General features: G+C 37.4%; 3 protein-coding genes and 2 pseudogenes across 3 annotated transcripts; 4 read left to right on the top strand and 1 right to left on the bottom strand.

Annotated features, from left to right (window-relative positions):
• Positions 1-12,240: 12,240 nt before the first annotated feature.
• Positions 12,241-12,726, top strand: LOC115990316 (epoxide hydrolase A-like). Its single transcript, XM_031114156.1, has one exon. The coding sequence runs from the start codon at positions 12,241-12,243 to the stop codon at positions 12,724-12,726; it is 486 nt and encodes a 161-aa protein (XP_030970016.1).
• Positions 12,727-15,644: 2,918 nt separating this feature from the next.
• LOC115990315 lies at positions 15,645-16,166 on the bottom strand. The gene has a single exon (XM_031114155.1). It carries the CDS (start codon positions 16,164-16,166, stop codon positions 15,645-15,647), a length of 522 nt encoding a protein of 173 aa, XP_030970015.1.
• Positions 16,167-17,485: 1,319 nt separating this feature from the next.
• LOC115990313 lies at positions 17,486-18,322 on the top strand. Its single transcript, XM_031114154.1, has one exon. It carries the CDS (start codon positions 17,486-17,488, stop codon positions 18,320-18,322), a length of 837 nt encoding a protein of 278 aa, XP_030970014.1.
• A 9,554-nt stretch (positions 18,323-27,876) lies between these two features.
• On the top strand, positions 27,877-36,738 carry LOC115990312 (annotated as a pseudogene).
• A 14,346-nt stretch (positions 36,739-51,084) lies between these two features.
• Positions 51,085-60,368, top strand: LOC115990311 (annotated as a pseudogene).
• The last annotated feature ends 11,721 nt before the right edge of the window (positions 60,369-72,089 follow it).

The following is a 72,089-nucleotide window of genomic DNA, read 5'->3' as shown; positions in this document are numbered from 1 at the left end:
AAGAACTCCACTCAGCTAGTCTTTCTCCTACGACGAGGAGCACCATCACAAATGTAGGTATAAAAGCCCGCCTCTTAAAGGCTTGGGAAATGATGCTATGAGCAAGGCGTTAAATCAAATCTCCAGATCACCTTTCACGCGCAAGATAGAGGGGGCAAAACTTCCTCTGTGATTCCATCAGCCCACATTCACCATTTACAATGGTCAGACGGACCCTGTCACCAGTGTGTGCCAACTCATAGACCGAATTGATAAGTATAAGAGGGTTAAGGAAGATACAGTAGTAGAAAGGAAGGGCTAAGGTTATCCTTTAGAAAATGAGGGATTTCAGGTCAGGCCGATACAACAACAATTGACCTTGGAGAGACTTTGCTGGGCAATCAGGGTCTGCCAATACTCAGGTGGTTAGTGTTGTGTTCTGAGAACCGGTGCATCAGGTTCTGGAGAAGATTATGAATGAGTCATTCTTCAAATAGCCAAATAAGATGGCAGGAAACCCCATGAGACGCAATCAAAACCTTTATTACCAATACCACCAGGACCAGGGGCACACCACAGAAGATTGTAGAAATTTGTGGGACCATTTGGACCAGCTGGTTCGAGAAGGAAAGTTAAAGCAGCTCTTGCATCATTCTAGTGGTCAGAGGGGACAGACAGGTTCAGCACCCCGGGGAGATGCTTTTTCAAGACCTCCCTTGGGAACTATAAATGTCATCTTTGCTACTCCGGGGAGGACTAGTTCTTGTCCCTCTAGAGTGATGTCTGTGACTCAACTATCCGCTGAGGACACCAATTCGAAGCCGAAGAGGGCTAGAGTGGATATCTAACCGATGCTGGGTTTTTTGGATGAGGATAAGATTGGAACCATATAGTCCCATGATGATACTTTGGTGGTCACGCTCAGGATTAGGGGGTATGACGTGAAGAGGGTGATGGTGGACTAAGGTAGTGGTGCTGAGATTATGTACCCCGACCTATACAAGGGGCTGAATTTGAGACCCGAGAATTTAACAACCTAAGATTGTCCTTTGGGGAGTTTTGATGGAAAGATTGTCATTCCAAAGGGTCAGATTAGACTACCTATACAGACTAGTTCAGAAGTGGTGGAGGTGGATTTCATCATGGTGGACGCTTATTCCCTCTACACGGCCATTGTGGCCAAACCCTGGCTTCATACCCTAGGAGCCGTCTCCTCTACTCTGCACCAAAAAGTGAAATATCTGTCAGAGGGCCAGGTTAAAGAGATCCTTGGGAGTTAATCCATGGCTAGGCAATGCCTGGTGGCTGCCATCTTACATCAGCTCGAGGATGAGTCCTCGGCTTCTGCGAAAAGGGGCTTATAGCAATCAAAAACTCTAGTGTTGCTTATCAATAAACCAGTTGAGGAGGCGAAATGTGAAGATTTAGAAAAGGTTGTTATTGGTGATGATTCGAAGAAATTCTTTCAAATTGGGGCTCAGATACCTCCTCAGAAGAAGGAAAAGCTGATAGAGTTTCTTAAGAGAAATGTTGATGTGTTCACGTAGAATGCTCACAAGGCTCCAGGGGTGGATCCAAACTTCATCCGTTACTATTTGAATGTTAATCCATCTATCACCCTCAAAAAGTAGCTGCCTCGACATTCATCCAAGGAGCATTCTGACGCTATGAAGGATGAGGTGACAAAGCTTAAACAAGCTGGGGCCATTAAGGAGGTGTTTTACCCTGAGTGGCTGGCCAACATTGTGGTGGTGAAGAAGAAAAATAGGAAGTGGCAAATGTGTGTAGATTTCACAAACTTGAATAAAGCCTATCCAAAAGACCCCTTCCCCATGCCTTGAATAGACTAGTTGGTAGATGCAACACTAGGCCACCCTTGGATGAGTTTCTTAGATGTCTTTCAAGGATACCATCAGATACCACTAGCCTTGGAAGATCAAGAGAAGACGGCTTTTGTCACTCACACTGGAAACTACCACTACAAAGTGATGCCCTTTGGTTTGAAAAATGCAGGGTCTACCTATCAGAGGATGACGACCAGGATGTTCGAGCCACAATTGGGCAAGAATATTGAGGTCTATATAGATGATATGGTGGTGAAGAGCAAGGTGGTGTCCGACCATGTGAAAGATCTCGGAAATATTTTTGAAATTCTGAGGAAACACAAGCTGCGCCTTAATGCTTCCAAATGCTCTTTTGGTGTGGGATCAAGCAAGTTTTTTGGCTGCATGGTCACTCATCGTAGAATTGAATTCAATCCTGACCAAGTTAAGGCAATTAACAATCTTCAACCATCTCAGAATTCCAAAGAGGTCTAGAAGCTAACAAGGATGACTGTCACCTTCAATCGGTTCATTTCTAGATCAGCGGATAGTTGCAGACCCTTCTTCCCGTTGATAAATAAATGGAAAGGATTTGAGTGGACATGCGGCAAGCTTGGTGTTGGTGCGAGTTGATAGTGGTGTACAAAGACTAGTTTATTATGTGAGCAAGTCACTACATGAGGCCGAGTTCTGTTATCTACCATTAGAGAAGGTCATTTTGGTAGTGGTACCTGCTACACGTAAACTTCCCCATTACTTCGAGGCACACACAATTGTTGTCCTAATTTAGCTTCCGCTTAGATCTATACTTTGAAGTGTTGATTAAACGAGAAGAATTGCTAAATGGGGGACAACCCTAGAAGCTTTTGACATCAAACACATGTCTCATACCTTTGTCAAGGGTCAAGTCCTCGCAGATCTAGTAGCAGAATTTGTTGAATCCCCATTGGAAGTAGAAGTAGAGAAGCAAGGCATGGATGGAAAATTGGTTGGCATGATCTCCATGCAAGATCCTTTACCCTGGAGAGTACACGTTGATGGCGCAGCAAATCAGAGAGGATCCAGGGTAGGGCTAGTTCTAGTATCTCCTAAGAAGATCACCATTGAGAAATCTTTGAGACTGGATTTCTCGACTACAAACAATGAGGTTGAGTATGAGGCCCTATTGGTGAGAATGGTTGTGGTTTAGAAAATGGGCGGGAAAGCAATAGAGATGTTCTCGGATTCGAGGCTAGTCGTAGGCCAAGTGAAAGGGGAGTTAGAAGCTAGGGACGTGAGAATGCAGGAATATTTGAATTAGGTTAGGCACTTGCAAGCAAGTTTCGAATCTTTTAACTTGATACATATCCATAGAAGTGGAAACACACATGCAGATTCCTTGGCTACTCTTGCCACTTCCTCGGCATAAGATTTGCCTCGAGTCATACTTGTTGAGGACTTATGCAAGCCTGTTGTGGCGAAAAAAGACATGGTCCAGATCCATCAAATCAGGGTAGGGCCGAGCTAGATGGATCCTATAGTGCTATTCCTTAAAGAGGACATCTTGCCTAAGGAGAAGTTAGAAGCTGAGAAAGTGCGAAGAAAGGCTCCTCGGTTTTGGCTATCCGAGGACCACAAGTTGTACAAATGCTCCTTTTCTGGGCCATACTTGCTGTGTATATGTCCTGAAGCATTAAAGCTATTGCTAGAGGAAATATATGCGGGGATCTGTGAAAGCCACACGAGAGGTAGATCTTTGTCTCACCGAGCCCTTACTCAAGGATACTGGTGGCCGGGCATGCAAAAGAAAGCACAGGAATATGTTAAAAAGTGTGACCAATGCTAAAGATTTGCACCAAACATTCACCAACCGGGAGCAGTCCTCAGTCCTTTTTCCAGCCCTTGGCCATTTGCTCAATGGGGTTTGGATATTGTAGGTCCTTTCCCTAAGGCAGCAAGAAATAAGATGTATTTGCTGGTCGGCACAGACTATTTCACCAAGTGGGTTGAAGCCGAGTCATTAGCAAATATCATAGATATGGATGCTAAGAAATTTGTTTGGAAAAACATCGTCACTTGATTTGAGATCCCTTATACCCTCATCTCGGACAAGGTTTTGAAACTCGGACTGTTCATTGAACCGTAAAAGGGAGAGGTTCAAGGTTTTTGAGGTCGAACCGAGGTTGAACTAGGGTCGAACCGTGATGACGTCATAATTAATTTAATAATTATTTAAAATATAAATAATTATATTAAATTAGTAAAAATATTAAAAAAATGAACTAAAATAGTGCAATTAAATATAGAGATATATTATTCCTTTATAGGAACAAATCTATCTTTCAAATTTATTTTCTATATCATAATTCATAACTTTAAGAAATATTAAATCCTAGTATTTTTTACGTTGATTAGTTAAATTTGTGATAATATCTAATAATATAATAATTAGAATAATATATATATATATATATAATGGTTTTTGTGTAATTGTGTTGCATGTCCGCAACATGGCACTTATAAAATTACGAAAGCATTAATTTTTTTTTATAAATGAAATGATATGTCCATAACATTTTCATAGCAATTTTACAACAAATTATAAATGGCAGGTTATTACTAATTGTTATTGTTGGACCAAAAAAGTAGTCTAAGCATTAGGTTCAAATTTAAACCAATAACAACTAACCACCTATAATTTATTGTGAAAATATTGTAAAACTATTGTGGACGTAGTACTCTTTTTTTTTCTTTTTTTTCTTTTTTTTTTTAAGGGACGAAAGGATTATATTTGGTTTGCATTGCATGTCTACAACGTGGCCACTAGAAATATAAGAATCAACTATTTTCTTTAAAATAAAAACAAAACATAAAAAGTTAAACACTTCAACCACTAGCAAAGCAAAACATGGAACTCCAATAAATTCTCCCACCTACCCCACCTACTACCTTGACCACTTCTCTTTCTTTACTTTTGGCTGTTGAAGCAGTGAAGCCATCATTCATTATTCAATCTTTTTCCTTTCTGTTCTTGTGTGAGCTCTTTGTCTCTGCTTTGGTCTTCGTCCTAGAGTAGCTTACATCTGTTTGCTGGGTTTCTTCTCCACAATCAACAATTTACTCTTTCATCAGTGGTCTCTTTGTGTTTGTGTTATCAATAAAAAAGTGTTCCTTCTCTTGATTATTAAAAAAAAAAAAAAGCTATCGGTCTCTCTTTGCAGTAGATTTGAAGATTATGAATCAGTGAAGCTTAAGCACCTCCAAAAATTATTAGATCTTCTTCTAATCTTTGTTCTTCTTCGTGTTTTTTCATTTCTTCTAGATCTGATCGTAACTTCATACCGGTGTACCCAAAATTCACCGGAAAAGCTGAAGCAAAAAGAAACCGTCCGAACCTCAAAAACCAGTCACAATTCTAAATGCCGCACAGTTCGCACGGGTCCCTGCTTTTTTCCCATCGAGCGGTTCTTGAAGCTAAAAAAAAACTGCAAAACTGAGAAGTTCACGGTTTTTCTAGTCGGATCATACAATCCGGTCCAGGTTTCAAAACCCTGATCTCGGATAATGGCCTTCAATTTGATAGCAAGGCCTTCTAGAGGTACTATTGTGATCTGGGAATTACAAATAGATATTCCACCTCGGCTTACCCCTAAAGGAATGGACAAACCGAGGCTGTTAATAAGGTCATAAGGAACGGACTCAAGAAGAGGTTGGTTGATGCGATGGGAAAATGGGTGGAAGAGTTGTCACATGTCCTTTGGACATATTAGATTACATCTCACCAGTCAACAGGAGAGACCCCCTTTTCAATGACGTATGGGGTCGAGGCTGTCATTCCTTTGAAGACTGGATTCCCAACACTGAGAACGAGTTCCTTCACTCCAAACAACAATGATGAGTTGTTAGGGAAGAGCTTAGACTTAATTGAAGAACGAATAGAAAATGCAATAGTCCAGTTGGCCTATTATCAACACCAGCTTATGCAAGGATATGATGCCAATATGAAGCTAAGACCTTTAGCACCAGGAGACTTGGTGTTAAGAAAAGTTTTGGGTATTGCTAAGAACCCAGCCTGGGGAAAGCTGGGGCCTAATTGGGAAGGACCATATCGCATCACTTTAGTGGCAGGAATAGGTGCATATTATCTGGAAGATCTAGATGAAAATATTGTACTCTGTCCCTAGAATGTAAACAACCTGAGAAGGTATTATTATTAATGAAAGCAGTCTTTGCCATGTTTATGGTTTGTCATATTATTTTTCATGCGTTTCATTATTTATCTAAGTATTAAACAGAATCTAAGCTATGCCTGGCTCCTCGAACCACAAGTTTTGGGGAAATTAATCTCTATTAACATCTATCTAAGTATTAAACAGAACCTAAGCTATACCTGGCTCCTCGGACCACAAGTTTTGGGAAAATTAATATCTATTGACATCTATCTAAGTATTAAATAGAACCTAAACTATACCTGGCTCCTCAGACCACAAACTTAGGGGAAATTAATATCCATTGACATCTATCTCAGTATTAAATAGAACCTAAGCTATACCTAGCTCCTCGGACCACAAGTTTTGGGAAAATTAATATCTATTGATATCTATCTAAGTATTAAACAGAACCTAAGCTATGCTGGCTCCTCGAACCACAAGCTTTGGGGAAAATAATATTTATTGATATCTATCTAAGTATTAAAAAGAACCTAAGCTATGCCTAGCTCCTCGGACCACAAGTTTTGGGGAAATTAATATCTATTGACATCTAAGTATTAAAAAGAACCTAAGCTATGCCTAGCTCCTTGGACCACAAGTTTTGGGGAAATTAATATCTATTGACATCTATCTAAGTATTAAACAAAACCCAAGCTATACTTGGCTCCTCGAACCACAAAGTTAGGGGAAATTAATATCCATCGACATCTATCTTAGTATTAAATAAAACCTAAGCTATACCTGGCTCCTTGGACCACAAGCTTTGGGAAAATTAATACTTATTGACATCTATCTAATCATCAAACATGACCTCAGTTATTGGATTCCTCGGATCATTCACTTTGGGTAAGTTGATACTTTACAGCATTTTCCTAACTATAAAAAAAAACTTCATCATGCTTAGGTCCTCGAACCACCTATCTTAAGTAAGTTAGCTCTTTCTATTGATTGTTTAAGTGTTTGATGAAATCAACCATCTTGAATGATAGAGATTTATATTATAACAACATACCCCGGTGGATGCCCATGAGCATCACTTAAAGTATTTGTAGGCATACTTGCATCTGCTTAAAAAATTAATTATTCATCTTTACCTTTAAATTTACTGATCAAAATGGGACCAAGTAAGTTTAAACCTGTATATAGACCGTATTATTTTATGTACCCTTGAAGTTAAAATTATGCTTCACCGGGATGATGGGTTTTGTGGATTTAACCAGTTTTACTACTGACCATACAAGAGAGGGTCACTTTTCTGTTACTTATACAGATTAATGAGAAGAGTATTGCTTCATTATTGTATTTATTAAGTATTAGATAAAATAGAAATTATGTTAACACCAATATGAGAATCATTGAGGCCAAGAAAATATGCATAACTTTCATTAACTAAAACCTTAAAGCAAGGCAGATTGAGTACAAAAGGAATAACTTGGTTACAAATTTTGAGAGGTGAAACAGAATTTCCAAGTAACACAAAAAGAAGAACTACACAAAAATCTATTTCTTTTTTATTATAATTTTTTCCTTGGGAGGACCTTTGACAAGCTAAGTGGATGCTGCATCTAAGGCCTCGGGCCCCTTATTTGTTTGATTAGCCTTAGGAACCAGAGGAAGAGAGGCCAGGAAAATCTCCATCTTTTTAGGAGCTTCTTTCTCAATAGGAAGATCTTGGACAGCAACTAAGGGCTTCATTGCATCAGGGGCCACTCCCTAGTTTGCATTTTCTTCTTTTTCCGTGACCCCGGGCTACTCAGCCTCTGCAGAGGGGTTGTCAAAAGGAGTTGGAGCATTGTTTGTGCTAGCTTTGCCTACTCCTGTTACCTCAGAGCTAGTGTCAGTCCTAGAGCCAGATGAGACAGAAGCTCGGATGGCAGGGGGTAGTAAATATTCTCTGCCCTCCTAAGTATAGATGATGCCTCAACCTCAACCTGATTAAGAGCTTCAATCCACACTTGGGAGCAGTAATTTCTACACACCTCCGAGACCTCTGCCCTAAGGGCTATCTCGGTCTCTGCCACTCCTATATAATATCCATCTTGATTGGCCTACTCCCGAGCCCTTTTCGCCTCCTCCTAAGCCCTCTCTGTATCATTCTTAGCCTTCTCGGTTTCCTCCAAATTTTTCTTGAAGGCAGTGATCTGGGCTTTAGAGGCAGATAGTTGATCCTTGGCGTTGCGTAGGAGCACTCGTTGGCTCTCAACTTGCCTCTCAACACTGTCCAAAGTCAATGCAGCACTTTTTCTCTCCCTCTCTCCTCACGCTGTTTGTTCTTGAGATCCTGAATACTTTTCGCAATGACACTAAAGGCCTCCACAGCTGTGTGGCGCCTGCCTTCCTCCTCTTTCATTTGTTTGTGACAGGAGTTGGCTACTTCTTCCTCCTTGAACGTAGCTTGAATGGCCTGCCAAGAAAAAGAAACACAAATTAAATAAAGAGAAGAAAGTAAATAGTGAAGAAAGACTAAAAAGCTAAGTTAAAAGACTTACCATGCCCAGGTATCTCTTCAAACTGAGGAAGACCTCGTGCCTCTTCAAAGTCCTCAACTCGGCCATGTCATCGGGGAACAATAAAGCATGCTCCACCGCGTCGAGCACAAAGCCAGCCTTCCCTCCTTGGTAATCCCTAATGGAGGCATTGGCCAGTAGAGGAGCCCCATCCAGCATTGGGGCGAGGGTCCAAGTAGGAGGTGCAGTTGGAGGATCACTCTTCCTCTCAGCGCCCCGTTGCCCCACTTTAGATAGCTTGGCCACTCTTTGGGCCTCATCCTCCTAAAAGGATTGAGTTCGTCCAACTTACACCACCTGTTTACCTTTGGGCTCCCACTTCCTTTTGAGGTTAGCAGGTTCAAGTCGGAGGGGCAAGGCAGGTGTGGGGGGGGGGGTAGGAAGTTTAGCCTGGGGTGCCTTCCCGGGTGCGTTCCCTCCTAGTTGGGCTTCCAATAGTTCTTGTAAAGTGGCCCTTGGCTTGCGCTGGATGCCCATGTCGTTTGGAATGGAAGAAGTTCCTTGTTGTTGGCTGGATTGGACTGGAAAAGAGTGGCTGAGGTCACTCAGTGTATTCTTTGGAGATAAGGGTTAGTTGAACACCGTAAAATCATCCTCAGAATCAAACAATTCAACAACCTCTCCTTCTTCTGTTTCTTCTGCTTCTTTCTCTTCTTTCTCTTCCTTGACAACTGGACGGGAAGAGGAGGCTCCTACTTTAGGTATGCCTTCCAATATAGGGGTTGTAAGGTGGATGCCTTATAGGATGGGAACACTAGCTAGGAAGCCCAAGGTAGCAACACTGATCCTTTGCAGTCGAGGGTCTTTATACTTAATGACACACTTAGGTGCCTGGAAGCTCTTATATATGGGATCATAGTTGAGGATGAGGTGAGCAGCACTGAGTTGACCGTCACTGTGGACGAACACCTCGGCCTTTAAGATTTTGTCTAGGTTGGCCTAATTTACAAGGTGGAAATTGGGCATGGTCGCGTGTGGATCTACAAAACCAACAAGAAAAACAGAAGGACATCATTAGCAAAACATAACTCAAAGGAAATTTCAAGTATGAACACAAGTTGAAGAAAAATCAAAAGGGATGATTTTGAGTTTAAGAATCTAGACTTAGAGCCCCACCTAATTTCCCTTCCCTCGTTGGACAAGGTAGGCCATCGTGCCATTCCCCAGATTGTATCAAAAAGTCCTTTTTTAGGCCTTTGCTGGACTCTAGGAGGCATTGAATAAGCCTAACCTCGGGGTACCTAGACTTTAGGTAATAACCTTGTCTGGTTAGGTGGTAGAGGTTGTAAACCCAGTTGACATCATGATGGGTAAGCCCTAAACCCATCTTTTCGTTAAAGGGCGTTTATACTCCCTAGGATCCTAAACATGTTGGGAGCACACTGAGTAGGGACTAACCTATGGGCCCTAAGGTAATCTCTAGTCACGATACCCATAGGGACTCTCATCCCTCCCTTTATGAAAGCTATCATGGGGATAACTACCTCTCCTTCTTTTCTATCCTCAAACCACTGCCCTTCCTTACAATACCTAATGGCTACATTTGGAGGAATCCTATATTGGGCTTTGAAGTTCTCTAACCCCTCCTCGGAAGCAAGTCTACCCATTTTTTCTGAGACAAATTTGAAGGAATTGAGAAGATTAAGAGAAGAAAGAATAGCCAAGGAGGGAAGGATGCAAAGAAAGGAAAAATGTGTGGAAAAATAAAGTGAAAGGGTATATGAAAAACTTACAGGAAAAAGAAAGTCTCTCCTTAGACAAGCTCTGGGTTTTTGTAAGGGCATGAGTGTGTTGGGTAAATTCACAGGTTCAGTGTATGTACGCAAGAATGAAGTGAATGTGAAGATGAAGTGAGAGATTGATTTAAGTGGTATTTGTATCAAAGGAAGGGTTGCCACCGGGAAAATTCCCGCCTAGATCCCAACAGAATCCTTAGCCGTTGGATCTGTATCACACCGTAGAACGTGGGAGACATGGAGTTGTAAAAATTTATTGAATGCGTGTCTCGGATGCCGAAGCATCAGAAGCGTGCCTTGGGCAGTTAAAAAGGCGTCTGCCCAGTCAAAAAGTAAGACGTAATAAGCTCAGGGCGATCCCGAGAACATCAAAATCCTCCTTCCTTCTCGAGGAGCCAGAAAGCAGAATTTTGAGGGGCTATTGTAGGGGTGGAAATCCCAAGAATACATGTCCACATATGTATTGGGCTTAGGGCCCAATCCGTGGACCTTAGTGGTTCGAGGATGAGTAAATAGTAACGTAAGGACCCATGGTAGAAGGTGGAGAGGTAAAATCTAATCATGATCACCCAGAAGAGGTCCAAGGAGGAACGTCACCTCGAAGGAGCAAAGCCGAGGTTAGGCGATGTGGTTTGCCATTATGAGCCTTCCAGACCGTTCTACGGATAAAGATAAAACATTAGGAAGGAACAAGACAGAAGGAAGTTAGAAATATCTAAGGAAAAGCTGCTACCACCACATTGAATGCACCTCGGCTAACTCTCTGACCGCATTAATGAAGAAGTGATCCTTGAACGGTGATTTTCAGCATTATAGCTACTACCCAAAGACTTTAGGAAGGGGTTGATGGGACAAGAACCAACTCCAAGGATCTGATCTACACTTGGAAGGTGGAGATGATAAGGGAGGATGGTAGAAAACGAGATGGAGACCCTAAGAAAGGGGATCAGAAATTTGTAAAAGAAAGCACTGTAGCAGTTTGAACCATTTGTGTAACCTTTTTTCAATCAATATATATGAGGTGCCGAGGACAAATTTATTCATAAAAAACCAGTCCATATCTGTTTGATTGTTAAGAAAACCTAAGCTAATTGTTGTCCCATTCATTAGAGCATCGTTTTCTAACTCACTCTCTACAAATTCATTGTATAGGGCTTATTGGGCTTGAACCCAATCATACCCAAGACCCCAAAACGCCCACTACATAATGTAATAATTATTCAGATGGTTTAGCTATTCTTTAGTTAGTTATTTTTACTCTATATGAAATAGTCATTCCATATGAATAGCTATTTTTCAAAATTAGGAATAGCTGTTGTTCTTTAAAAATTTTGTAGTAGCTATTCTATAGCAAGTGCAATAATTTCTAAAATTAATATATATTCAAATTAACAAACTTGCCATATACAAGTTACAATTATAAAAATAAAAAATCATAAAAAAAATTCATTTCTCTCTCAATTAAAAAAATATATTTTTTTTTAAAAGAAATATAATTGTTTGAGTAAGATATTTCATAAAATAAATCTTAAGTTATATTCTAATGTTACAACTCATAACCAAACTTATGAACAGATTTAGTTATTCTATTACAACACATTTTATTCTCAATAATAAATATTACAATTCTTGTTGTAAACTTCATTCAGTGTACTAAACATGCCTTTAGTGGTATGCTTATGTAAAAATAATTGTCAACCATTTACAACTTGCCAACAACAAATTGCAAAAATAAAAATTAAAGAGAGTGAAATTTTGTGTCAATAGCAGAGTTGATAAGAGGAATAACAAATTGCAAAAATAAAAAGAGTTTGGTAGTGGATTTAATTAGACACTAAACTCTTCTATGCTCTGCATTAACTCCTGTATTGGTCATAACACCTCTCTTTAAATCCACTAGCTAGCCACGACCACTACCCCAAGAGCAAAAAGCTTAAGTGGTTAAGCTCATGAGAAAGAGCAAAGAGAAAAAAAGAGTTTTTACTTCTTAGACAGAGAGACAGGCATGGAGGGGATTGATCATAGGATTGTGAGAGCCAATGGCATCAAAATGCACATAGCAGAAAAAGGACAAGGCTCGGTAGTACTATTCCTCCATGTCTTCCCTGAGCTTTGGCACTACTGGCGCCACCAGATTCGTGCTTTGAGCTCACTTGGATACCATGCTGTAGCACCAGATCTCCGGGGCTTTGGTGACACTGAAGCACCAACTTCCATCACCAACTACACCTATGATCACATTGTCAATGACCTTTTTGCTCTCATTGACTCTCTGAGTGTGGAGCAAGTGTTTCTTGTGGCACATGATTGGGGAGCCATCATGGGTTGGTACTTGTGCTTGTTTAAGCCTGAAAGAGTGAAGGCATTTGTGTGCCTTAGTGTTCCATTCATGCCAAGGTGTCCACAGATGAAGCCAATGGATAGAATACGAGGTTTCTTTGGAGATGACTACTATATATGCATATTTCAGGTTCTTGTTTTGTTAACATAACCAGAGTTGGCTTCTTGTATGCTTAAATGATCATGTTTAAGTATAAAATCTTATTTGTTTAATCCCATTTACCTCTTTGGTACCTAGTTTCTATGAAACAGCTGAAACAGTTTGGTAAGCATGCTTGATTGATTCGAGCAAAGGCTCTCTAAGTCACATTATAATTATTTGCTTTGCTATGATTCTTGCTCAAGATTTTTAGGCTTACACTTTAGTACACGTTACATTCCAAGTTATAAGAGGCTAATCTTGGACTCTAAAAATTGAAAACCAAAACTTGGTAACTAATATCTTATATCGCCACCCAATTTTACTTTGATATTTCCATATGTGTTGCAAGCACCAGGAGAAATTGAAGCTGAGATTGCCGAATTAGGTACAGCAAATGTACTCAAAACCATTTTCTCAATTCGAAAACCAGGTCCACCCTACTTCCCTCAAGGAAATGCATTTGGAATCCGTACCGATGCTTCAATTTCCTTGCCCTCTTGGCTTTCAGAAGAAGGGCTTACTTATTATGTCACAAAATTTGACCAGAAAGGCGTCACTAGAGGATTGAACTACTACCAAGCAATTGACTAGTATGTTACAAACTTTATTGAAAATGTTTCAAAATCTAAATATCAAAACATTTCTTATGCTTAAGACTTGATATTTAACAAATTCTAGGTGCCCATTTCAAGTTTAAGGTTTTAATTCTTAAATCCAACTATGTATAGAGAGTCATGTTTTTTAAAATGACTATATCTTAGATTTGTAATATTTAACATGAAACATGAGATTTGTTCATTTCAAATGGAGTTGATCCTCTTCCAAGACGCTAACCCAGCTCGTTTTTAATCAACAAAAGAACCAAAATCTTGGGCTCACATCAAATATAAGCATGAAAACTTAAATCTTGGCCTTCCTTAACATTAAATGTCCCAGTACTTGGACATGGTGTACACCACCCTGGGGACAAAGGAATACATACACAATGGTGATTTCAAGAAAGATGTGCCATTTTTGGAGGAAGCTGTTGTGATGGAAGGGGTGGGTCACTTCATCAACCAAGAAAGAGCAGAGGAAATTGGTTCTCACATCTATGACTTCATTAAGAAGCTTAAATAAATTCTGTTAGTAATTTGTGCACTGTTTCTATGGGTTCATTAGGATTTCAATCTGTCACCTCTAGTGGCACTAAGCTTGATGGTTGAATAGACCTTGTCATATGATCTTCAAGGCTGCTTTATTAAGTATGAATTTCTGCTTGAATATCTATTTCTTTACAGTCATTTCATTATTATTGAGAAGCACATATTTTACATGGATTCCCCAAATCCCAGTTATTCATGGATGGTTAAAATTTGAATTTAAATTGTTGTTTTAAGACTCACTGAGTGTGTGTGTGTGTAAGTTACTAGTAAAAAGAATTATATAGTTATTTTTGTTGAAGTGGAAGTTGAATGGAAGTAGATAGGAGCCTTTGAAAGAAGCCAAAAGACTTTCATAAATTAAAAAATAAAATAACATAACCAGAAGGCTATGCAAGAATCAAAGAATGGCAAAATAGAGATTTCCTGCTTGTCATGTCCCAATTATTGTTGGATTTAAGTGCAACAGCCTAAGTAAATATGATGGGGGTCTAAATGCATTAAACACCAATTAAGCCGTATTAATATTTTAGACCCCATAAAATAGGTTTAGCTTATTTCCAGTACTTTTTAAAAAAAAAAAAATCTCTTTTTGTTTTAATAAAAAATGGTCACATCACCCATTAACTAAATAAAATGTGGAAATTAAAACTCACTATCACTTGTTATTGTATATTTAAAACAAAAGAACATGTCCAATTAAAAAAATATTGGAGGTAAGCCAAACCCCCATGGAATCAGAAATTTGTGGAAATTTTGCGCTCACAATGTGCATTGCACTCATTTTGTATGTGACAAACTTATTTGGGACAAGATTATATAACCTAAATGAATTAGAATGCCATCAGGCTCATTAATCTTCTAAAATACTTCAAATTCTTCATCTTATACCACAATGCACCATTCTAAAATACTTCAAATTCTTCATCTTATACCACAATGCACCATTCTCACATTGCAATATTTTTCGGAACGAATTTTAAGAAGAGGCAAATATGCAATACTACTAATTCATCTCACATTAATTTTTACCATCTTATTTTTAAAATTTAACTTTTTAACTCTTTAACACTTTTTTTTTTTAATTCATTCAATCTCAATTTTTGTTTCAACACTATGCACATCCACGCGCACCCAAAAAAAAAAAAAAAATCAAATGTCACTCTCAAGATTGAAGTTGTCAACGCTGCAATGCCTAATAAAAAAGATGTTATGGATGTGAAATGAATCATTTCTATTGGGTGTGTGTGGTAAAGTCTGACCTGTTGAAGTGAATGTTGGATGTGATTCATTCATGTATCATAATGTCAACTACAAGAATCAATTCCTTCATATAATTGTTACCAGTGGCTAGTCACTAGTGCACCAACATTTTGGGCTCCTTTTATTTTTATTTTTATTGAGATTGCATTAAATTCTCCTTTTCGTATTTTTTCAATTCTATAATGTCGTTTCTCAATAAATAAATAAATAAATAAATAATTCTATAATGTCTAAGCTAGAGGTACGTTGCATTAGACCTAAGAAATAACATGCATTCTATTGCAGCTAATATTGGTTGTGTTAGGGACTTAAGAAGCATGCATTGCTTGTGCTATGCGCCGATGAAAAAAAAAAAAAACATGAAATAAGATAATAATAAGATGTATTGAATTGTATCAATTATTGATACTTTATAGAATATGGGACTTCTATTTAATTTGTTTGGTAACTAAAAACTTGGCAACACAAAGATAGCTGAGCACCAACTTGATTGTTGGAAATTTTATTCATATCAACGTGGAATCAAGGCTTAAGATGATTGATAATGGATTCCGCATTGTTCTGCATCTGGCTAAGTTTGGTAGTCGCTTCAGATAATGGAGACTTGAAGGGTTTACCCTGGAAAACTTCGTCACACATTTGTCTACGGACCGTGGCCTTTGTCATATCTTCTTTAACACCTGTATAGTTGCCCCATTTCAAGTGAAAGTTCGCGGAAAAAAGTACGTCACCTACAGATAAATAGTAATCAGAGCATCTGAATAGGGCTTGCTTCAAGTCCCCCTCCGCTGCTGAATTTTTCAGATTGGTGAATTGGGTATATATTTCATTAGCTTTATTCTCTGTATGATTTGATGAAATTACGGCTATCTCCTTGAGAGTTGTAGCTTTTTTGGAACCAGGGTCCGATAGAAGAGTTTCTAGGCACAGAACCTTGTAAATGGTGTAACCACAAGCTTGTTCAATCAAGGGCGTCTGGCAAAGAATTTGGGTTGGAAAGACGGTCAAAAGAAGCACAAAGGCGAGGCTTGAAATGGGATTCATGTTTTCACTATAATGTTTTCTTTTCAGATAAATTTTATGTTTTTGAATAGGTGTGGTCAATCTAGCTATTGGGCTTCTTCTTTTTTGTGTTTTTGAGAAACTTGTAGCTATTGGACTATGGTTATATAGAGAAGAGTTGGGATGTGATTGGTTCTAAGTTCAACTACCTATTTTGAAAGTTGATCTATAAAAAGCAAATGAAATATTTTAGTGCAGGATTGAATTAAGTATGACCACACTACCACGTTGTTCAACCAATCCCTTTGACCTTACAGTGGTTATTACGAGGATTTTGTACTTAGAATCATCCACTCCCAAGTTTCTAGCAAAACTTTTCCACCTTCCCTTTATTTTTAGTGGACATAAGTAATTATTATGTTTAGTTCTTCTCTATTTCATTTAATTATCTAATAGGAGATTCGGTAATTGTTTGGATCCAATATTAATCTATAAATTGTTGGTTCCATAGTCATGACCATTACTTTCCTTCCTAAATAGAAATATAGGTGAGGGGAAAATTGATGGGTTCTACCCCTTAGAAATAGGGATAAGATAACCAGAATTGCACGTATAAATTAAGAATAGGTTTAATAACAACTTTTTTTTCCATAATTTGCTAAAGTGATAAATTGTGAATGGTGGTTGATGGGACTGGTGAACTCAACTTCCCTGGATGATCTTATCAAGATCGACGAGACAATTCTCTTAGACGAGCTAATCAAATATCTCCATTGATATATCCACGTCATTGACAAAAGTAATGAAGCCATTCAATGCAGTCAATAATGCCATGGACAGTTACAAGACCAGCTGTATAAACCATTGGAAGCCCATCAAAGCCTGAGCATGAAGTGTTACCAAGAGAGGCATTTAAACCACAATAACAGCCATAATGGCTAGTAGCTGTGGAAACATATATAAAGCCCTCACAGTACCAACACAAGGTACATAGTTACACCAAAAAGCACTCATAGTTACTATGATATTTTGTGTTATTCTCTAAAGGCTTCCTTATACTGACTTTGGCATCGGAGATGTTATGGCAGGCACCACACCAGTGACCACCTCAAGGGAGCCATCTTACCAAATTTGCAAAGACGCAAACGAGGACTCAGCTCCATCTGGACGCACTTACAAATACTGACGATTTGCACTTCACCAGTTTCCATCTGTGGGAACGACATTTTTGTACTTAGGTTCAAAAGTTTCCAATTAACTTCTACATTCAGATGGAGTCCAACCAAGATTCTGCAGCATTAGCCTTGCAAGTCCAGGCTCTTGTAGCTAGCATTGAAGAGCTCACCAGACAGAATTAGGAAATGAGGTTACGACTTCAACAGGAGGAGAACCGGTCTAAAGCCAGTCAAGAGGATGAAGGAGATAGCCATAGAAGGAGCGACCGTCGAGGACCAACTACTTCAGAAGAACCAAACTCAGATCTCCTATGGGAGATGAGAAAGGAGATGGACGAGCTGAGGAACGCCATTAGGGGGAAAACAGACCGAAGCCTGGATAGAATGGTCAGGACAACAAATTCGCCTTTCACCATGGCAGTCTTGGAATGCCCTGTGCCATTGAAATTTCGATTGCCTCAGCTTGAGCCGTTTGATGGACTTAAGGACCCCCTGGACCACCTCAACACCTTCAAGACGACATTAGGCCTTCAACAACCTCCTAACGAAATACTGTGTTGTTCCTTCCCCACCACTCTCAAAGGAGTTGCACGGGAATGGTTCACAAAGTTACCAACATCGTCAATCGACAACTTCGAGCAGTTGGGCAATGCCTTTTTGCGCCACTTCGTCGGGGGACAATGCCCGAAGAGGCCAGCAAACCACTTACTCACCATTAAACAAGGAGAAAAAGAGACCTTGAGGCCGTACGTGAAACACTTTACTTTAGAGACTCTGGAGGTAGACGAAGCTGACGAAAAGGTGCAGTTGACAACCTTTAAAGCTGGTTTGAAGTCCAGAGAGTTTGTGGTTTCACTCGCGAAGAATCCTCCTAAGACGATGGCAAAGATGCTCCTGAAGGCACAGAAGTACATGAACGCTGAAGATGCTTTAGCTGCCATAAAGGAGGAGGAAAAGATAGGAAACAAGGGAAAGCAGGAAGACGATCGTAAAGGACGAAAAAGGAAGCGCCCAGATCGTTAGATTAGTGACGAAAGTAAAAGGAAAGATGAAAAAACTACTCAAACAGTAAAATTCACTCCTTTAGTTATACATGTTGACAAAATTTGGTGCAAATTAAGGATGAGCACTACCTCAAATGGCCAAGGCCATTACATTCATCACCCAACGTGCGCAACAAAAAGAAGTATTGTCAGTTCCATAAGGATCACGGCCACCACACAAAGGATTATAGGGACCTAAAAAAGCAGATAGAGGAACTTATACAAAAAGGGAAACTGCAGAAGTATGTGAAAAAGGGGAATTCTAGTAGGTTCAGACATGACAACAAAAACCAACATGATTCTTCACCTAGGGATGAGGAACACATGTCCCAGCGTTCGCCAAGTGTGATCGGGGAGATAAAAACGATCATAGGTGGCCCATCCGTAGGTGGGTCATTCAAATCCCTCAGGAAAGCATGCTAGAGGCAAATGAACAGCGTTCATAGAATACCCCCACTCAAGCAAAGACAGACGAACCGAGACATGATTTTTTCGAAAGAGAATGCCAGAGGAGTGAAGCAGCTTCATGACCGCCCCTTAGTAATAATGCTCATGATAGAAGGATTCAATACCAGGAGAATCCTCATGGACAATGGCAGCTCTGCAGACATCATCTACCTCTCCGCTTTTCAGCAGGTGAAGCTGGATCCAGGAAGGTTGTGCCCATTTGACTCCCCCCTTGTCAGCTTTAGTGGAGATAGAGTATATCCCAAAGGCGTAGTGACGTTGACGGTTACAGTGGGGACTTACCCGAGGCAGTTGACTCGTCAATTGGACTTCTTGGTGATAGATTGTCCTTCATCTTACAATGTGATCATCAAGAGACCCAAGCTCAACTACTGGAAAGCAACCACGTCCACCTATTGCTTGAAGGTAAAGTTCCCAATAGAAAACGATGTGGGCGAGGTAAAAGGAGATCAAGTACTAGCTAGGGAATGTTATCAGGCCGTGCTAGCTGCCAAAAAGAGCCATACATGGATGATCGAGGAGAAGGAAGAAGATAAAGTGGAATCTCTAGAGACAATGGAGCTGGTCGAAGGAGAAATAGCAAAGATGACCAGGATATGGACGACATTGAGTCCCGTTATAAAGACAAGACTTGTCCAGTTCCTTAAAGAGAACCTATATGTCTTCACATGAAGCCACGAGAACATGCCAGGTATATCCCCAAAGGTCATCGAACACAAGCTAAATGTGGACCCCGAGAAGAAGCCCGTCTAGCAAAGACGACGAATCTTCTCTCCAAAATGGAATCAAGCAATTACGGACAAGGTTAACAAGCTATTGTCAGCAGGCTTTATTTGAGAAGTTTATTACCCAGATTGGCTCGCCAATGTCGTCCTAGTGAAGAATGCGAATGGAAAATGGAGGATGTGCGTAGACTTCACGGACTTGAACAAAGCTTGCCCAAAAGACAGTTTCCCTCTGCAAAGAATAGACTAGCTAGTGGACTCTACAACAGGACATAAGTTACTAACGTTCATGGATGCGTTCTCGGGATACAATTAGATCAAACTGGCCAAAGAAGACCAAGAGAAAACTGCTTTCATCACGAGCCAAGGGCTATATTGCTATAAGGTAATGCCCTTCGGATTGAAAAATGTAGGAGAAACCTACCAAAGGTTAGCAAATAAAATGTTCAGTAAGCAAATTAGAAGAAACATGGAGGTATATGTGGATGATATGCTCGTCAAGAGTAAAGAAGAGCTTGCTCACCTGGACGTCCTCAAAGAAAAATTCACCACAGTTAGACAGTACCAGATGAAGTTAAACTCCAATAAATGTGCTTTTGGAGTAGCCTCGAGGAAATTCTTGGGGTTCATGGTGTCCCAAAGGGGGATAGAAGCAAACCCGGAGAAGGTGCGAGCCATACTAGACATAACGTCGCCAAAGACCGTCAAAGAAGTCCAGAAACTCACAAGAAGGATAGTGGCACTCAACAAGTTCGTCTCTAAAGTAACGAACAAATGCTTACCCTTCTTCAAGACATTGAAGCAGGTCTTTGCCTGGACTGACGAATGTGAGGCAACATTTCAAGAACTCAAGCGTTATCTGAGCAATCCACCCCTCCTAAGTCCATCCAAGGAGGGAGAAAACATGTATTTGTATCTGGCAGTATCAGCCATAGTAATGAGCGCAGCTGTGATTCGAGAAGAGGACCGGAAACACCTTCCAGTTTACTACATCAACCAAGCTTTCTAAGGGGTAGAAGCCAAGTACCCAAGGATCGATAAGATTGCATTTGTGTTAACAGTAGCTTCACGCAAGCTGCGACCTTATTTTCAGGCGAACCTAATCCTGGTAATGACAGACCAACCCATGAAAAAGTCCATGAATAAGCCCGAGGCAGGAAGAATGGTCCAATGGATGATCGAGCTTAGCTAGTTCGACATTGAATACCACCTGATGACTTGCATAATTGAATGTAATTTATCACTTCTCAACTTTAAACTTTAGTCTAATTTTATTTATTTTGTTGATTTTAGACTTGATTTTTGTTATTTAAATTTTATTCTAGATTTGAAGAAAATAAAGATTTACTCAAATAAAAGAGATGTGAAGCAGCTAGAGAGAATATTGGGTCTTGGATAAATGGAACCAAAGGAAGAGATTTCTTTATGGCCTTAGAAGTTGGCAAGGAACAGAGAAGGAGGCATGCACAAAAGAAAAGAGGGGCTGAACTAAAAGGGCAACATGTTAAAAGAAAGAAAAGAGGCGCTTACAAAGAAAACAAGAAGAGAAGGCACTGAACTAAAAACATTTTGGGTAGAAAAAAAGAAAAAGAAAGTGGCACTGAACAGAAAAGAAAGAAAAGTGGCGCTGAACAGAAACAAGAAAGAGAGCTGAAACAGAAAAAACAAGAAAGAGGCGTTGAAGCAAAAAACAAGAAGAAGAGGCGCTGAAACAGAAAAACAAGAAAGAGGCACTGAAGCTGGTAGAGGCTGAAGGAGATTCTTTTCCGTTCATTTTTTCCTTCAAATCTTCTTAGAAAAAATTATGGTGAATTTGTTTATATTGAATTTAATTTTTAGCATGAACTAAATTTTCTTTATTCTAGGAAAACAATGTAATCTAATTCCGACTTATACTTGCTTTTCTATGGTAATTTGAATTAATTCTCTTCATGTTTGTCTGGTTTATTCTGAGCTTATTTCTTCTAATTAACTGGCCATTAATTAGATGATTTTGATCTTGTGATTTGCTGTCGAAAGAGGGAATTATAGAATAGATCTTGAATATTTCAGCATAGGTAAATATAGAGATCAAAAGACTTGTATGAACCTATGTAGTATTAAAATCATTGGTTTTAATGCTTTCTTGCTTTATTAAATTGCATACTCTTGTGTAAATTGATGAACAAGAATGTTTCCAATTGACTGTCGAAAGAGGCTTTTGGAAGAGTCTGGAAATTGCTAACAAACAGAGAGAATTAAATTAAATTAGCTAGATGAGTAAAGCATAGTAAGGGATTAGGTGAAATTGATTTCCTAGAAGTTTCTTTCTCATTAAGTCGATTTTCAAGCAACATCTTTCTTTTCCTCGGCGTATCTTTTATTTAAGTTGATTTTATTTTGAATTCCAATTACAAAAACCTTAGTGACTTCTCTAGATAAAATCAAGATTAGCATAATTTTGGTATTTGTCAAAAGTAAGTTACCAATCCCTAAGTACGATACTCTTCTCATCACTTTACTATAAAACTACGATACTGTGCACTTGTAGTTTTGCACCATTTACCACCCTAGGATAGCTATTAAAACGTAGGCTTTAGCGGACTTCATCACCGATTTCACTCTTCCAGACAAGGATAACCCCCTCGATAAGACAGAACAGTGGATGGTACAAACTGACGGTTCATCAGCTTAAAGGAGGGGAGGAGTAGGGGTCGTCATCACCACCCTAGATGGAGAAATGCTTAAATATGGAGTTTAGCTAAAATTCCCAGCCACCAATAATGAAGCCGAGTACAAAGGAATATTGATGGGGCTAAGGGTCGAAAAAGAACTAGGACTAAAAACCTGCTCCTCCAGAGCGATTCCAAGATAGTAATGGGGCAGGTAAAGGAGGAGTATGAAGAAAAGAAGGTAAAAATGCAAAAAAACCTCAAGCTGACGAAGCATTTGACACAGGAGTTTGATAGAGTGGAATTCGTGCAGATCCCCAAAAGCCAGAACATGATAGCAGACAAAATCGTGAAGCTAGCATCGTCGGAAGAAAGATCAATGAGCTAGGGCTCAGAGATGGAAGTCCAGAAACACCCCAGCATTGAAGAAGTCTCTACATTTGCAATCCAAAGAACAAATAGCTGGATGACCCCGATCATATCTTTCCTCCAAGACGAACGCCTCCCATAGGATGTCAAGGAAGCTAGGAAGGTCAGGAAGAGAGCAGCCAGATTCACGATCCTAAATGACACCATGTACAAGAGAGGCTTCTCCATGCCCTACTTAAAGTGCGTCGACGAAGAAGAAGCCAAGTATATCCTAGAAGAGATCCATGAAGAGGTTTGTGAAGACCATGTAGGCCCTAGGTCCTTGGTAAGTAAAGTTATTAAAATAGATTCCTTCTGGCCTACTATGCAGGTAGATGTGAGGGAGCTTGTCAAGAAGTGTGACAAGTGCCAGAGGTTTGGCAATGTCCAACGCCTTCCAACCGAGAGATTGACGATGATAGCCTCCCCTTGACCATTTGCACAATAGGGAATCGACATCATTGGCCCATTGCCCCAAGGTAAAGGACAGGACTGGTCGCTATTGAGTACTTCACAAAATGGGTTAAAGTGGAGGCATTAGCAACTATCACCGAAGCAAGAATCCAGAGCTTCGTATGGAGAAGCATAATTTGCAGGTTCGGGATTCCACGGACGATCATATCAGATAACGAGCAGCAGTTCGACAGCCAAGGCTTCAGGGATTTTTGTTCAAGTTTAAGGATCAAGAACCAATTCTCATCCCCGGGACATCCACAAGCAAACGAACAAACGGAGGTGACTAATCGAACACTACTCAAGATCATTAAAGCCAGGTTGGACAACGCTAAGGGGGCCTAGCCAGAAGAATTGCCCAATGTCTTGTGGGCTTATAGGACTACAACAAGAACCCCAACAAGAGAAACCCCCTTCAAACTCACTTACGACACTGAGGTAGTAATCCCTGTCGAAGTGGGAATAAGCAGTATCAAACGAGAGATGTTCCACGAGAACAACAACGATGATCAACTAAGAGTCAACCTGGACTACCTGGACGAAGTCAAAGATGGAGCCTTTAACAAGATGACGAAGTACCAGCAGAAGATGGTTGATTACTACAACAAGAGAGTGAAGCTCAAATGGCTTGACATAGGTGACCTTGTCCTACGCAAAGTCACCCCGACAACCAAAGACCCTGCCCAAGGGAAGCTCGGCCCAACCTAGGAAGGACTTTACCAAGTCATCCGTTATTCTAGACAAGGCAGTTGTCACCTGGAAACCTTGGACAGGCGAAGACTTCCATGACCTTGGAACATTAAGCACTTGAAGATGTACCACCAATAGATGTAATAGACAATTGTATTCATTTTTGAAAGCAATAAAAGAACTATTCAGCCAATGACTCAATACAAGCAAACCTAGCAACTTAAAAGCCAAAAAATTGGCTAAGTAACAAAATTTCGCCTAAACGGATGTAAGTTACTGACGAAGCCAATGAACGACAAAATCCCTTAAGAGGGTGTAAGTTGCAAAAAAATGGCTAAGTAACAAGATTCCGCCTAGACAGATGTAAGTTACTGACGAATCCCTCAAATGGGTGTAAGCCAAAAAATTGGCTAAGTAACAAGATTCCGCATAGACGGATGTAAGTTATTACCGAATCCCTTAAAAGGGCGTAAGCCAAAAATTGGCTAAGTAACAAGATTCCACCTAGATGGACGTAAGCTACTGATGAATCCCTTAAATAAGTCGAAAATTGGTTAAGTAAATGGGACTCCTCCTAGGCAAGAGTAAGTCACTAATAGGTTACCACCCTTCAACAAAGGTACGAACCACAATAGAAAATTTGACTAAGTACAAGGTACTAACGCGGAAGAAATGATTAAAGGAATGAAGCAAGCAGAGATCATGCAAAAGGAAAAATACGAACAAGACAAAGGTAGATGGTTCTGGACCAAGGCAATAGAAGGCAAAAGTTCACGGGTCCACTAGATCATCAAAATTCTCGATCGTCTTCGCGTACTCGATGGCCTTCTTAACACGTTTCTTGTACCTACTTTTAAGCTTGGGCCATCTCTTAACTATACAAGACAATGGGCAAAGGAGTTAGTGATGATAAAATAAACATAATGAAAATTAAAGGACTACAAGAAATAATGACGCACCTATTTTTGGGGTTCTCCACCAACGGAGCAACCTTGGGAGATCAACCCAAACCTTGTTAAAGGGAGTCTCCCAGTCATCCCAGAACACAAAAAAGAACTGGGACTTCTAGTATCTGAAGGATGAAGGCATGTCCCGGACGATCCTAGTCCTCCTCTCCCAAGGCACCAACTCATAATACCTATGCTCCTTAGACTCCTTTAAACGGTACAAGTAGAAGAGCTCGTCCACTTTAATCATGTCTCCATCCGTAACAGCCAGCCATATCCCCATACAGCTGACCACTATCCTCCACAAATTGGGTATAAGTTGCCTGAGAGCAATACCAAAATGGCCTAAAAGCTCTATAATAAATGGGTGGATGGGGAATCTAAGCCCGTACAGGAAGGCAGCCTCGTAGAAGCATACCTTCCCAAGGAAGAAGTGGCAAGCTCGTTCCTCCTCATAGGGTAGATGAACCCTAACCCTATCTGGGAATTGGAATCTACCCTTAAACCTAGAAAGTGTCTCACTGTCCAAACCACACACCTCTTTAAGGGCATGGAAAGCCTTAACCTCTTGAGGGGCAGAGACGGCGGTATCCCCCTCCACCAGGTCATCACTAGATGACAACCAGATCTCAAGCTCACTCGATCACACTTTAGACATCACTCCCTACCTAATCACTAACCCCTCAAACAAATCAAGCGACTGACTGGATAAGGGAAGCAAATCAGCCAACGCAATGCTCAAGCCACTACTTCCAAAAACAAACCCTCCAACTAAAGGGGCAAAGCTATGGGAAACACTTAAGGAACCACCCAAACGAGCAAAAAGAAAGGAAATTGAAGGGTAGGCTATCTTAACCTCAGAGCTACTAACCATGGAAAAACAGAGAACAAGGGAAAAGGGAAAATAATCCTAAAAAACCCCAACACAAAAAAAAAAGAAAAAAAGAAAAAAAAAAGGAAAACAACAAAAGCTAAATCAGAGATCAAGCACTACTTATCTATGCCATAGAGAAAACGAAGGAAAAGAAAAAGAGAAACATACCTTAAAAGGAAGCAACCACAACTTAGTCACAGAATGCAGAAGGTTTAAAGAAAATCGCAAGACCAAGGTGGAGAAGAAGAAGCACAGAGCAATGATTAAAGATTGGGAAAAGTGAAGGGGGAAGTGAAAAGAAGGGAAGTTTAAAAACCAAGACACAAAAACTGAAAATCAACGAGAAACCCAAGGGTCACACAATTGAAGTATTAACTCCACTTATCAGAACACGACATGTGGCCATGATGCGTGTGGCGCCGCCACCACGCATTAAATGCGAAGAGAAACCCCAAGAGTCATGTCTAGCCTGAAAACTTTTCATCTTCTATGATCGTCATGACACATCACAACGACCACAAGACTCGGGGGGTAGCAGATGGGACTGACGAAATCAACTTCCTCGGATGATCTCATCAAGACTGATGAGACCATTCTCTCAAACGAGCTAATCAAATATCTCCATCGATATATCTGCATCACTGACAATGGTAATGAAGCCATTCAATGCAGTCAATAATGCCACAGAAGGTTACAAGACTAGCTGTATAGATCACTGCAAGCCCATTAAAGCCCACATTACTAAGCATGAAGTGTTACCAAGAGAGGCATTCAAACCACAATAACAACCACAACGGCAAGTAGCTGTGGAAAGCCCTCACAACACCAACACAAGATACATAGCTACACCAAAAAGCACTTATAGTTACTCTGATATTTTGTGTTATTCTCTAAAGGCTTCCTTATACTAACTTTGGCATCGAAAACGTTGTGGCAAGCACCACACCGGTGACCACCTCAAAGGAGCCATCTTACCATATTTGCAGAAACACAGATAAGGACTCGGCTCCATCTGGACACACTTACAAAGACTGACGATTTACACTTCATCAGTGGTAAATATTTAGTAGATTGTAATAGACATTATAATGTAATAGCTATTCATATGGTTTAGCTATTCTTTAGTTAGTTATTTTTACACTACATGAAATAGTCATTCTTTAAGAATAGCGATTTTTCAAAATGAGGAATAGTTATTGTTCTTTAAAAAATTTGTAGTAGCTATTCTTTAGCAAGTGAAATGATTTCTAAAATTAATATATATTCAAATAAACAAACTTGTCATATACAAGTAACAGCTATAAAAATAAAAAACCATAAAAAAATAACTCATTTCTCTCTCAATTTAAAAAATATGTATGTATATATATATATATATATATATATATAAAGAAATATAATTCTTTGAGTGAGATATTTCATAAAATAAATCTTAAGTTATATTCTAATGTTACTACTCATAACCAAACTTATGAATAGATTTATTTAATCTATCACAACACATTTTATTCTCAATAATAAATATTACGATTCTTGTCGTAATCTTTATTCAGTATACTAAACATGCCTTTAATGGTAGGCTTATGTAAAAATAATTGCCAACCAATTACAACTTGCCAACAACAAATTGCAAAAATAAAAATTAAAGAGAGTGAAATTTTGTGTCAATAGCAGAGTTGATAAGAGGAACAACAAATTGCAAAAATAAAAATTAAAGAGTGAAATTTGTGTCAATAGCAGAGTTATTAAGAGGAACAAATCCCATGGTTCAAATTTCTAATTTTATGAATATCACCATAGTTTAAAACTTAAATGGGAAAAGACACTCATTGAGTCATCATTGTATTCTAGCCCATCCCATTAGCTATAAGCTATAGATGGTTTTAATAATGTCTTCACAAAATTGGCATAGAATTATGCTTTCAAAGTTTTTTTTGGTGAATGAATGTACGCGAGTATAAAGTTTAAAAAATGCTATCATGTATGATTACATGTAATCCTGATATGGACATACTTTCTCGGAGAAGTTCCTTGTTCAACCAATCTAACATGTGCTCCAGCATTAATGTTATGTTACTGTGTTCTTCCTCGACTGTCCTTTGCCTTGAAAAGCCACGCTAGCCCTTCCCAAAAGCAGTAGCAATGTTATTTAATTAGAGACTCAACTTTTCTGTGCTCTGCATTAACTCCTGTACTGTTCATAACACCTCTCTTTAAATCCACCAGCTAGCTACTTCCACCAACCCATGAAGCTTAGGCTCATGCGAAAGAACAAGAGAAAAAAAGAGTTTTCACTTCTTAGACAAAGAGAGATAGGTATGGAGGGGATAGATCATAGGATTGTGAGTGTCAATGGCATCAAAATGCACATAGCAGAAAAAGGACAAGGCCCAGTAGTACTATTCCTCCTTGGCTTCCCTAAGCTTTGGTACTCCTGGTGCCACCAGATTCATGCTTTGAGCTCACTTGGATACCATGCTGTAGCACCAGTTCTCTGGGGCTTCGGAGAGACTGATACACCAACTTCCATCACCAACTACACCTGCAATCACATTGTCAATGACCTTGTTGCTCTCATTGATTCACTGGGTGTGGAGCAAGTGTTTCTTGTAGGACATGATTGGGAAGCCATCATGGGTTGGTACTTGTGCATGTTTAAGCCTGAAAGAGTGAAGGCATTTGTGTGCCTTAGTGTTCCATTCATGCCAAGGAGTCCATAGATGATGCCAATGGATAGAATGCGAGGTTTCTTTGGAGATGACTACTATATATGCAGATTTCAGGTTCTTGTTTCGTTAACATAACCAGATTTGGCTTCTTGTATGCTTAAATGATCATGTTTTAGTATAAAATCTTATTTGTTTAATCCCATTTACCTCTTTGGTACCTAGTTTCTATGAAATAGCTAAAACAGTTAGGTACGCATGCTTGTTGTTAGAACATATGTAAGTCATTTATTAGGAACATATGTCACTATTTTATATAATTGGCTTATCCTTTGACAAAACACATTTTACTTGTATTTTCGTAGATCTAGGATGTGTTTAATACTTCAAGAAATTGTGTTTCAAGATCAAGTGTTGAAGACATGCAAGTCTGTCCAAGATTCAAGTTGAAGAAGTGTTGTTCATTAAAACTCGACAACTAGCTATCTATCGAGCTTAAGAAATTGTTCCAGCCTCGTGGCTCGACAGTTACTCAACAGCATCTCGACAGACAAGTATCTGTCGAACTTTATGAAAAATAGAATTCCAGTTCTGTTTTGACTCTAATTCATAATTATGTGTTTGGGTTTTCTTTTCTTACAACCCTAGACATATAAAAGGATTATTTTATACAAGTTACACAAGTGTTGGGCAAAGTTTGTTCAAGCAATTTCTAACCGAAGACAAATTTTTACCCTTGTTCATCTCTTCTGAAGAAGTTTATGTGTTTGTGCACTGTAGGGTTTTGTGACCAAGCATCTTCTTAATCTTCATCATGTGGATGAACTAAAGAACTTTGCAGCCAACAACCTTCTCTAGTTGGTGATTGAAGTTGCGTACTGGGGTCCGTGCAATTGGTTAATCACGTACTTGGGAGCCGTGCATCAAAAGGGGAAATTGTCACTACAAAACAAGTCCAATTGGATATTGGGGTAAAGGTTCAACTGTGGGTTGGTATACGGTACTGGGATTTCTTTACTTGTAACCGCTTGTTGTGATAATAGTAGAATTTCAAGTGTAGGGTTTTTGCCGTGTAGGTTTTCCCCATTCGTGAACAAATCACCATATCATTTATTTTCTACTGCATATTTAGTTATTTGGTGATTTTTTTGTGCTACCACGCGCTTTGCATGTTAATTTAATTAATTAATAAACTTGGCTAATTAATCAATTAATTTATCACAAGGGGTCAATTCGTTTTTGGCCTATCAAGTGATATTAGAGCAGGCACACTCTGATTAGGTTTTAATCTTTGTTGTGTTAATCCATTGACCCCTATTTGTCATGGATAGAGAACAGTCTTTAATCATATCTCCTTTATTTGATGACATTAACTATGCATACTGGAAAGTACGCAGAAGAGCATTCTTGTAGTCTTTAGATGAAAAAGTGTGGCAAGCTGTGGAATTAGGCTGGGCTAAGCCTACAGAAGCGCCGACCGATTGGGACGATGCCAAGATCAAGGCAGAAAATTTCAACAGCAAGGCGTTGCATGCCTTATTCAATGCAGTCACCAATAAGGAGTTCAAGAAGATATCCTCCACTAAAACTACTAAGGAAGCATGGACCATCCTCCAAACAACCTATGAGGGAACAAAGGTTGTCAAGGATTCAAAGTTTCAAAGTTTCAGAGGCTCACACAATACTTGGTGTCAAATGGTTTCACAAGAGGAAAAGCTAATCAGACTCTCTTCATCAAAAAGGAAGATGGCGAGTTGATAGTTGTTCAAGTTTATATTGATGATATTATCTTTGGGTCGACTAAGGATGAACTTGCTCATGGCTTCTCAAAACTCATGCAAGCCAAGTTCGAGATGAGCATGATTGGAGAGCTGACTCACTTCCTTGGATTGTAGATTCGTCAACAAGATTCAGGTATACTTCTATCTCAATCTAAATATACTAAGAATCTTGTGAAAAAGTTTGGTTTGGAATTTGCTAGTTCTGTTAGAACTCCTATGAGCTCAAATGTTAAACTCACTGTGGACTTGTTAGGCAAAAGTGTAGATTCTTCCCTATATAGAAGCATGATAGATAGTCTTCTTTACCTTATTGCTAGTAGACCTGATATTAGTTATAGTGTTGGAGTGTGTGCTAGATATCAGGCTAATTCCAAATAATCTCATATGACTGCTTTAAAAAGAATTATAAAGTATGTCAAACCCACTGCTGAGTTCGGTGTGTGGTACAATAAGTACACAAATGATGTCTTAGTTGGATATTCTAATGCCAATTGGGTTGGGAATGCTGATGATAGAAAGAGTACATTGAGGGGGTTGTTTTTATGTGGGTAACAATCTTGTCTCTTGGATGAGCAAAAAGTAGAGCTTCATCTTGTTATCCACTGCAGAAGCTAAGTACATCGCTGCCGGTAGCTGTTGCACCCAACTCTTATGGATGCAAAAACTCCTCCATGATTATGGTATTTATCAAGAGCATCTCACCATCTATTGTGACAATACCAATGCCATCAACATCTCTAAGAATCCGGTTCAACATTCTCAAACCAAACACATAGAGATTCGACATCACTTCATTAGGGAGCTTGTCGAAGATGATATTCTCACTCTTGAGTTTATTCACACTGATGATCAGAAGGCTGACTTGTTCACCAAACCTCTTGACAGCAAACGTTTTGAATTCCTTCATCAAAACATTGGTGTTATCTCCATGGATTGATCTCTTTCTCTCCTCCTTCTTCCTCATGCATTTACATCTAGTTTTTATGCTTTGCTTTGCTTAACATGTTTTTGTTTGGCTATTTTTCAATTTAGCTTTGTTTTGTTTTTCATATAATTTTTTTTTTTTTTTGAAAAATCAAAATTAGAAAAATACAAAAACAGTGTGTGTTTATGTACATTGGTACTTGTGTACTTTGGATGACCATTGAAACAAATTTTTCTAAACTTTGTATTTGTAACTTAGATGAGCATCTCTATGCACAACTAAGCAAGTGAGTTTTGTGGCTCTTGTTTGTGATGAGTAAAATTAAGTAATCTCTTGTACTTAACACTCGTATCACTCTTTTTGACGGGAAGGACTAGAAAATCCTAAGAGAAAGTTATAAATAACCATCTCACCACTATAGCCCGCCAATCATGAAATGACATCTGCATGCTTCGGCATAGCAAAAATGCAGTGTCAATGACGTTTGTGTGCTTTTGCATAGCAAAATTGGAATGTCAAATGCTTACCATCATTGGGTATTTCTTTTATTTCTCTTAAATGCCCATGCATGATTTGCTTAAACAAAAATATGCAAAGAAAATGAAAAGAAAAAAGATCAAAAATACTTTAAATATGATTGCAAGTGTGTATTCTAGGAGATGTGGGAGTTATAGGATCTACCTCGAAAGTGATAGTCCCAATCAAAAAATTATGATTGTGTGTAAGTTATATTGATTTTCTCATATCTCAAATCGTTATAATAAGTATACACTTATGCAATCTTGTGATATTTTTCACACACAACACGCAATATTCTTTGCTACTCTTGATACATGTGCAGGTACAATGTGATTTGGTCATCACAAGGTTTTACATGTGTTATTGTATGCTCACTAAACTGTCTTAACTAGTTTTTGAAATATAAAATTAGTTAGACTTGTCTAGTGTATGTGTGTGTTTTTGGGACCATTGTGCTTAATATTTTTGTTGAGAGATGATTTTGAGAGCTTAAAATGTTGACTGGATCTTTAGTTGAGTTGCATGCTTTATTGCATTCATATCTGTGTTTTTCCCTTCTTGAAAAATGGTTTTTAAGCTATCTCGACACCTCCTCGACACCTGGCTATCTGTCGAGCTTTTAAGCTTTGTTCTTATCACAATCTCGACAAATCATCGACAACTAGATGGATAGATCGAGAAAGTTCCTGGACCCTCGATAGCTTCTTGACAGTGGGTGGATCGATCGAGCTTCTGTTCTTGTGTCCTTAATTTGTTTCTCGACACCTTCTCGGCAGTTGTATCTGTCGACGTTGTGTTTTTCGACATCTTTCTCGACAGATGTCTCGACACCTCTCGATACCTCTATCTGTCGAGAATTATTGAGGATCTATATATAGGATTTTCGCGATTTGGTTCTCACTTCCTCGATCTATCTTGATCTATCTGTGCCTATTCACCTCTCAAACACTTTCTTCTCCCTTTAAACCTTCAACCCACGTGATTTTCGGCCTTTCCTTGCTTCTAATCACTTGGTATGTGTTCTTTTTCTCTCATTTTTCATGCATTTCATGCATTTAGACCTAGGTTTTGAGGTTTTTGAAAAATTTTGGGCTTTTTCAAAATTAATGAGCTGTTACTGAAATTTTTGAAATGGGTTTTTGATTAAATGAGTTTAAAATCTCATGCATTGCACCACATAAGTATTATAACATATTATCATGCATTTAGATGTGTGCAAATTGATTGTGTGTTGGTAGGATTGGATTGGGCTAAACCCATAATGCAATTTGTTTTGCATATCACATGTTCATGCATTCCCCATGCATACGTACTCTCATTTCAATATACTTGTTATATTTGAATTGCTTTGGGACTTTTCTAATTGTCTCTCTTTCTCTCCCTCTCTTTCTGTTTACGTTAGTCGTGTCTATGGCACCTAAGCATAAATCTGCTCTGTCCCAGAACCCTCTTCATTCCAGAACATCATCATTTTCTGATCCTACTCCTTCTCATATTCAGTTCTGTGATGAGGATGCCCGAAAGGACTTCTCAGAGAACTTTTCTTGACAAGGTGTTCATTCAGAACGCTGAGTCATTTTTGGCGGACTTCGCCGACACTAACCTTCCCACTGTCATTCACAGTCGAGGATGGGAGTCATTGTGTGACGTCCCGGTCACTTGTCCATCCGTGTTGATCCAGGAGTTTTACTCCAACATGCATGGATTTGATTTTTTGTACCTTTCTTTTCTACTCGCATTTGAGGTACACGCATTATAGTCACAACACAGCTTGTTGCGGATGTGCTTCATGTTCCGAGGGTAGAGCATCCTGACTACCCCGGTTGTGAGCGTCTAAGGACTGTGTCCAAAGACGAGATGATTTCTGCCTTTTGTGAGCGTCCTGTAAATTGGGGTGATCATCAGTTTACACCATGTAAGGCCTTTGCTAAAGATCCTAGATTCATAAACATGGTGATGACTTTTGTTTTGCACCCACTCTCTCACTATAACTCTATCACAGAGCCTTGTGCTCGATTTTTGCTGGCTTTGTTAGAGCACCTCACTATAGATTTTCCTTCACATTTTATTCTTTCTATTTTAGATGTGTATAGGGATACGGCTACTTGTGATAAACTCACTTTCCCTTCGGCTACCACATGGATTCTATGCCATTTTTCTATTCCCTTTCCCTCTTCTGACCATTTTTCTGTCATGTGTGCCATAGACTATGCTGCCGTTAAATGTAGCAAGGCGCAATTGAGGTCACGATAGTCAAATTCAGCAACTCCTCCCTCCCGTTCAACTCCATATCGTTCTGCTCCATCCCCATCTTCTCCTTCCTCTTCTACAAGTGATATGACTCTAGGAGACATCATGGCACAACTGCAACGCATGGAGGCTCGCCTTGGTACACTCTCTACAAAGTTGTATTAGGTGAACGTTCATGTTGGCCGTATTGTACGACGACAGACAACCATAGGTGGTTATGCTCTTGAGGCTTCTCCTCCACCATCTCCTCTAGTGGCATCTCATTCTGAGGATGAGGATGAGGATGATGATGATGGTGATGACGATGATGCTTTGGATGATGATGATGGAGATGCTAACTCTACCGATGAGATGTCTACTTGACACTCTTATCCTTTGTCACTTGTGACAAAAAGAGAAAGTAGTTTTAGATATGAAAGTAGTCATTCTTAGGGGGAGATTTAGTATAGGACATTTTAGTTAGGGGAATATTGATATCTTGAGGGATGTAGTGAGGATTACTTGTATCTTTTTCTTTTCTCTATTCTAGATACATTTATTCTTGTACATGGGTCTTGTGACCACTTTTAACATACATTGTACTTATCTTCTTTATATATGTTGATATATATTTCTTTCACCTACCTTTACAGGTGTTGTTTCTTTTCTATCTTTATACACATGTTTATTATTCTTGTATGCAATCTATTATTTATGTTTCACACAAAGATGTCTTGATGAGTTTTGTTTAAAGTGTTTCAGAAATGCAAGTTGCCAAAGACTACTTGCCATAAACTCTCTTCTTACAAAGTTTTTCAAGAGTTTGTGTTAGGATAGATTTTATTGTATTCAACAAGTGAATATGAGTTGAATGATTTATGATTTCTCTCTTATATTCATTTGTTTGCTGTGGTTTTGTCATTGATTGCCAGAGGGGGAGATTATTAGGACATATGTGAGTAACTTGTTAGGAACATATGTCACTATTTTATGTAATTGGCTTATCTTTTGACAAAACGCACTTTACTTGTATTTGGGTAAGTCTAGGATATGTTTAATACTTCAACAAACTGTGTTTCAAGATCAAGTGTTGAAGACATGCAAGTCTATCCAAGATTCAAGCTGAAGAAGTGTTATTCATTAAAACTCGATAGCTAGCTATCCATCGAGCTTAAGAAGTTGTTCTAGCCCCGTGGCTCAATAGCTACTCGATAGCATCTCGACAGACAGGTATCTGTCGAGCTTTATAAAAAATAGAATTCCAATTCTATTTTGACTCTAATCCGTGATTATGTATTTGGGCTTTCTTTTCTCACAACCCTAGACATATAAAAGGATTATTTTAAGGGTCGTCATAGTATACACAAGTTACATAAGTGTTGAGCAAAGTTTGTTCAAGCAATTTGTAACCGGAGACAAAAATTTTCCCTTGTTCATCTCTTCTAAAGAAGTTGTTGTATTTGTGCACCGTAGGGTTTTGTAACCAAGTATCTTCTTGATCTTCATCATGTGAATGAACTGAAGAACTTTGTAGCCAACAACCTTCTCTAGTTGGTGATTGAAGTCATGTACTGGGATCCGCACAATTGGTTAGCCACGTACTTGGGAGCCATGCATCAAAAGGGGAAATTATCACTACAGAACAAGTTCAATTGGGTATTGGGGTAAGGATTCAACTATAGGTTGGTATAAGATACTGGGATTTCTTTACTTGTAACCGCTTGTTGTGATAATAATGGAATTTCAAGAGTAGTGACCTGAAAATCACTCAGTGGGGTTTTTGCCATGTAGGTTTTCCCCATTCGTAAACAAATCACCATGTCATTTATTTTCCACTGCATATTTAGTTATTTGGTGATTTGTTTGTGCTATCACGCGCTTTGCATGTTAATTTGATTAATTAATAAACTTGGCTATTAATCAATTAATTTATCACAAGGGGTCAATTTATTTTTGGCCTATCACTTGTTTGATTTGAGCAAAGGCTCTCTAGGTCACATTATTTGCCTTTTTATGATTCTTGCTTAAGATTTTTAGGCTTAGACTTTCGTGCACATTACATTCCAAGTTATAAGAGGCTAATCTTGGACTCTGAAAATTGAAAACTAAAACTTGGTTACTAATATCTTATATCGACACCCAATTTTCCTTTGATATTTCCATATGTGTTGCAGGCACCAGGAGAAATTGAAGCTGAGATTGCTAAAATAGGTATAGCAAATGTAGTCAAGACCATTTTCTCAATTCGAAAACCAAGTCCACCCTGCTTCCCAAAGGAAATGCATTTAGAATCCGTACCAATGCTTCAATTTCCTTTCCCTCTTGGCTTTCAAAAGAAGAGCTTACTTATTAGGTCACAAAATTTGACCAGAAAGGCTTCACTGGAGGATTGAACTACTACCGAGCAATTGACCAGTATGTTAAAAACTTCAATGAAAATGTTTCAGAATCTAAATGTCAAAATATTTCTTATGCTTAAGGCTTGATATGTAACAAATTCTAGGTGCCCATTTCACGTTTAAGGTTTTAATTCTTAAATCTAACTGTGCATAGAGTCATGTTTTTTTAAATGACTATATCTTAGATTTGTAATATTTAATATGAAACATGAGATTGATTCATTTCAAATGGAGATATCCTCTTCCAAGACGCTCACCCAGCACGTTTTTAATCAACAAAAGAACCAAAATCTTGGGTTCACATAAAATATAAGCATGAAACTTAAATCTTGGCCTTCCTTAACATTAAATGTCCCAGTACTTTGGTATTCATAAAACAAATGTTTGAGAATTAGTTTCTGATTATTGCAGGAACTGGGAGGTCATAGAAAAATGGACCAGAGTGCAAGTGAAGGTACCTGTGAAGTTCATAGTGGGGGATTTGGACATGGTGTACACCACCCTGGGGACAAAGGAATACATACACAATGGTGATTTCAAGAAAGATGTGCCATTTTTGGAGGAAGCTATTGTGATGGAAGGGGTGGGTCACTTCATCAACCAAGAAAGAGCAGAGGAAATCGGTTCTCACATCTATGACTTCATTAAGAAGTTCAAATAAATTCTATTAGTAATTTGTGCACTGTTTCTATGGGTTCATTCAATCTATCACCTCTAATGGCACTAAGCTTGGTGGTTGAATAGACCTTGTCATATGATCTACAAGGCTGCTTTATTAAGTATGAATTTCTACTTGAATATCTATTTCTTTACAGTTATTTCATTATTATTGAGAAGCACATATTGGTACATGGATTCTCCAAATCCCAATTATTCATGGATGGTTAAAATTTGAATTTAAATTGTTATTTTAAGATTCACTGAGTGTGTGTGTGTGTGTAAATTACTAGTAAAAAGAATTATATAGTTATTTTTGTAGAAGTGGAAGTTTTTTATTTTTTTTTATTTTTGAGAATACTAAATATTTTTAACACACACACACGGGGAGAGGGGAGAAGGTTTTAAAGAAACTTACAGTGGTGTATATCCAAAAAGGCCTAACTCTTAAATATACAGCACAGGCTTTAAACCTCTTTAACTCACACTCATTTTCCAATGTGTGAAAGAAGCCAAAAGACTTTCATAAATTAAAAATTAAAATAACATAACCAAAAGGCTATGCAAGAATCAAAGAATGGCAAAATAGAGATTTCTTGCTTTTCATGTCCCAATTATTGTTCGATTTAAGTGCAAAAGCCTAAGTAAATATGATGGGGGTCTAAATGCATTAAACACCAATTAAGCTGTATTAATATTTTAGACTCCATAGAATAGGTTTGGCTTATCTCAAATACTTTATTAAAAAAATCTTTGTTTGTTTTAATAAAAAACTGTCACATCACCCATTAACTTAATAAAATGTGAAAATTAAAACCCACTATCACTTGTTATTGTATATTTAAAACAAAAGAATATGTCGAATTAAAAAAAAAAATACTAGAGATAATCCAAACCCCCCATGGAATCAGAAATTTGTCGAAATTTTGTGCTCACAATGTGCATTGCACTCATTTTGTATGTGACACACTTATTTGGGACAAGATTCTATAACCTAAATGAGTTAGAGTGCCATCAGCCTCATTAATCTTCTAAAATACTTCAAGTTCTTCATCTTATACCACATTGCACTGTTCTCACATTGCAATATTTTTTGGAACGAATTTTAAGAAGAGACAAAAATGGAGTGCAATACTACTAATTCATCTCACATTAATTTTTACCATCTTATTTTTAAACTTTAACTTTTTAACTCTTTAACACTTTTTAAATTTTTTTTTTTTTTTAATTCATTCAATCTCAATTTGTGTTTCAACACTATGCACAACCACGCACACCCAAAAAAAAAAAAAAAAATCAAATGTCACTCTCAAGATTGAAGTTGTCAACGCTGCAATGCCCAATAAAGAAGATGTTATGGAAGTGAAAGGAATCATTTCTACTGGCTGTGTGTGGTAAAGTCTGACCTGTTGAAGTTAAAGTTGGATGTGATTCATTCAAGTATCATAATGTCAACTACAAGAATCAATTCCTTCATATAATTATTACCAGTAGCTAGTCACTGGTGCACCAACCTTTTGGGCTCCTTTTTTTACTATCATTATTATTATTATTATCATTATTGATACTGCATTAAATTCTCCTTTTTGTGTTTTCTCAATTCTATAATGTCTAAGCTAGAGGTACGTTGCATTAGACCTAAGAAATACTATGCATTCTATTGCAGCTAATATTGGTTGTGTTAGGGCCTTAAGAAGCATGCATTGCTTGTGCTATTAGCCTATGAAAAAAAATGAAATAAGATAATAATATGTATTGAATTGTATCAATTATAAACCATTAGCTAGTACAAACTAGTAGATGTTATTGATACTTTATAGAATATGGGACTTCTATTTAATTTGTTTGGTAACTAAAAACTTGGGCAACACGGAGATAGCTGAGCACCAACTTGATTGTTGGATGAGCTAATAATTTTAAAGATCTAAGTTTGTTCCACACTTCTTCCCTTTTAGACATTTCAAGATTACCATAAACGAAAGTAATAGAGAGTGGGTTACCTTGGTTGTCCACTAAGTTGGTATGGACAAGGTGCTTGGACTCATAGTAGATATGAAGCTAAAGCTATGGCAACCAAGCAAGCAGTAGCCCACCGCTAAGACCCTCTCTTGGCAACTCCCAACCTTCTGCAAAACCACACTTCTCCCATATAATGCTCCCTTTACCTTGTACCAGCCGAGTCTCTATAAGAAAAATAATGGCAGGCTTGGACTCAAGGGCAATTTTCTTGCATTGCTGAACTGCAAAGGACTTGCCCAAACCCCTGCAGTTCCAGTTGAGAATCCTCATGGATTATGGGGAAGCTTGTTGGGGTTAGCTTCCCATAACCCTTTTGGATATCCAGGGTACATATCATTCTGATTGCTATCCTTAATCTAAGCATAAGCTTGACAGTCCTCTTCAGCAATAGAGTTACCCTTTTGATTTTGCCCAATATCCACCTTTGAAAAGAAACCACACAGATGGCATGGTCTAAGGTTACGGCCAAACGTCCCAAAATCCTCCCTCAATCTTTTCTTCGAAACCTTAGTAGAAGTAGAAATGGGCCAGCAGTCCTTGCATTGAACACATGATGCTAGGCTAGGATCAAATTGGGCAGAATTATGAGACTCAGGGCTCAATCTCAGAGACCCCAATTCCGGATTACTCAAGGTTTAGACCTCAGCCTCCCTTGTTGGGCTTGGGTCTACATCTTCTTGCCCTTCTTGGTGTTTGTTTGTGCTGTTCACCTCCCTCTCAAGGCCCAAACCCACTTGGTTCACATTGTCATGAGTTCGTTGACTTTGATAGCACTTTACTTATGTCCTGGACAACCTAGGACCATTTCTAGAATTACCCAACTCAAACCTAAATCGTCCTCTGAACTAAAGGCTTTATAAATGACTCCAGAGATTTCGAGATTTGTCCATGACTCCACGTTGCCCCTTGCATGACCTCTAGAAGAGTCTCATTTATGCTGTTAAGATTAAATAGGGTAGCAGTAAGAGAATCACTCTTTGTCTCGGAGTCGGAGGAAGTTTGTCTCTGCTCCCTGAACTCCCCATTGGTTATGAAAAGGCCATCCTGGCCGACCTAAATCCATCTTAAATCAGTAGAAACAGGGGGCAACCAAGGGGGTCTCGTAGAGAAGGTGGAATCAGGTACTGGGTTAAAGGGTTTTTGTTGTTAGGGTTGGGGTGAGGGTATATCAGAGGTTTGAGATTGATGGGTAGCAACAAAAAGAGATGAAACATGAAATACTAGTGAGTTAGGTGGAGCTGAAGGTAAATGGTGATGACCAAGGTTGAGGAAATTAATTGTTGAGTTTAGGTGTGCATGTTCAGATTCCTATAAATTTTTTAGTTGTGGGGGTCCAACATGTTGTTGTGGCTGGGTACTAGCATGTGGGGGGTTCATTGGGTCAGAATATGTGTGTGGGTTAGAATTATGGGTATGAGGGCCTACATGAGGTTCTGGGCTAGGGTTGGGGGCGATGAGGTTGCATGAGGTTCCCAAAATGAATTTGGCTAGTCCAACAACTTCTCTGATTAAAAAAGGCTCTAAGTTCATTTGAAAAAAGAGGTTCAAGGGCATCAAAACTAAAATGTACCTGGTGCAATCTCTAGATCCGAAACCTCTGTCGGACTATACTCACCTCGATATCATCCATGCTTTGTGTGCATTGGTTTTTTGTATGGCCAATTAGGCCACATTTGTTACATAATTTATGGATGCACTCGTACCTGCATTGAATCATCCAACCTCAGAATGAAGCCTGATACCACAGGTGACCACGGATCAATGCGAACTCTGGCACGCATGAAGCGGATGTTGCGAGGTATGTTGTCATCCCAATCCAATCTCTCAAAAACACCCATTAACTTTCCCATTCTCTCCACTAGCTCGAGATACTGATACTCCAATAGTAAGTTGTGAAATTGGACTTACACTGAGATGAAATTCACTTGGAGCTTGCTGATTACAAGGTTCAGCCTCCACTTTTCCAAAATAAACAAAGCACCATCAACAGACCAAAGGCCTTCCTCACAAACATGGTTTAGATCATCCATAGACTCAAAATGAATGAGATAAAAGGAAGAATCCCTTCCCACAACATGAACAGCTCCCTGGATACGCCATGCAATACTAATAATATGCTGGAGATGTGAAACAGAAAATCGGTGGTAATCAAGAATAAAACCTATTGTATAGGAGATCCAGAAATCACGTTGATTAGAAAGTTCTTCAAGATTAGCTTCTAAGACTGGTCCATGCCTGGCAAAAGGTAACTCTTCTTCATCACTAGTCTAAAGCTTTGACTCAACTTCATCAGCAAACAAGTCATTGCTAAAACCTGATTCACTACACTCTGTCCACCCAAACTCTCTTGGGTCAAAGGGGTCATCCATAAGGATAAAAGTATGGACCACTGGGGGGTCCTAGGATTGCATGTAACGGATGGGACAGAAGAGAAAAGGAAAAAAACAAAGTGTGCACCAAATATTTGCCTTTGTATAATCATATAATAGTGATATCTAATTCATGTACTTGAAATCAAATTCTCATTTTCTTTCAAATCTCTTCGATATGGTTTTCTATGTCAAATCCAAAAATGTGGCATGGTCTACTCCTTGCACACATTGTAAGGACTAAGGTGTAGAGGGGAAAAAAAAAAAAAAAAAAAACTTTTTCCACCTAAAGGAAAAAGGGCAGAAGTTAAAAATAAAAAATAAAAAAAAGTTAAAAATAAAAAATAAAAAAACCATGCTTTAGTTTTTCGAAAAGGTTTAAAACATAGTGTTGATATCTCTAATTCTTTTTTTTTTAATAGAAAATAAAGAACACTTTTTTTTTTTAATTATCTATATATCTTGAATATCCATTGGCTTAACAAGGTATTATTAATAGAGTAATTATAAATTTACTTATACTACTTGTAAGGACAGTATTTGGATTAGACCTAGTGTAAGATTAGGTTTAAGCACAACAAGCCCAAACAATGAATTTATAGAGCGTGGGTGAAAGAACTAGTTCTACTCTAAAAGATGGACCATAAAAGTTGCTGAATTAAGATTGTTAAACATAAGTAAAGTAAGAAAATTTGTCCTCGGCACAAACTGAGAAACTTATCTTATAATATCTTAGTGATGAACACTATTACAAGAATTCATAATGTTATTGCCTAGATTTTATGATTTTTTCTCGATCCCCCCTTTAGGTCACCTTCCCGTGCTATATATTACAATCTTGGTGTTATCCCTACCATACATGTGTAGGTTGGATTCTAGGAGTTCCTTCTTGTCCCATCCAACAACTCTCAGAACCATCAAATAGTAGCTATAAGACTACTTGGTCACTGATCAGGTATCACCTCCACATTAATGCGGTCAGAGAGTTAGTTGGGAGGCATTTAATGTGGAGGTAGCAACTTTTGAAGATATTTGTTACCTTCTTTTGCTTACCCCTTGTCCAACGTCTAACTCCTAGTTGTGATGTAATTTTGAAGAAGGTCTAGGGTGATATAACACTCTTACTGACCTTAGATCCTTGTTCCCGATATGGCTTTTCTCCTCAGACGTGTGTCGGACTTATCTCGTACTATCTTTATTTTTCTCTTTATACCATTCCCATTATAACCTCATTTGGTCATTCTCGGATTAGCTAATGCCCTCAAATTGGGCCATAGGCCCAATTCGTACAACCTTAATAATACCTCTTGACTAACTGGCCCCCACAATAGCCCCTCAAAATCTTGTTTTTCAACTCCTCGAAAGGAAATGATGATTTTGATGCCCTCAGCCCATCCTGCTTATGATTTTACTCTATATTCCTGATCTCCTTAATGCCTTTTTACCTGCTCAAGGCACGCTTCTGATGCTTCAGCATCCAGAGCGTGCCATCATTAAATTTTGCGACACCTTATCCCCCACGTTCAATGGTGGGATGTAAATCGAACGGTGGAGGATTTTTCTAGTTTTATGAGTGGGAACTTTCCCGCTTTTAACTTCTGGGCCACTATAAATAGCTTTTCAAATCAATTCCTTTTCCTACTTTCAATAATCACATAGTCCTAGAGCTCATACATTGAACCTGTCTCTCTCTCTCTCTCTCTCTCTCTCTCTCTCTCACCTCCCTGTACGTTCACAAATACTAGAAATTTGTCCGAGGACTCCTTTTTTGAACTTGTAAGTTTTCTTAAACCCTCTTAGTTTTCGTTTTAAACTTGTTAATTTTACTTCAAAACCTCTTAGAAAAATGGGTAAGTTCAAACATTTAGTTGAGTCCGAGGAGGGTATGGAAAGTTTTAGGGCCAAGTATAAGATCCCATCAACAGTGGGCATGAGTTATGCTGCCCATGGGGAATGGGTATGATAGGCCATAAACTGAATGACCCCTTGTGATAGAAATTAATCAATTAATTAGCCAAGTTCTTAATTAATCAATTTATCATGCAAACGCATGGTAGCACAAACAAATCACCAATAAACTAATTATGAAGTAGAAAATAAATAACACGATGATTTATTTACGAATGGGGAAAACCTAACGGCAAAAACCCCACCAGGTGATTTTTAGGTCACCACTCCCGAAACTCCACTATTATCACAACAAGCGGTTACAAGTAAAGGAATCCAAGTACCTTACCAACCTACAGTTGAACCCTTACCCCAATACCCAATTGAACTTATTTTGTAGTGACAGTTCCCCTTTCAGATGCACGACTCCCAGTACATGACTAACCAATTGCGCAGATCCCAGTACGCGACTTCAATCACCAACTAAGAAGGTTGTTAGTTGCAGTGTTCTTCAATTCATCCACACGATGAAGATCAAGAAGATGCTTGGTCACAAAACCTTAAGGCAAGAATTTCGTCTCTGGTCACAATTTGCTTGAACAGAGTTTGCTCAAAGCTTGTGTAACTTGTAAACACTTTGACGGCCCTTAAACTGATCCTTTTATATGTCTAGGGTTAGGAGAAAAGAAAGCCCAAAGACACATTCACGGATCCCAAGAAAATCATATTGGAATTCTGAAAATCTTAAATCTCGATAGATAGTAGGTGTCAAGCAGCTGTCGAGCACACTGAATGAAGAACAGCTTTCTTAAGCTCGATAGATGTAGCTGTCGAGTTTTAATGATTTTGCACTTTGAACTTGTTTTCTTGAACAGACTTAAGAGTTTCAATACTTGATCTTGAAACAAGGTTTCTTGAAGTATTTAAAACATCCTAAATCTACCCAAATACAAGTAAAGTACGTTTTGTCAATGGATAAGCCAATTACATAAAATCGTGACATATGTTCTTAACATGTGAAACACATATGTTCTAACAATCTCCCCCTTTGGCAATCCGTGACAAAACCACAACAAACAAATGAACATATGAGAGAAGCCATAAATCACTCAACTCATATTTACTTGTTGAATACAATAAAATCTATCCTAACACAAACTCTTGAAAAACTTTGCAAGAAGAGAGTTTATGGCAAGTAGATTTTGACAACCTGTATTTCTGAAACACTTTAAACAGAACTCATCAAGGTATCTTTGTGTGAAACAGAAATAATAGATTGCATACAAGTATAAGAAACATGTGTATAAAAAGAGAAAAGAAACAACACATGAAGGGGTAGGTGAAAGAAAAACATACATCAATATAAAGAAAGAGATAAGTACAATGTATGTCTATAAATGGTCACAAGACCTCATGTACAGGAGTAATGTATCTAAAAAGAAAGAAAAGAAAAGATACATACTATCCTCACTACATCCCTCAAAAAGTATCAGCACTCCCCCTAACAAAATGGTCCTATACTAACTCTCCCTCTAAGATGGACTACTCTCATACCAAAACTACTCTCCCTTTTTGTCACAAATGACAAAGGGTAAGAGTGTCAAGTAGACATCTCATCGGTAAAGCTAGTATTTCCATCAGCATCATCTAAAGCATCATCGTCATCACCATCATCATCATCCTCATCCTCAGAAGCAGAAGCCACGGGAGAAGGTGGTGAAGGAGTAGCCTCAGGAGCAAAACCACCAATGGACGCCTGTCATCGTGCAATACGACCGACACAAACGTTCACCTAATACAACTCCGTAGAGAGTGTATCGAGGCGAGCATCCATGCACTGCAGTTGCACCATGATATCTCCTAGAGACACATCGCCCGAAGAAGAAGGAGGAGCCAATGTGGATGGAGCCGAATGGGATAGAGCAGAACGGGAGGAAGGAGCTGCTGAATCCAATTGCCACGACCGAAGCTGGGCCTCGCTACATTTAATGGTATGTAATCTATGGCACACATGATGGTAAAATGGTCGAAAGAGGAAAAAGGAACGGAAAAATTGCGTAGAATCCTCGTGATAGCGGAAGGAAAAAAGAGCTTATCACGGGATGCCGAATCTAAATGAACATCTATAATAGATAAAATGAAATGAGAAGGAAAGTCTATGATAAGATGCTCAATAAGAGACAAAAAAAATCAAGCACGAGGCTCTGTGATGGAGTTATAGTGAGAGGGAGGTTGTAAAACAAAAGTCATCACCATGTTCATGAATTTAGGACCTTTAGCAAAAGGTGGACATGGTGTAAAAAGATGCTCACCCCAAGAAAAAGGGCGCTCACAGAAAGCAAACATGAGCTTATCCCTAAATACAATCCTTAGACACTCACAACTAGGATAGTCAGGAAACTCTATCCCAGGGACCCGAAGCACATCCGCAACCAACTGCAGTGTGATAGGAATGCACGTACCTCGAACGCAAGTGAAGAAAAGAGGTACTGACCGATCAATCCCATGCATGTTGGAGTAAAACTCTTGGATAAGCACGAGAGGATAGGTGATCAGGACGTCACACAGTGACTCCCATCCCCTACTGTGAATGACAGAGGGAAGGTCAGTGTCTACAAAATCCGTCAAGATGACTTGGTGTTCCGAATTAATGCCTCGTCTAGAAAAGTTCTCCGTAAATGCCTTAAAGGCATCATCATCATGGAATCGGATATGAGATAAAGTAGGATCAGACGACGAAGAAGCACCAAAACGAAGAGGGTTCTGGGCTGGAGTGCATTTACACTTAGGTGCCATAGACATGACTAACGTAAACTAACAGAGAGGGAGAGAAAGAATGACAATCAGAAAAGTCCCAAAGAGTTTCAAATATATCAAACATATTGAAAAGAAATACGTATGCATGGGAAATGCATGAACATGTGACATGCAAAGGAAATTTCATCATAGGCTCAGTCCAATCCAAATCTATCAGCACATAAACATATAGCACACATCTAAATGCATGGCAATACCATTATAATGCAAATGTGATGCAATTAGATTTTATGATTTTTCTCAATCCCCCTTTTTAGGTCACCTTCCTGTGCTATATATTACAATCTTGGTGTTATCCCTACCATACATGTGTAGGTTAGATTCTAGGAGTTCCTTCTTTTCCCATCCAACACCCCCCAGAACCATCAAATAGTAGCTGTAAGGCTGCTTGGTCACTATTTAGGTATTACCTCCACATTAATGCGGTCAGAGAGTTAGTTGGGAGGTATTTAATGTGGAGGCAGCAGTTTTTGAAGATATTTGTTGCCTCCTTTTACTTACCCCTTGTCCAACGTCCAACTCCTAGTTGTGATGTAACTTTGAAGAAGGTCTAGGGTGATATGACACTCTTACTAACCTTGGATCCTTGTTCCCAAAATGGCTTTTCTCCTCGAATGTGTGTTGGACTTATCTCGTACTATCTTTATTTTTCTCTTTATACCATTCCCATTATAACCTCATTTAGTCATTCTCGGATTAGCTAATGTCTTCAGATTGGGCCATAGTCCCAATTCGTACAGCCTTAATAATACCTCCTGACTAACTGGCTCCCACACTACTAATATTAATATAAAAAAATATGTTGTACATATTTATTTAATCTACAATATAAGTCAACTATAAATTTTCCTTATTAATATTATAAGAGGACAAATTACAAATTACACCTCTAAAGTTTAGGTTGTTTGGATTTTAGATTCTAAAATTTTAGAGTTTGAATTTTACTCCTAAAATTTTAGAGTGTAAAATATAAAACTTTCAAACTTTAAGAGATAAAATTCAAATTCTAAAATATTAGATATAAATTTAAATACGCTAAAATTTTAGAGGATAAATTTTAAATTATAAAACTTTAAGGTATGAAATTCAAACATCTATACTACTATTTAAGGGGCTTCCCTTGTTTGGAGAGGATTTTTTTTTTTTTTTTTTTTAAATACCTTTACACCCTAGGTTTAAGTAGAGGCAAAATTAAAAGTCAGCCTGGTAAAAATACAATTCTAACTCCCACTAAAACATTGCCTACAAAATAGGGTCATTTTCCTGTTGATTTTCAAATTACTTTATCCACTTATAAATTAGATTCTTTAAAAAAATTATATATAAAAAATAAAAATACAGGTTGATGTCTTTCTTAATTTTTTTTTTTTTATAAATTGCACTGGATTTTTGTGTGATTTTAAAATTACCTCACAAAATTTTAAATAATATGGTTAAATGAATAATAAACATTTCTCATCCCATCAATTTCTTATCCATGTTTCTCTCAACTCTTCACCTAACGTCTCGCACTTTCCCCACTCCTCTACACTCCAAACTCAAATTAAAATGGCTCATCATCCTCATCAGTTATCATCCTTACCCAAATTCAAAAACCATAAGCAACCACCCTATTAGTTATCATCCTTACCCAATTTGAAAAACCATATTCAGACTCTCTTGTCATCATTTTCTAAAGAATCCGTTCACACATAGATACTTCTGTAGTCCACAATTCTTCAAGCCTGTGTTTTACGATTTCCCACGTCTAATTAGTGCAGATGGTACTCCTCTTCCCCCCTCCCCCCTTCTCCCTCTTAAATTTCTATATTTCTTGGACTGGGTTTTGGTTGTTACTTTTATTTTAGTGAAAGCGTGTGCAAAATCGCAACATAACCCCCAAATTCAAAACCTATTGAGAAATCAACTTCAATGAAGCTATCATTGAAATCAACGCTAGTTGTTCAGCATCATCGTTGGCCAATGTGCCAAGTCAGTGCAGCTTCATTTGAGAAATAGTAGAAGACAATAACTATGGTTGTAAAGAGCGTGAGATATTAGATTTGGACTTGCCGAGGTACTCTTTCTTCTTCCATGTGTATATATAAATTTATGTATTAATAGCAAACTTAACCAGTTGCTACATAATCGTTTCTCCACTTCTGTTCGGCTACAATTTGTGGTTCCAAAAATTAAATTAAAACAAAAAATAAAGGCAACCAGTTTAGGTAGGTCACACTATATCCTGGGTCTATTTTCTTTATTTTCATTTTTTTTTAAAAGAATTCAATTATGATTGTTCATTTTAATTTGGATTACAGGAGGGAGATTACATATTCTTTGAATACCAAATCAATGCAATCTAAACCAACAACAGCCCTTCAAGTCAAGAAATGTTCTCATCATAAGGTATATACATTTGTACGAAATTATTACTTCACTATTGTATATATAGATATATACATGGATAGGTTGTGATAATGATGTTTGAGTTTGGAGAATATGGTTTCATAAAGTGAAAATTCAACTTCTAGAATTTTCTAAGTGAAAATTCAAAATTTTGAATTTTTTGTAGAATTTTCTAGTGATTGTTCAGAAAGGTTGAAGAGATTTCAATCTTTGTTAACTGTTTTATAAAAAAAAATAACTAACTCTCCATACGTGCCTTTTCATGAAACATACATGCTTTTTCATGAATACAGGCTTATGTTCACTTGAAAAATAACTAACACTCTAGACGTGCCTTTTCATGAAACATAACTCTATAGGTATAAATAGAAGCTTATATTCACTTGAAAAATAACTAACTTTCCATATGTGTCTTTTCATGAAACATAACCCTATGGATATAAATAGAGGCTTATGTTCACTTGAAAAATAACTAACACTCCATACGTGCCTTTTCATGAAACATAACCCTATGGGTATAAATAGAGGCTTATGTTCACTTGAAAAATAACTAACTCTCCATATATGTCTTTTCATGAAACATAACTCTATGAGTATAAATAGAGGCTTTTGTTCACTTGAAAGTTGGAGAGAAACACAAGAAATTCTGTGATCATTCTCCAAAATTGTTATTTGTAGAATCCAACATCTTGGTTGTATCCTGGAGACAAATTTGCGATAACCCTTTAGCAACAAAAGTGTGGGGGGCAAATATTGTCTAAGGAAAACGATATAGTGCCTCCAAGTTATCTATTTTCTGTTTGTCTTTTCTGTTAATCTTGTTCTTCCATTATTATTTTGTGTAATATTCCCAACATTCACTGCCCTAATTTCATAGCTAAATTGTAGCCTAAAGATCGTTCCAATAGGTTATGTATGATTTGTGGAAATGTACTTACTTATGGTGTGCATAAATGTAAGACTTTATCAGGTTTGTATGTTTAAATGAACTAATTCATTTAAATATTTATTTCTCTAATGCTATATCTAACATTTTTCCCCCCTCGGGTAACGTTATATCTAATTTGGTAACCCTGTTATGTTTTGTTTTCCCCAACATTATGGTGGTGAGGGAGATTTAAATTTGATGCCAACAAAATAATATTATGCAAATTCATCCATAAAGAATTTGGGGCATAGAATGAATATTTTGAAACAATGATTCATGTGTTGTGGGAATGTCTAATGGCATGAAATTTGGGAAGACTACAGACATGATCTACTAATATGAAGATTTATTTCTCTAGCCTTATCCATTGATTAACAATGGAATGAAGAGAGGAGGGGAGCTATGGGGCAGTATTGGTTTGAGAAATCTAGACAAGTCAAAACACATTAAATAACTTCACTCACAGCAGATAATGGATTTGGCTAAAACACTGCTTCAAGAGTCAAGACTACAAACATGAAAGTTAACACTAGTGGGCACGACACAAGGACAATGCGAGTTATAAGTGTTTTTATGAGAAAAATGGGTTACTTTGTTTGTCCTTAATGGCTAGCTGTGGGAAATAAAACTTTCTATACTAATTTTCAAAAAAAAAAAAAAAAAAAAAAAAAAGAGTGTATTGCATTTGAAGATAGTGATGTGAAGTATTTGGAGAGAGATGTATATGCATTTGAAAGCTGAAGATGTGAAGGAAGGGTACCTATTAAGTAGGCCCTTCCTTTGTATATTAAAGATAAAGTTTCCTTTGGCTTATGATATAAAAATTCATGTGTTAAATTTGGACAAAAATATCAGTATACATGATGAGAAGAAGGGAATTATCATTCTATATTTCATGGTTTGAACTTTGAAGGTTTTACAACCAACCTTTGGTAAAGTCATAAGAACATGTTCAATAAAATGGTACTTTTAAATAACAAAGGCAACTTGGTAGACCCATTAATTTGAGATCCCAATCGCACTGGATGAAGAAGAGTCCAAAGTTTTTTTATTGCATTGCATTATCAAGAGACTTCCATTTTAGATTGATTGCCCAAAAAAAGTCCATTTTAGATTTTGTGTCAAGTATTATTTTATTTTATTTTAAAACAGGAATTTTCACTTTGAGTGTGCTCAAATGGTCTTCTATTTTTATTAAAGGACAAAAATTTTTAATCATCATAATTCGGGATTGATGCATTTTTTAATCACAACTGAGTGCGTGCTTAGAGGCTCTTCTATTTCATGTCTTAAATGTAGTGAATTATTTTACAGTTTTACCTGTCCTAAATATTTCAATTTTCTACATTGATCCATCATCTTCTTCATAATAGGTTTTGTAAATATTTTCACATGTATTTTGTAAGTAGTTTTATAGTTACAAATTCATTATGCATTTTCAATATATGTAAATTTATAAGATTTATTCAAATGATTTTTTTTTCCTCCCCCTAAAGGTTAATATTAAATTATAGCATCATCTTCCAATCAATAAAACATTGATTATTACATAAATAAAATTGCCAAAAATATATGATAATTACGAAATACTAGTTTCTGGGCACACAAGTGAGCGCGTGCTCAGAGGCTCTTCTATTTTTTTAGAAAAAAGTTAATAATTTGCATTCATATAATTTGGGATTATTACACTTTCTAATCATAAAAAAAACTTAAGGGTGTGATGAGTATTATGCATTAGCGGTGAAATAATTTTTCATCACACCCTTAGGTTTTTTTGTGATTAGAAAATGAAGTATTCCAAATTATAATAGAGGTAAATTATTAGTTTTTTTTTTTTTTTTTCAAAAAAATAGAAAGAGCCGCATGCTAGAGGCTAGTCTTAAACACACATATAATTGGACTAATCTCCCTCCTTTTACTCTATTCCCCTTTCATTTTTTAACATCCAAACTGGCCATTAAAGTCAAACAAACTTGAGGTGTAATTTGCAATAGGTTTTATTGTCTTTTGATCGAACGTGTTAGTAGTTTATATAAACCTTTCCCTCCGTCTCTGCATTCATGATTTCATTCAGTTGTTTCGTTCCTATTCCTGGGCTAAGAGAGATCTCTCAGCAGTCAGGTTTGTGAGAGAAAAACAAAACAGAAAGAGAAGAGAAGCTATGGATGAAGGACTGCTCTCTACTTCTGATAAGCAGAGCATGGTCTTGTTTTTTCTAGAGATAGCCGGTGGCCAGACCGCCGATACCGCCATTCAGTTCTTGCAGGTCACATATATTTTATATTTGATATTGATATCTGATTTCTTTGATAATAAAGTTTACATCTTTGGCACTGAGGGACTGAATACTCTTCTGGGTTTTTTTTTTTTTTAAAGAAAAATTGGGTTACGATTGTACTGTGTGTTTTGAATTTTGGGATGGAGATTGCAATGTGTGTTTATTAGATTTTGGTTCTTTGTGTATTATTCATCAAGCTTTACTTTTGAGACAACGAATTTTTCTTATGTGGGCACTTAATATACCAATGGTTTCTGTTGTCTGACATGATCACTATAATGAAAGGCTCGAACTTTATATTATGCTATCTTTTGGTGTAACTGGAGCTTATACTATATGATTTCAATTGTTTGAGATTTAGCACGCTCAAACTTGGTTGTCTGCATATTGAAAAATACACACACATATATATATAATATGTAGGGAGCCTTTCAAAAGAAGAGCTTTTGGACTCTCTAGCTAGTAAAACTTATTGGCATTCACCCCTAACGAGCTAAGCAGTTCATACTCATGCTTAGGTGCATGAAAAATATACACCAATGTTTAGTCATTCTTTTAGTTGATCTATTTTTTGCTAGGTAAACTATTATTTGTTTATATTGATTCATAAAAGTTAAAACAATGAAGGGCATGATAAATTGAGAGGTGGAAGACATACTCTCACCTTCACCTTAGATAGGATGGCAAAAAAGCTAGGTGCAGCTGAGACTAATTAGTTCATAAAAAAGGTTTTTGATTGTTACATAGACACATGGGGTTTTGAAACCACGATTTGACCCTTTTTATCATATATATTTGTTGTGCATTGGGTATGACCCTTTTAAAATATTTTTAGAGCCAACTCAAGTAGGAATTTTTAAGCTGACTTTAGTAATTACATGCCTGTATTTTGGAATACTATTAGTTTAGGTTATTTATTTATGTTCTCTTGATCTCTTTTGATTGATAGAAATTATTTTAAATTTTACTGCTGTGTTCGGTATCTAGTTTCTTGAACTATATGAATGGTTGTTTGCTACCAATGTCTTTGAATTGAAGAAGGCATGGAACTGAATGGTGGAGCCTTGTGGTAACAGGCCACGCATTGGAAGCTTGAGGAAGCTATTCAGTTGTTCTTTGTGGGTAATGAAGGTGGGCCAGTAGTAGCTTCATCACAATCTCTAGCAGCAGAAAATGTGAACTATTTGGCTGATGAGAATACAGGGTAAGTTAAGAAATTTATTTAATTCTTTTTAATATTGTGATTTTTAATTGATTAAATTTTACATGATTGGTTTAGATTATAACAGTAGCTTTTGTTTATTGATTCAGTAATTTGGAGAGGGACACAAGATATAAAATGTTGGAGATGAAGTACGCCCTCCTTTACCTGTTATAAGGGAAGCTCTTTATGATGATGCAATTTTGTATCGGTATGTTTTCTTTCTCCAGCCTTGATCATTGAACTGAAACCTTTCCATACAATTTCAATTGCGGCAATGATTTTATTTTATTTTTCTGAATTTGTGTCCTGTATGGTTGTCTTTTTATGTTAAAATCAGAGCTTGCCTTGGTTAACTTTTGTACGTACCTTATTTGTGAATCAAGCTTTTCCTTTTTTGTTTAAAAATGCTGCAAAATAGCTCCCATTTGTGCCATGATTTGCAAAATCCCCTGAAATTTAAATTGGCTTTGCATTTGCACCAGCAAGGCATCAATAAATTACGCATTGAGTGAAGTGAATGTAGGAGAAACTGGACTTGCATATAATATTCTTCAATTTAACATTTTCCTTGTTCTTCCCTTGAACTCCAATGTTTTGGCGTAATTTTTTTTTTTTTTTAATTACGTAGGAGAACTTCACTCAGATTAGTTGCACGTCACAAAGCATATACCATAAAATTTTTAATAGATGAAATCTTACTAGCAAATTAATTTTCTTTGTGTAAACATTATAAAAAAAAAAGGCATGTAAAATTTATTTCTTAATAGGATTATAGGAAGAACCTACTATAGAGGGCTTTTAATCCCTTAAAATTTGTGAGTCATTTTTCTTCATTTTTTCATGTTAGTCAAGATTGGTTTAGTCATGTTTCTCTTCTATTTTATGTTTAACACCTAAGAGGTACTGTTTTTATGTATCATGACAGTTTTAATGGATTTCTTATGCCATCAATGTTCAGGACGATTAGTCCTGTTTGCGTTTTTATATTTGTCTCGTAAGGAAAAATGGTGGAAAATGTATTTCTTTATGCCATTCTTTTAGTATGTGAGTGTTCCAGCACTTATATGTGTTTTTTCACTTCTATACTATATTTGTTCACTGCCTCCTATCATTTTGTTGCAACTTGGCATGCAGTGTCGCCTTCTTGTTTTATTTATTTTATCTTGGACTGGTTTGTTTATTATCCATTCATTAAGATGCTATTTTCTTTGTTATTTTCATGTAGAGCACACCATAATTTTGATGAGGAAATGAAACGCTCTGGGGTCTGGGAATCAGACCAAGGTTCTTTGTCTACAACAGAGAACCATCAAGATAGTCTTGCTTCTTTATATCGTCCTCCCTATCATCTAATGTTTCATGGGTCCTTTGAAAAGTTACATGTGCATGTTTTCACACTATAAACTTTAATCTTATATGACATGAGTGACCATTACTAGTTGCATTGGCATATAAGTAGTACTAGCTTTTTAGCACGTTTTGTTAGCATGTGTTGGATAGGTATGTTTTCTGTGTGATAAGCCTTTTTGCATCAGTGATAAAAACATGTTAATTTCTTCTTCTTTATCATTCTCTCTCTTCCCCCCTCCCCTTCTTTTTTTCCATTTAATTAGTGAATTTGTGTTAGTTTGGCACAGAAACCTTATTGTTTAGTTTGATGTGAGCCATGAGCTTTTTGTTATGCATTTCATCAAACATCATTTAGTTATTATGTAGGGCATATTGTGCTTGCCTACATTATTTGCTGACTTGTGCAACACTAGTTCCAAAACAATTTTAAAAAAAGGCAGCTAGAAAGTCTCATGGTGTAATTGTTGCTTTTAGCATAGCATTCACATTATCAGTGCATGGTTTTGAATTCCTCAGATTTAGTGGTTTGACATACAAACCGCAACTTGAGAAAATCCTGTTTTCTTGTGAGTTGCTTTGTTATGTTTTTCTTTTTTTATGGGCTACATTCAGTGAGGTCTATCAATCAACAGTTGCAATTATATATCTCAATCCTATATAATAGTTTTATTGCTAGGCTTACACAATCCTATATAATCTGTTTATTATGAACTTACCTTATTATATGATTAAAAAGGTCGGTCAAAAGTTGGCTCTTTGCCTTCTGGACACCTCCATGGATGATCCATTATGCTTTTGTCTCAACATTTTGCTATGATTGCCCTAAACAACATTTTCTACTTATGGTATCTTAATCCAATCTTGCTAGTTTCCAAGCCTTTTATATCTTTTGATTTTGAAGCAAATTGCTTATAAGCCTTTTATTATCTTATCTATGGAAATTTTTTTCCTGATTTTATTTAGTGACCTATCAGGGCTTGAAATAGTACATTACTAATTTTTTGAGCTTGATTTTAAATTCAAAGTATTTTAGTTAATTGAAGTACCAATGAATCTGTGGTTATGCAGACCTTGATCTTTAACTAGTTTTTTTGGTTGTTTTTTTTTTAAGACTTATCTACAAATACAGGTGAAAAATGCTGCTGCTTCTTATGACAAATGGCTCCTCATGAACTTGCAATCGACTAAAGAGTTCACCTCTCATATGGTAGTTTCTAAATTTTTAGTTTGTCTGTTTATTATTATTGTTTTTTTTTGTGTTGACACATACTCACTTGGAATCATTATATTTCTTGATAGACTTAAGTGTTCTTATACGAGATTCTCTTCTTATTTTTCATAAATTGTTGCAGGATGTTCCCTTTGATGTGGTTTCTAATCTGATATTGTTTGGGTACTTTTTCCCAAGAAGCCCTGTTACTTGCCTTTTTTTTTCCAAATTAAAAAAAAAAAAAAAAAAAAAAAAAAAAAAAATGTCTTTCCTAGAAGCCCTGTCCAGGTCTGCTGGAAATTGCCTTTTTTGGGTGAAGGCCAATTTTTAGATTCATTGAACTGTGTGTGTGTGTGTGTGTGTGTGTGGCTTGAGAGATCATATAGGAAGATGAATTCAACGCCTGTAATTTAAAGAACTAAGGGAATGGTGGTTTAGGTGGGCAGTTTAACTTCGACCTATTACAAAGGTATTGATTAATATTAAAGTGGAGTCAGTTATCATCACATAGTTCAATTTCTTTGGTTTCTATGGGAATTAACTTAATCCTCTTGTCACTTCAGAAAAAGAAAAACTTCTCCATCGTGTTATATTTAAAAATAATAGATGCCTCTGTGCCACGTGATTACTTGTCCTATGTGTATAATAGGTTTCTAATTCAAGATCATATGGCGAACTTTTTCTTTGTATATATAAACAATTGATGTTCTCCTATGGGCAATTTATGTATGACTCTAGAGAGGCAATTGAGAGGGTTGGTCAGTAACCGGCTTCTTTTATGTTAATGATATCTTCTGATATCTTGGAAGTTTAGGTTGTTGAAAATTATATAAACCTTTTTTCCCCTATCTGCAAACAGACAATATCAGATTTGTTTTAGATAATAGTAATTGACATATACAACTGTAATAATATATTTGGATTGTCAGTTGCATTTACCATTGAAGCCACTTTAGTTAATCTAGAATACTTTATGGCTCAAATATTGATGACCTCTATGATAAGTTGTAGATTGATTTGATGGTTGTGAGAATCTTTGCTGCTGATTTGGATGTTGTCTATTATGGACTTTGAAATTTTGGATATATATCTTTTTATTTCTAGTAACATTCACTGTCTGTACTTAATCACTCAGATCTTGTTTGTTAATATAGGTGTATGATGATACAACTGAAGGCAGAAAGGTTTGCACGTATTACAAGCTGGATTCCTTTCCTGTAGTGCTTGTCATTGACCCCATAACTGGTCAGAAAATGCGTTCCTGGTGTGGAATGGTTCAAACTGATCAATTGCTGGAGGTATGCGTTATGGGGATGCATATTCTTGCATTTTTGGGGCTTAGCTTGATAAAAAAAAAAAATGTCACATTTGGAAGGGGCTAAGGATTGTTGTATAGAAAAACTTGCACCCAAGTTTGAGTTGTATTGCATTGCTAATCATAGAAAGTTTCATGTCATTTGTAGGATCTGTTATCATTCATGGATGGTGGCCCCAAAGATCGTCACATAATTCTCTCTGATAAACGCCAAAGAGAAAGTTCTTTGACTCCTCATCAAAGCTGTAAAGGTATGTAAGGGTTTCAATGCTCTGACTTCACAAAAAGAGTAATGATGAAATACAGCTTTTTGTTATTTTCTAATACATTAACTGATGCAAAAAATAATAACCAAAAATTTGTAAGGTGACTTTAATTGCTAGAGTGTCTGTTGGTTAGGGAGGGTGAAAATATGGGAGATGAGAAAATGTAAGAAGGTTAGAAAAGAAATCAATTTTTGATAGGATAGAAAAGTGAGAGGATATAAAATAGTTGTAAATTTCTTTTGCTTAGTTTAGAAGAAAAAATGAGAGGAAGTGTAACTTGTACTAATTCACTTATATGTCCTTTTTATCCTATTGTTTGAAGATATAACAATGAATAACATTATTATGAAAATGATGTATTACATGATTACATCAACAAATGAATTAATGTGCATATTTTAGTTTAATTATGGTTTCTTGTAAATATAATTAAAATCGATTCCATTTAAGATGATAATTACTATTATACCCTCACATTTATATTTATATATATATATATATATATTTTCACGAAATTTGAATAGAGAGAGAGAGAGAGATTGAAATTAAATGGGGAAAGTCATAAATTTCATGGAAGTATGTCTTTTCTCTTGAATTTTTCCTCCCAATCTGGGAAAATGAGTTTTGGTGGGACTAGGCGAAATATCTCCACCCACACCCCTTTTCCATCCTCCCTCAATTCCACCACATCAAAGAAGGGAAAACTTCCCTTTTCCATCCCTCTAGTTTTTCCCTCAACCAAACATTCCAGACACTTCACACGTGAGAAACATGGTATGAGGTCATTGATTACTATTTTGCAACTCTTTGATATTTTATTTATTAATAACACCTCCCTAGGGTTGGGTCCAAAGGGCCCTGCCTTGGTGAGGTTCTGCATCATAAAAAAAAAGACACTTTCTCAGGCAGATGTCAACTACTTTATGTTGTTAGCTATAAGTTTTGGCTTTCATTTTGCTTTTGAGTTTTGTCTTGTTGTAAAGAGAGATTCATTTGAGACATCTCTTGTTGTTAAAATGAATTGGGTTTCTTCTTGCTGGTCAAATCTATAATGCTCTTGTGGTTGCAGATGAAACAAATGAAGAGGACGGGGAAATGATACATGCATTGGCAGCTTCTATGGAAGGCATGAAAGACTTAAGAGGGAGGACTGCTAAAGACAAAGATATAACTGTTACTGAAGAGGAAAAAACATGCACCACTAAGAAGCTGGCATATCCACCTCTGCCCGAAGAACCCAAGGGCGATAGGAACCTCCTTTGTAGGGTTAGATTCCATCTTCCAGATGGACGCAAAGTCCAGAGAAATTTCTTCTGAACTGATTCAATACAGGTGAGTACTTTTTGAAGCTTGTGTTATCTTGCATTATTTATTCTGTACCCATTTTTACTAATCAATTAGTCCACATGTTCGGTTTTCAACCTCCTGGATGGCCCACTTCTTAATAGTAAGGTCGTGGCCATTTTTATTTTAATGACATTTGGCATTGGATATAATTCTTGGTTGTGTTTTTGGTATTTCCTATTAAACAGTCCCAGTAAATTGGACGTTGAGTTGTGTTATCCTTGGCAGGGGAACTTCCTATCTTTAAATGAAGATTGTTAAAAAAAAAAAAAAAAAATTTATCCCAACTCATAATGTTGAATTACTTCTCATATTTGCTTGTTTGTGTTATTCAGCTGCTCTGGTCGTGCTGTGATTCTCAACTAGAAGAAGCTGAGATGAGGCCATTTCACTTGACACATGCGATCCCAGGAGCGTCAAGGTCTCTGGATTATGATAACCAATCAACTTTAGAGGAGTCAAGGCTGGCCAACTCTATGATCTCCATTACATGGGACTGAAGAACATTATGCTGGGGAATATTTTTCAAGTTTCTTCAACTGGTAGAGTTGTGCATTGAAGAATGTTTTGTCCTTATTTGACTGCTTGCTTTCTTCCCTTTTTGTTACTTCCTAGTCAGGATCCCATTTAATTTGATGATGAATTGAAACACTCAAAAGTCTATAAATTATGTATATCCTCTTATGTATGGGACATGAATCTCTTGAAGTTCATGTATTTTAATGCTCTCTCTGCTCTGTGTATATGCATGTTACTCTATTTCTGTTGCTTAGTTTAAGTTGGTACTCTTGCCATTGTGCTTGTTAAGTGAACCCTAATGATTTCATCTGAATTACAAACTACCTATCTTGGTAGCCTACTTGTTCTCTTTTTTAATTTTGTTTTCCACTATATACTGCCAGTAATTCTGTCGAATTGGCCTGTCTAGGAATATTCAGTCCTTTTATCATGAATCCATTTCTGTTTTTGGATAAAGATAAATATGTAAATATAATACCAAGGGATGAAGGATCTGTGATGAGGGATCCATATTAATTATTAATTTGTGCATCATCTCAAACATTTGTGCTTGTTTGGGGTAAATAATACTAATAGTGGGACTTCTGTCCTTTTTGAGGCAATGCAATTTGATATAGTAAAAAGATGTTGTGCTGAAGAGTTAAAATTGGATTCTTTGAGATCCCTTACTTTTAGAGGTATCTTCTACTCTCACAATATGAGATGAAGTGTGAATTCATGGGTTCATGACTTACTAGTTGTGTCCCCCACTTATCAATTATAAAGAAAAAAAAAAAAAAAGTTGTGTCAAAAATGATCATATGTACATTTGAGATTTGCGTAACAGAGTACTCTTTCTTTACAGGAAACTAACTGGTGTGCCCTCAAAGTTCTTTTGGCTTTGGTGGACTCCCGACAACCTTCGGTAAATTTACTCTGATACTCACTATACTTTAGATAACTTGAAGAGTGCAAGTAATATCTACCTCATTTTCTGATGCAAAAACTACACAACCATATATAATCTCAAAGTTGGTTATTACTCTTATTGATTCCGTTTGTAGACAAAGTGCTGTGGTTTTCACATGACTCAACAAGATGTGGGAGTTAATTCCATCTTGGAGAAAATTGTCACAGATATGAAGTGAAAAATAAGCATCTGAGAGAGAAATATAGCACCAGTATGGCTGATTGAAAAGGCTTCTACTCCATTTCATTTCATTGATGCAATGCAACAAAGCAAGTCTAGCATTTCATGGTTTCCAGAAGGCTCAATTTGCAAGTGCAGCATCTAAATATGACAAGAAAAAACAGGCAATGTCAAGCATGACACATTTCGTAGGTGAAACATGTCAAGTTGAAATGTCTATGGGATCAGACTATATAATGTCTTGTTTGGAGGACAATATCTGGGATCCCCTTTTTGTCTGGAAGAACAATATCAAGAGGTGACACATCACAAGAAAACCAGGCACAAGAGCGGCTATAACATTCTGCCACCAGAACAGCTGGAATATTTTTAGGCCCATCTCATAGGCTGTTGGTGTCAGACACAACAAAGCGGGTATTATAATTATGTGCCCGGTTAACAGTCCCCTAAGATATTGGTTAGGGTTGAATTTTTTATCGTAATCTGATGGCTTTTTTACAAGTAGGACTTGAGATATATTTGTTTATTTATTAGGTTTTGTTACTTTTTAGCCATTGGAAGTTGGAACTCATTTTATTCTCTTTATCAATTGCCCTAAGGGCATTCAATAACATATTTAGTTAACATATATAATATATTGGGTTGGATCAGATGACTAGAAAATAATAATACTATTAATTTGAATTTAATCCAACATAAGACTCAAAATAAAATTTCAATCCATCCCAACTTACTCAAGTACTCATAACATAGGTGTTATGCCTCAAGATATTCTTTTGCTTGAAAAGACATGCCTTGCACAAATTCATTTACATTTTTCAAACAATTAATTTAGAGTATGAATTAAACATCATTTTTTTCTATTGAAAAATAACAACAATTTTATTGATAAATATGAAATCAAAATTGTTCCTGAAAAGCCTAATGAATTAGCATTGTGCTGTTGAATATAACAACTTTAGTCTTACTATTTGCTTTATAATTTATATGGATATGCCAATAGAAAGGATTTTTTGAAGCATTTCATTCAATAAATTGTTCCCCAACATTGTAAAAAACCGTTTTTCTATCACATCTTATGGAAAACATTAAAATTATAATTATAGTATCAAAAAAAATTGTGTAAACACTTTTGAAAAATAATAGCAATTTTATTAATAAATATGAAATCAAAATTGTGCTCGAAAAACCTAACGAATTAGTATTGTGTTGTTGAATATAATAATGTTATTTTTACTATTTGCTTGATAATTTAAATAGATACACCTGCCAAACAAATTTTCAAAAGCATTTTATTTTTTAAGTTGTTCCCCAACACCAAGAAAAACTTTTTTTTTGTCATATCCTATGGAAAATATTAAAATTATAATTATAATATAAAATAAAATTGTATAAACAGTTTTGAAGAATAAAAGCAATTTTTTTGATAAATATGAAATTAAAATTGTGCCTGAAAAGCCTAACGATTTAGCATTGTTCTACTGAATATAACAATGTTAATTTTACCATTTGCTTTATAATTTAAACCGATATTCCAGCAGAAATGACTTCCTGAAGCATTTCGTTCTTAAGTTGTTCCCCAACATTGTGAAAAATAGTTTTTCAGTCACATCTTATGGAAAACATTAAAATTATAATTATAGTATAAAAAATTGTGTAAAAACATAAATAATTTTGGTTTTTAACATAAATAATGTTAAGTAAATTAAGTCATATCACATTAATATAATCTACACTATTTTTTAAGATGATTCTTTTGTTTAGGATAGACAATTCAACTATCCCAAAAAGGAATAGACTCTTCTCTCCCTTCATATATTTTTTTTCTTTCTTTTCTTAGAGTTTTTTTTTTCTTTACATGTTAGATTTCAAAAATATATTTTTTAGCTCAAGCTTTTATTATGGCTATTAAAATCAAAATATTTTCAGTTTTATGTGTATCACATAGTAAAAAAAAAATGAAAACATAAAATGAATGTAAAAAAAAAATTATTTAATTTCTTAAATAAAGTTTATGTTAAAAAACATGTTTATGTTTAGGTTTAGAAAATGGATATTGAGGGCACATTGCTCTAAACACACACTTAGACTTGGTTAAAACTCCCACATTACTACTCACAATATAGGGGATATGACTCTAGGTACTCCTCACTTGAAACAGCACACCTTTGGTAAATTCAATGAAGTTTTGTAAATAATTAACTGCAAGTTGATATTTTTATAGTTTTTGAATAATATAATTTTATAGTTTAGTGTTCCAAGTAAAAGTTTAATTAATTTTGTTCACAAAAATTCAAGCGAACCTAAATTATCCAAATCATCACTTTCTTAAAATTTATGAGACGAGGAGAATTACCACCACTTAAAGATGACAAAAATGACAATATTGTCACATTAAGTATAATTAGTGTGTAATCCAATGCATATACACAGGTACAAATTAAAAACAATCACAATTACATGGTTCAAATTATACATTTTTTGAGAAAATTGTCAAATTATACATGGATTTAGACTCTTCGATTTTTACACCCAAAAATTTACTTGCCACAAAAATTAAAAAATTAGATGGACACGTTGCACAAAAATAAACTCCAATTGAAATCCAATTTAGAATCTAGTTGGATTTGGACTCTTCAATTTTTATACTCAATAATTCACTTGGCACAAAAAATTAAAAATTAGATGGGACACATGGCACAAAATTGATAATCTAATTGAAATCTAATTGAATTTCCTCTAAGTTTTGGCTTTTAATATATACTAGTATGTAACCCCGTGCTTACGCACGTGACTTGTCAATTGTAGTGGTGGTATGAGTAATTAAACATATAGAACATTAGTTAATGTAATTTAATTATGACATGGATATATTCAAGGTTTTATCATTTTAGAACTACTCATACATATTTTTCCTTTTTTGGAATTCAATTAGATTGTTGCACAGTCCATATTAATGGTGATTGTTGGAGTTGCTCTCTATATGTTTGTCATAATGTTTCTATGAATGATTATTGACCACAATTTGATATTTGAGTGCTTATTGTTTTGTCAGATTCTTGCACTTTGCTTAAACATATACGACCATTAAATGAAGGATATTGAAAATTTGAATAATTAAACTAAAATTGGAAATGGTTAATAATTTAGATTAGATACTTTTGAAGAAAGTTTCAGAGCAATTTTCTGAATTATTTTTTTCTACTTCTTTATCAAAAAGAACAAAAGAAGTTGTCATCTTTCACTTGAATTTAACTGAATATTGTAATGAAAGAAATAAAAAATGTAATAAGGCTTATTCTTACATCTATAATTAAAGCAATTATCATTTTGGTTTCCTATACAATCATTTTCATAGCTATATAATATAAGTAATGAATAATTTGGTCACCTAGCACACAAAAACATATTATTTTGCTACTTTACTTTTCATTTGCAAAGATGACATTAGGTATAATTCCACCCAATTTCTGCTTCTATGTTTACAATATTAGCATAGCAAATAAGAAACCTTCCCTACAAAATCATTTATTGGGTTAGTTTTAGTTTGCATAATAAAGACGTATTTGAAATAATTCAAGATAAAGGAAACCTTTACTCCTCTTGAGCCTTCCAATGCTTTAATTTCTTCCAATGATATCGTAGTTTGCATTATCAGTTCTAATTCAGATTTTGGTCACATGCTGGAATATGTTGAACAACATTATCTCCTTCATCCTCAACAACTATATATTTGAACATTGTAAGAGATGAATTAAACAAAAAATCCATTGGTAATCCATCATAGAGAATTATTAAAGTAAATGTCTATTAACCTATCAATAAGTTCAGAAACTTCTGTAATTCTGATTAATTAAACTGGAGAAGAGGTGAAGTAAAATATTTGGAATTTACTATAATGCTTTGTATATATGAAGTGGCTATCTGATGAGCCAGGAGAAAGGTACTAGTCTCCAGAGTTGTGAGAATGCCTTGCAAATTAATATATATATATATATATATATATATATATATATATTAAAGATGTTAACAATACTATAGAAAGTGAAACAGATTAAAAAATATATATATTATTACGAAAGATTACAAATTTCCAATCATTACGTCTAAAGGCAACTAAAGGAAAAACACCCACAAACACAAACCCAGCAAAATTTAAGCACTAAAAAGCATATAGAGTAAGAAGCAACAACGTAAAAGAAGATAAATAAAATAACAATCAAGTCCGTGGTTGTGGAGGAGGAGGACCTATGTGAGATCATGTGCGGCGCTAAAGTGTGTCCAATCAATTATTAGACAACCATTGCAGGAGTGAAAGAAAAAGGGTTAGGAGGGGTAGACCGTAGAGGGAGGCTAAGAGATGGGATTTGTGTTGAGCTTGAATGTGATTAACTCACATTTAATTGAGAATATAAAAAAAATATATTCAAACCTAATTTAATAATAATTTGGTTATTATTGGGTTACTTTATCATGAATCTGAATTAATTTAAATGAACATAATTTAGGAATGTGTATAATTTTTAGAACCATATTAACATTATTTATTACATAAATAATATAGATTTCTAAAATTTATGTTTCTAAAATTTATGTTTATGTGTAGTGTCCATTTGGCAAAGTTTATTTTTGCCAACCTAGTTTTCTATTCATCTTATTTTTGCTACTATTTATGGATTCTACTGCACTTTTTGATACTATTTATGGGTCTTACTATATTATTTCAGCTAACTTTTAATTTATTTACAGTATTTTCAACAAAAAGTTTTCAATTTCAACAAAATAAACGAAATCTCAAAGTAGAAGAAAACATAAAATAAAAGGCTTATATTTTATATTGTATTTTACTAATCACATGCTCGCATGATAGGCTGACAGTTTCTTGTTAATCACAACATGAAACTCTTGCGCACAATTGCAATGTCATACCTATGTTTTAGATTAATCCTGCTTTCATTTAGTAAAAGTCATGGAAGAGGTTAGAAGAATAGCAAAACATATTTTTCACATAGAGCTCTGTTCCAGAGGATTTTGATGATTTGTACCCGGCTGTCACAAATACAGATACATGAATAATAAACAAATATAAAGAATATAATAGTAACTAAAGTCAAAGTACAAAAACTTTTACCTCAAAATAATAATAAGCTTCAAATCTCTATTTTCCATTATGGAAACAATTGATGAACCTACAAAACCCACCGAAGTTAATACCTAAAAAAATTCACCTTCCCCAAAAAATAATACCACCACAATGAAATTAAAAAGATCTAATTAAAAAGTAAAACATGAAGATCCTACCTCGTATTTGACATTGTGTTTCTCAGAATCCTTAAAGGAACATAAAACTTAGCAAGATGGGTCTTTCCTTGCTTGTCTTGTAATAGTATCGTATTGTTAGTATGAACCATATATGCCAAAACCAAAGATTTTGATATTGAAAAATAAAAAATAAAAATGAATGTTATAAGTAGAATACTGTAGGGACTGGGTTTGAGCACTTCTTCTATTAGATGAATGGACTTAGACCCAACTAGCCCAATACAATAAATTTATAGAGAATGAGTTTAAGAACTAGGCCTTAGTGAGGGTTACAACAACTGGACATAGTTATGAGTGGATCGAATAACAAGGACGTGGACTGAAGTATGAAATTTTGTCCTCAGCCCTCTTCCGAGGAGCTTGTTGTTCTTATTATTTCTTTGGTGCTTGGTTACAAAGGTTTCAAAGATCATACAAATTGCTCCTGTGTTCTCTCTTTCTCCGCTCTCCCCTTTTCCTGGAGGATTTCTCACATTATATATCCACTTCCAGTCGATCTTGGCCTTCCATTTGTTGATCATGCAGGTCATTACTCGAGTGCTTGTCCCATCAGCCACCTTCATAGACTTTCTGTGAGTTGCAACAACCAAGACAGCACTGTTTAGGGGTCATTTCCTTATTAATACGGCCAGAACGTTAGTTGTGGGCATTTAATGCGGAGGTGATAGTTTCTCCTTGAATTGCTCCTACACCATACTCCCATAGCTATCCTACTGTACTTGTCCTTTTCCTTGGGATGCTTTGGGAGGCTGCCTTTGATGGCGTGCCATTCTTCCCTTCTAGGATCTAGGTTGGCCGAGAACAGGATTGTCCTTGGTGATGTTTCTAGGCAATTTAGGCTTTCTTCGTTCGTCCTCGGGCATTTCTTCCTCCTCGGCGTGGGCTTTGGGCTTAGTGTAAAGTGGGCCGGGGTTGCCAAATTCTTTGATCCCACAATAGCCCCTCAAAATCCTGCTGTCTGGCTCCTCGGACGGAGAGAAGGATTTTGGTATCCTCGGGCCTTTATCATGGCTTGTCAAGTCTTATCCTCCATCAGTGCCAGAGCCTTTTCGCTTGTCCAAGGCACATTCCTGGTGCTTTGGTATACGGAGCGCGCCCTCATTAAATTCTGGCGACTCTGTGCTCCTCACGTTCAACGGTGTGATGGTAATCTAATGGTGGGGATTTCTTTAACTTTATGGGCGGGAAAACCTGCACAGTTATTTTTAACTTTACAGAGCGCGCCCTCATTAAATTCTGGCGGCTTTGTGCTCCTCACGTTCAACGGCGTGATTAATCTAACGATGGGGATTTCTTTAACTTTATGGGCAGGAAAACCCGCACGGTTATTTTTAATTGGAGGTATAAATACCCATTTGAATCGATTTGCCTCTTTACTTTTACATTCAAGAGTTCTTGCGCACATATCCTTAGTTCGGTCAAATCTCCAGCCAAACTCACATCTCTTTTCAGCATAAAAAGCTTGTCCGATGAGCTTTTCCTCATTTCTGTAAGTTTTCTTCTCTCTCCAACTCATGTTTTCTCTCTTCTAAGTTTCTTTTCCTTTTATTCCTCTCTTTCTTTCGTCCTTCCCTGAGTCTTTTAGCCATTTCTAGGGATGGGTAAGTTAAAAAAGTTGGTTGAGTCTGAAGAGGCAATGGAGAAATTCGTCGCCAATTATAGGATACCCAGTAATGTAGGTTTGAGATACTGTGAAGAAGGGGAGTGGCATTTTAGGAGGCAAGAGGGTGAAGTAGTGATTCCCATAATTGCTTTCACAAAAGGTGGTATGAGAATCCCTATAGGGCCGGTGTTGAGGGACTACCTTAGGCATTTCTGATTAGCTCCCACCCAGTGCGCCGCCAATGTGTTTAGGATTCTGGGTTGTGTGGATGCCTTAAACGAGAAAATGGGGTTAAGGTTAACCCATCATGATGTAAACTGGTGCTACAATCTCCAACACCTAAGGGGTAAATCCTATTATATGAAGATGAGGGATGATAATGTTCGGCTTATTCAGTGCCTCCCCGAGACCAGCAAGGGATTAAATAAGGACTTTCACATCGTGTCTGGGGAGTGGCACGACGGCCTTCATTGTCCGACAGAGGAGGGGGAACCAGGTGGGGTATTCGGAGTAGGAGAGGGTTAATCTTTTGTATTATCATGGTTTGCATCGTTCGGTTGCTAATATGAATATGCTTTCTTTTTTGCAGATCCACACGCCTATGAACGACACTTTCACTTGGTCAACCGGGAAGATTTGGAAACCATCCTTAAGGCGGAGGTCTTTGTGAATGAAACTGACAACCAAGTCAGAGCTGCTCATAAGATCCTCTAGTACGATCCCATCTAGAAATCATTCTCGACTCCGAAGTACGTGATCAGAGCAAAGGATCCTTGGCTTCATAAAATCACCATAGCAGAACACGAGTTCTTGCTTCCCGAAGGATCTCCTGTCCCAGAAGGCATTCCATTGGCAGGCCCTTCTTCATCCCATCAAGCTGCAGAGGCCGAGGGAGGAAGAGTAGAAAGCGAAGAAGAGGTCGCTAATTTGGGTCCATCCGAGGATGAATTTGGTGTTTTCGGCCAGGTTAATCTATCTGAGGATCCCTTTGGTGACTTGGGAGACCCCAGTTTAACTAAAGCGGATCTCCTATCAGTAGGGACTTCTTCTTAGGCTAAAATGGGTTTTAAGAGAAAGCCTCTAACCAATTTTTTCGACCTAATTGAGGGCCAACTAAGGAAAGACACGCTGGGGAAGCCACAATCCCAGCTTCCTCCTCCTCCACCCAAGCTTCAGCCTGTTCAAACCAGGTCATCTTCCACCCAATCGAAGCCATCATCTCCACAATCTAAACTTCCTCCTCCTCCTCAGCCGACTCTGCCTCCTTGGTTCGAGCCCGCCGATTCAAAGAGGAAGAGGGCTTCCAAAGGCAAAGAGCCTATGGGTAGGAGGAGGTCTCACTCCTTTCAAGAGGAAGATGAAGCCTGACAAGCTTCGAAACAACTAAAAATCGGGCACCAAGGCCAAGAAAAAGAAGTCGCCACTCAATCCGAGCCCCAAGCCTGGCTTTTTGCCCCAATGCTCCACGAGGAGCCTCTGATGGACAACGCCTCCCTCAGGGACTTCCGAGGGGGTGAAGGCACCTACGTGGCTAATGCGTTAGAGAGGTCCTTGCTACTTCCCATCAACATGGCCGAGTTGGGGAATTTGAGGAGGCAGAAGGTCTTCCTCAGCATCAAGAGGTACTTGGGCATGGTAAGACTTCTAACACTTGTGACTCTGTTAATTTTTGTTCCTTGGTTTCCAACTTACCGTGTGCTTGTTTCAATTGGCAGGCTATCCAGGCCACTTATAGATAGGAAGAGGAAGCCAACAACCAAAGCAGGGCCCTGGAGCTCGAGCGTGACAAGCGCCTTGATGCTACATGGACCCTTAAAAACTCCGAGGCTGATCTCTTGAAAGCAAGGGAGGATCTGAAGGAGAAGATAAGGGCCAGAGATAGCATTAAAGCAGGCCTAGCTGGCACTCAAAAACAGGCTGAAGGCCAGACGAGGCGCCTACTAGAAATCGAGGATCAGCTGAAGATTGCCAAGGAGCAAATCACTGACCTAAAGAAGAAGCTGGCTGTGGCAGAGGGGGCCAAGAATGTCATGGAGTGGGCCAGGGATGAAGCCTTGAGGGCTAAGGCAGAGGCGAAGTTCACCAAGATAGAGGCCGAGAGCTCCAAGGAGAAAGCCGAGGAGGAGGCTTATGCCTTGGGAGTGGTTGAGACCCAGGCAACTCTCAAGGCTCAAGTACCTGGGGTATGCAGGCTCTATTGTTCCCATATTTGGAATGAAGCCCTTAAAGAAGCTAGGCTTGAGGTGTCATCCGATCTGTGGAAGGTGGAGAATATATACTACCCTCTTACCATCCAGGAAACTGCCCCCTCTAGCTCCGAGGTTGAGGTTGCTCCTGAGGAGGCTGAGGCTGCTCGACCTAAAGCTGCTCTGACTATAACTGCTCTTGATGAGCCAGCCCAGGAGAGTGAGCTTTCTAGAGTGACAAAAACAAATGAAGGCCTAAACCCTAAAGCGCCCCAGAAGACTGCAGAGTCTATAGCTGATGCTCAGGCCCCTCATGCTGAGAAGTCAGCTTTCTCAATTCAGCCCCTTCAGACTGTTCCCCCAAGTGAGGGCTCCAAGGATCCTAAGGTCGTTTCTACTCAGCTCTCCAAGGATGGAATCAAGATAAAGCTGAAGAAATAGGCCATCTTGGCTAGCTTTTGTTTTAGTTTTGCCCCCTTTTTTTTTTTTTTTTTTTTTTTTGAACATTGGAATCATTGTAATCAAACCTTTAGATTAAATGTATGAAATTCCTTTTTTTACGTTTTGTGTTTATTGTTATTATTATTATTATTATTATTATTATTATTATTAGTGTGAATCTCGTGTCTCATGAGTTAGTTATCCTAATGGGTAAAAATGGTTATGTATATACCATATCTAAAATTAGACCTTTAAATTCTAACTCACCGGCATTAAGGGGACACTTATTTTGCATTTGCTTACATCTTTAGGGGGCGGGGGCCGAGTTGATGATCCGAGGTACCGAGCGTACACTTAGGTTGTATTTACAACTTGCATGAATGCTTGATTTTGCTAATTTCTTCAATGGTTGTGGTCCAAGGATCCGCCCAACATTTGGATTCTACTTGCCACCTAAGCTCTTGTTGGAAGTAGTTAGTTTCCCCACAGGTTTGGGTTTGAGGACCATGCAAGACCTTGATTCTGTCTAGTACTTAGATCTTTCTGGAAGTAACTAGTTTCCCCATAGGTTTGAGTTCAAGGACCATGCAAGACCTTGGTTTTGTCTAGTACTTAGACTTTTCTAGAAGTAACTAGTTTCCCCATACGTTTGAGTCCAAGAACCATGCAAGACCTTGGTTCTATCTAGTACTTAGAATTTTCTGGAAGTAACTAGTTTCCCTATAGGTTTAAGTCCGAAGACCATGTAAGACCTTGGTTCTGTGTAAACCTTGGTTTTGTCTAGTACTTAGATTTTTTCTGAAAGTAACTAGTTTCCCCATAGGTTTGAGTCCGAGGACCATGCAAGACCTTGATTCTGTCTAGTACTTAGACTTTTCTAGAAGTAACTAGTTTCTCCATAGGTTTGAATCTGAGGACCATGCAAGACCTTGGTTCTGTCTAGTACTTAGATGGTTGCCAAAATATAAGACATATAATCATAATAGACTTAAAATTTGAATTAGAGAAATGCTTTTGTTAATAATAATACCTTCTCAGGTTATTTACATTCCATAGACGAAGTACAGCTTTTTCATCTAAGTCTTCTAAGTAGTATGCACCTATTCCTGCTACTGAAGTAATTCGGTATGGTCCTTCCTAATTGGGTCCCAGCTTTTCCCAGGGGGTTCTTGGTAGCAGCCATAACTTTCCTCAACACCAGGTCCCTTGGTGCTAGAGGCATCAGCTTCACATTGGCATCATATCCCTGCTTAAGCTTCTAGTGGTAATAGGCCGACTGGATCATTGCCTTTTCTCTTCGTTCATCGATCAGATCTAGGCTATTCCCTAGTAGTTCATCATTACTGCTTGGAGTGAAGGAGCTTGTTCTCAGCGTTAGGAAACTTGCCTCTAGAGGGATAACAGCCTCGACCTCATAAGTCATGGCAAAAGGTGTCTCCCCTGTTGACCGCTGTGGTGTAGTCTGTTAAGTCCATAAGACGTGTGGCAGCTCTTCTACCCATCTTCCCTTGGCGTCATCCAGTCTCTTCTTAAGCCCATTGACTATGACCTTGTTGACAGCCTCGGCCTGTCCATTTTCCTGAGGATAAGTTGGAGTTGAGTACCTATTTGTGATCCCCAATTCGCAACAGTATCTTCTGAAGGCTTTGCTGTCAAATTGGAGTCCATTATTTGAAATAAGGGTACGAGGGACCACGAATCGTGTAACAATGTTTCTCCAGATGAATTTCTTAGCATCCACATCTCTGATGTTGGCCAATGGCTCAGCTTCGACCCATTTGGTGAAGTAATCTGTGCCAACCAACAGATACCTCTTATTTCCTGCTGCCTTAGGGAAAGGACCTACAATATCTAGGTCTCACTGGGCAAATGGCCATGGATTGGACAAAGGGTTGAGGACCCCTCCTAGCTGATGAATATTTAGGGCAAACCTTTGGCATTGGTCACATTTCTTAACATATTCTAAGGCTTCCTTCTGCATCCCCGGCCACCAATATCCCTGGGTAATGGCTTGGTGTGACAGAGATCTTCCTCCTGTGTGACTCCTACAGATCCCTTCGTGCAGCTCTTCAAGCAGTAATTCTAATGCTTTAGGGTGAATACACAGTAAATATGGCCCATAATAGGAGCACTTATACAATTTGTGGTCCTCGGACAACCAGAACCGAGGAGCGTTTCTTCGTATTTTTTCAGCCTCTGACTTCTCCTCGGGCAGGGTATCATCTTTGAGGAACCTCACTATGGGGTCCATCCAGCTAGGACCCACTCTAACTTCATGGATATGGACCATGCCTTTTGTAACCTCATTTACTCTATCCAGATGCTCAACAAGAATAATTCGAGGCAGACCCCCTACCGAGGAGGTAGCAAGCGTGGCCAATGAATCTGCATAGGTGTTTCCACTTCTGGAGACGTGTGACAAGCTGAAAAGATCGAAGTCTAACTGCAAGCGTTTAACCTGGCTTAAGTACTCTTGCATCCTCGCATCTCTAGCTTCCAACTCTCCCTTTACCTGGCCTACTACCAATCTCGAGTCCAAGAATATCTCTAGTGCTTTCCTCCCATTTTCTGCACCATGGCCATTCCTTATAACAAGGCCTCATACTTGGCTTCGTTATTCGTGGTCGAGAACCCAAGCCTTAGGAATTTCTCTATGATATTCTTCTCAAGAGATACTAAGACTAGCCCCACTCTGAACCCCCTTTGATTTGCTACACCATCAACATACACCTTCCAACATAGGGGTCCTAGCATAGAGATTACCCCAACCAATTTTCCAT

Source organism: Quercus lobata, chromosome 5, assembly GCF_001633185.2.
Source record: "Quercus lobata isolate SW786 chromosome 5, ValleyOak3.0 Primary Assembly, whole genome shotgun sequence".
In the NCBI taxonomy this organism is placed as follows: Eukaryota; Viridiplantae; Streptophyta; class Magnoliopsida; order Fagales; family Fagaceae; genus Quercus; species Quercus lobata.
The sequence above is the reverse complement of the archived record's forward strand: the minus strand, read 5'-3'. Positions and strand labels throughout refer to the sequence as shown.

Bases quoted from the DNA above. Each gene is read 5' to 3' on its own strand.
- LOC115990316 (XM_031114156.1), top strand. From the start codon at position 12,241: ATGGAGGGGATTGATCATAGGATTGTGAGAGCCAATGGCATCAAAATG.
- LOC115990315 (XM_031114155.1), bottom strand. From the start codon at position 16,166: ATGAATCCCATTTCAAGCCTCGCCTTTGTGCTTCTTTTGACCGTCTTT.
- LOC115990313 (XM_031114154.1), top strand. From the start codon at position 17,486: ATGAGGTTACGACTTCAACAGGAGGAGAACCGGTCTAAAGCCAGTCAA.